The 55,472-nt window shown below is 42.1% G+C and overlaps 4 protein-coding genes across 7 annotated transcripts; all 4 read right to left on the bottom strand.

Moving 5' to 3' along the window:
• Nucleotides 1-622: 622 nt before the first annotated feature.
• Nucleotides 623-4,043, bottom strand: bmp10 (bone morphogenetic protein 10). The gene is made up of 2 exons (XM_055050566.1): nucleotides 3,233-4,043; nucleotides 623-2,885 (listed from the first exon to the last, which is right to left on the bottom strand). The coding sequence occupies exons 1-2, from the start codon at nucleotides 3,639-3,641 to the stop codon at nucleotides 1,828-1,830; spliced, it is 1,467 nt and encodes a 488-aa protein (XP_054906541.1). The 5' UTR covers nucleotides 3,642-4,043; the 3' UTR covers nucleotides 623-1,827.
• A 3,333-nt stretch (nucleotides 4,044-7,376) lies between these two features.
• On the bottom strand, nucleotides 7,377-24,446 carry arhgap25 (Rho GTPase activating protein 25). 3 transcript variants are annotated; one of them, XM_055050556.1, is made up of 12 exons: nucleotides 24,321-24,446; nucleotides 23,812-24,208; nucleotides 17,850-18,052; nucleotides 17,256-17,343; nucleotides 16,978-17,091; nucleotides 13,247-13,451; nucleotides 11,144-11,276; nucleotides 10,962-11,035; nucleotides 10,338-10,459; nucleotides 9,393-9,547; nucleotides 8,221-8,768; nucleotides 7,377-8,124 (listed from the first exon to the last, which is right to left on the bottom strand). In XM_055050556.1, exons 2-12 carry the CDS (start codon nucleotides 23,873-23,875, stop codon nucleotides 7,923-7,925), a joined length of 1,908 nt encoding a protein of 635 aa, XP_054906531.1. In that variant the 5' UTR covers nucleotides 23,876-24,208; nucleotides 24,321-24,446; the 3' UTR covers nucleotides 7,377-7,922. The 3 variants fall into 3 exon arrangements, with proteins under 3 accessions (XP_054906531.1, XP_054906529.1, XP_054906528.1); XM_055050554.1 differs by having other exon boundaries at nucleotides 23,812-24,446; XM_055050553.1 differs by lacking the exons at nucleotides 23,812-24,208; nucleotides 24,321-24,446 and adding an exon at nucleotides 18,142-18,653.
• Nucleotides 24,447-24,553: 107 nt separating this feature from the next.
• cds2 (CDP-diacylglycerol synthase (phosphatidate cytidylyltransferase) 2) lies at nucleotides 24,554-41,621 on the bottom strand. 2 transcript variants are annotated; one of them, XM_055050568.1, is made up of 14 exons: nucleotides 41,417-41,621; nucleotides 37,715-37,861; nucleotides 35,975-36,099; nucleotides 35,791-35,887; nucleotides 35,031-35,128; nucleotides 34,097-34,236; nucleotides 32,533-32,591; nucleotides 32,038-32,120; nucleotides 31,836-31,923; nucleotides 30,848-30,916; nucleotides 30,597-30,749; nucleotides 29,512-29,631; nucleotides 29,280-29,383; nucleotides 24,554-28,314 (listed from the first exon to the last, which is right to left on the bottom strand). In XM_055050568.1, exons 1-14 carry the CDS (start codon nucleotides 41,486-41,488, stop codon nucleotides 28,182-28,184), a joined length of 1,488 nt encoding a protein of 495 aa, XP_054906543.1. In that variant the 5' UTR covers nucleotides 41,489-41,621; the 3' UTR covers nucleotides 24,554-28,181. The 2 variants fall into 2 exon arrangements, with proteins under 2 accessions (XP_054906543.1, XP_054906542.1); XM_055050567.1 differs by lacking the exon at nucleotides 37,715-37,861.
• Nucleotides 41,622-46,661: 5,040 nt separating this feature from the next.
• On the bottom strand, nucleotides 46,662-54,949 carry zgc:65851 (uncharacterized protein LOC321113 homolog). Its single transcript, XM_055050564.1, has 4 exons — nucleotides 53,969-54,949; nucleotides 52,276-52,593; nucleotides 51,591-51,715; nucleotides 46,662-50,145 (listed from the first exon to the last, which is right to left on the bottom strand). The coding sequence occupies exons 1-4, from the start codon at nucleotides 54,713-54,715 to the stop codon at nucleotides 49,767-49,769; spliced, it is 1,569 nt and encodes a 522-aa protein (XP_054906539.1). The 5' UTR covers nucleotides 54,716-54,949; the 3' UTR covers nucleotides 46,662-49,766.
• Between the last annotated feature and the right edge of the window lie 523 nt (nucleotides 54,950-55,472).

The following is a 55,472-nucleotide window of genomic DNA, read 5'->3' as shown; positions in this document are numbered from 1 at the left end:
GTAGCAAGTTAAATTTTTCTAATTAAAAAAAACTAGCAATAATAATAATTTACTGAAATAGAATTGATTCTCGGTTTCAACATCATGCTGGACGAAACCTAGTTAATGACTATACAGGTCAATGGCAGCAGCAGTTATCTTAGTTTGTGAAGATAAAAAACCCAAACAATCAAAAAACACTCTTGCAAGGTTCTGTCAGTACTCTTTCGATAGTCATAAATATTACCACCTGCTGTTTAGTTACATACTCCAAACAGCATAGGGAGGCATAACTATTTGCAGCAGTTAGTGCACATAAGAGACCACCCATTTTTGTTCATTAGAATGGCTTCCCCTTATTTTCCCATGGTTCTCTGTTTGTGAGTTGCACATGAACTATGACCTTTGAGCTGATATGAGTGGTATGAATGATCTGAATGTCAGCAATGCCTTCTGTGTCTGCTCCAACAGCCTCAACCTGATATAACGGCAAAGACAGTTGACAGTTCGAGACTGCTCTGAGTGATGTTTGTGAGTGCAAGAAAAGTATTTCAGTCATGGCCGACATCAAAACTTAATTTCTCTGAGAAATCCAAGCTCCAAATATTAACATGCATGACAAGCAGAAATTTGAGTACTTTTTTAATTGTTTTACAAACTGTTACCATATCACTTCCCAACAAATTTTACTTGTGCTGCAATTGCATTGTCATAAACATAAAATATTCTCTACTCTCACTTACAAATGTACATTTATAATCATTTACTCTCTTGTAGAAATTAATAAATTAGAACAATAAATAGTATTTTATTTGACAAAAGCAGCAGACATATCAAATGGCTTATAACAAAAGGAAGTATTTGTTTAGGATATTGTATATTGTGACAGTCTGGCCACTATGCCACATTTTCTTCAGACGTAGTCAGTTTTCAACCAAAGAAATCTCCAAGGAAGTGATGGATTTTTTAGATGTAGATCTGCCAGAGCCACATGAACTTGGGTCAGTTAGTTGAAAAGGTTACCAAGGAGCATGGACAACCCTTGGCTCCTTCTCCATTCTCCCATGGCCCCGCCACATCAAAAGTTGCCCCGAACGGAACCGGTGAACATGTTTCTCAACCTCCAACACCTTGCTATCACTGTAGCTCTGGGGGGTGGAAAATAGTCATGTGAAGTGGAAAGCAAGGTTGAGATAAACAACCCTACCAACCAGACCCCCGCACAGAGCTCACGTATCAGGCAGTGGCAGAAGGCTGGAGATGGGCCTAGAGAGTTCATGGCTTGTCAGGTTGCCGGAGGCAGGCCATTTCTTTGCACCAAGGCACATGAAGTGCTGATTAGTGTTTGCATTGCACGGGGAGGCCAGAGATAAGTGGAGAGGAAGACAGATGTCAGGGGAACAAAGAGGAAGGAGGACGACTGGCCCACTAGTTCCCACCAGTTTGCATAAACTGTAAGAGGCTCAGTTCTTGGAGAAATTCTTTCACCACTATGGGTATGAGAGTATACCTTTCCATCACTGGATGCCAAACCGACTGTAGATCTGTTGCACAGTTCTACTTTCACTCCACTGTGTGACAGATGTTGACTAATGTTTATGCCTTTCCTCTACAAGATGAGCTTTACTTTTCAGTACAATATACATGTTTGTCCACTTGCAGTGCACAAATGTTCATCAGTTTTAAATGATCACCCCTAGTCTCAGAGAAAAAAAATTCTGAAAGAGATTCCAATCATTGTCCCTTTCAATTCTCAAAGACCTCAGCTCAATTTCTTGCCACTGGTGTTTAGTATCCTTCCTGCTATGGTAAGACTTTACAGAAAGTTTGAATGTCTGGAAGAGAGGTCTATCTGCAGCCGCACTCAGCTACTACCATTCCCTCGTACTTGTACTTGTAAGTGACCACACCTGTGTCATCCAGGTAGAGTAAGGAGATGGGGTCCAGCTTGGTTGGCACACAGCAGGCCCGTGCTGCCTTCTGGGGACTGTGGATGTTTACCAGTGTCTGGACTATGGCATGTTTGGTAGGTGTGACGTGCTTTGTCAATGGGTATGAACAAACGCCAGCACATTCAAAGGCATCGTAGCCAGTGGGTGCAAGGATCCAGCTATCCCACCCAATGTCTTTAAACTCTACGTACAGAGATTGCTTCTTGCAGTGGTTTCCTTTGGCATTGCGACGAATGCGGGACGCTGTGTCATAGATCAGGTTGGAACGCATCTGAATGAGGTCTTCCTCATCTGGTTCAGTCTCACTCTCGTCCTCGCCCCACAGCCCACCCAGGTCTGTCCCAACGTCATTCTGCAGAACAGCACTCGACGTCTCATGGTCTATCATCTCATTCAGCTCACGCCTGTCGTCACGGTGATCACTGCTCTGATCATCAGAGAAGACAATCAGAAGGGGTTTATGTTTTTCCTCTGGGCTGTTTTCAATCCTCATGTCACCTTCAAGTGGAGCCTCATCTTTGCTGGTCTCTTTCGTGCTCTCAACATTTTCATTTTCAGCGATGCTGGAAATCTGTACTTCTAAACGGTGTGTTGTTGCTCCATCAGATTTGCACCAACGCTGCACAGCAGCAGTGAGGTCAAAAGCTTCCCAACCGTTATCTGTCCCAAACACCTGGCGTGAAGCCAGTTCCAAAAACTCCGTTCGCTCCTCCACCCCTGCAAACTCATCTCCCCGCGTCGTCTTTTCATCGGTCATGTTGAGCCAGTCGTGCGCTGTCAGTTCATAGATGGTGACCTTGCGGTCAACACCGGCGTAAAGGTGGCGGTCAGTCTGGACTAAAGTGTAGAGGCGTAGTTCAGCTGCTGTGATGCGTTCATGATGCGGGATTGACACGTTGAACAGCAGTGGGTGGCGTCTCACCCCTCCTTCTCCCACAACACTGGGATTTGAATCTAGACAAAAACACAAATTCGAACTTAAAGCTCTGTGTTGTTTCTTCTGTATCGTTACATTTGAGCTGAAGTTATAGACAGATTTCATCCCAAAGCTGACTTACTCTTGCAAAAAGCTAAACAAAACTCAGAACTTTCAGCTAGTATTGAAGTTAGAGTAATGTCTGTAACTGGTATAATTAACACTTGTACAAGTTTAGAGGAAAAGCATTATTAACACTTGCTATAAATGCAAGCAGCACCTTCTCCGTAATTTGCACTATGGAATACTCTCTAGGTTGTAGATTTTGAAAAGGAACATTTGCCTATTTTTAAGAGTTACAACAACATATGGAGCTAAAACGTACCTTCATTTTTGAAGCTGCGAATGATATTAGCTGTGGGCATGGCAGTACGGTCATTAGCAAAGCGGTTATAGAGCTCCATCATGTACTCGGGTGGATCCTCTCGTGCATTTCCAGAAGACAGGTTTGAAGGACCCAGTCCGGACAGGTTGAATGTCCGCAGAAACTGCTCCTTCAGGCTCTCCAGCAGGTTTTTCATCTTTGCGCTGTTGTCCTGATCCGACGGTGATGGATCCACCACACCTCCATGTCCGTCCCCCAGTCCTGGATCAGGACGATACCTCTGATGAGCGTTGGAGATGGGGCTGCCCTTTCCAAAGCGAGGCTCCCGAAGCAGCAGGAAGGAAATCAGCAAGAACAAAGTCTTGGATGTGCAAATGGTTCCCAGTGGAGAGACCCAAATGCTCGCCATGGGAGAAAAAAATCTGCAGCAATCTATTTTATGCCAATGGCCTGTGGAGGAGCTCAAGCAAGAAGGCCAAAAAAAAAAACAAAGCTGTAATTGTCCAAAAGTTTAATTTAGTTCTGGCCTATGAGCTGAGACAGTACTTGTTTCCTGGCAACAGCTGAAGAAATGTTGACCCTGGCATTGACAAACATGAACTTCTCTACAGGCTTGTGTTCTCCTGGTTCTCCTCTCCAGACGTCACAATGTTTATTCTCATGCGCACCTTTTGAAGTTTCTTGCAACAGGACGGTGGTTGCGGTGACAGGGTAGCCAAGGCTCGCGTTTGTCTGTCCGACTCATCTCTGTTGCGTCCTCTCCTCAGTCAGACGGTGTCTGTGCTCACCTCTCTTCCCAGCTCTGGGTTTCTGTCCCTTATCTATGATATGGTGGGCTACGCATTGCACAGTGCTTATGGTGTGTTTGTGGTGCGTGTGTGTGTGTGTGTGTGTGTGCCTGTCTTCCCTTTAACTTTGTGTGATGCAGTAGCTTGTGTGTTATCTCACAGCGTCCTTAATGAGGATTTTGTAAACACTGTCCTGTAGCCTCTTCCTTGTGGAAGAGCTATTTTGTTTTGGTGGGCGTTCCGAGGATGATACTCTTTATTTGTTTATTTGCTTTGTAAATGGTGGAGTTCTCTGAGCTACTTTCCAGGCTTCATTGGGCATTTCTTTTTGACAAAATACACTATGGGTCTGTTGATATGGTTGAATATATCAGGATGCCTCCATCAGACAACGGCAGGCTAAATGAAATAGAAAGGCAATGAGGTGTAGGTACTTCAAAGTGGCAAACAGCTTCTGAGTTTACTTTGAGTGAAGTTGGTTTTCAGAGTCAGCAGTACACATTTAACAAAACATATTAAGCTGTCTTTGAGATACGTTTCATTCTCTTTTGACGCTGCGTTTGTAACGAATAGTTCTTTGGCACAAGTCGCCTCTTTGAAGGTAGGAAAAAAAAGACAGTTTACACTGTGGACCAATCTGTTAAAACCCCTGGTAATGAAACGTGCCTTTTATTTTATCTTTATAGCACATTTCATCAATAAGTCAGTCCAAAGTGCTTTACATCAAAAAAGCTAAATACAGTCAAGTAATTTCAAAACCAGCAATAAACATTATTGTCAAATGCCATCATCATCATCATCATGAAATTAAGTAAAAACACATGAAATTATTGGTCAATGTTCCAGTTATTAACCATCAAAAGCATCTTTGTACAGGTGGGTTTTTAGTTTTTATTTAAAGTAACTCAGTGTTTCAGCTGTTGTCTGTAAGTTTCCTCCAGATTAATGGAGCAAATAAAAAAACAGCAATGGACATACCCAAATTTTGTTTTTTGTGTTTGACACTATGCTGCTTCTATAGTCAATGCTTATTTAAGGCTTTTTAAACAACTAAATGTGGGTCTCGTTGTTTTATTTCTAACACCGGACAAGAACCACCAAATTGCTTCATTGTAACGCTTAGAGACATTCCTCCCGATTAGGACGCCAACAACAAGTCAAAGGTGAAATCTGCTTAAGCCATGTAAACGAACCAAAGCGGCCCCTCTCTGCACGGTCACTCAAACTTTCACATCGTCCCACCCCAATTGCATCAACAGCCGCCGTTTCCTCAACACATGTGAATAGCTTCCCCGTTAGTCACCTGAACCCTCTTCCACCATGTGGGTGTCTCATTCCTAAGCTTCTTCGTGTGACCCCCAAGATACACTTCTGATTTCAGTGCGTCACACAGATGGGAAAGAATGAGCTTTTCCTGCCTCTGCCACTCGTCTGCCAGGCTGACAGTTGACAGACGTGTTGTTATCTGCTGCTTTGTTGAACTGCTGCAGCAACAGACTATCACATCTTCCTGATGGGTTTAGGAAGGCTTGATAACGCCAGTGTCCTTCTGCACACACTGCTCCGCCTGGCCTGGCTCCATGTGGCCTCCATTACTGGTCTCGGGGTGCAACAAATGTGGATTTGTGGAGGCAACTGAAACTATGTCAGGGCCGATCCCTTAAACTGTCCTTTTACTTAGTTTCCTGATGTTTATGAGTTCCAGCTGTTTGCCCTGTTGGATAAAGAATAGTTCCGCCAATTAAACAATTGAATCAGATCAATCGCACTAGCACTGCGATAAATCATGATTGCACGTTTTCAAAAAAAATGTTTTATTGTCTCAAACCGAGCATCTCGGTTTTTCAGGTTTTCATGTTTAAAAGAAGTCATTTTGTTCCAATCGTAGTTTAAAAATGAGGACGCTGGTTGTGCTTTGGCAATCTGTAGGAAGAGGGGAAATACGTGCGCTCTCTGACCGCAGTGTTTTTTAAAGCCAAATTTGCCGCCGGTCACCAGTCTGATTCTCCTTCCTCACCTTTTCACTCGCGTTCGTGACTCTGTATTGTCGGTCGCATGCTTTGAACTGTGCAACTCTCTGTTTAGGTAATGCGATTAATCTGCATGGTGTAATATTGACATGTTAATTCTTTTAAGTGAATAGCAGGGTCAACATGTCAAAAGCCCCCTGAATTCACAATGACATCATCATTGTTCATGCATACAGTCAGTAATAAAGCTGAAAAAGCAAACACAGTCTAGGCATATTTTATCTTTTGAAGATTTTAAAACATCGATTCATGTTTTAGGGCAGTAAAACAGCAAAATAATGTAAAAACCCCAGCAATTTTCAGCCCCACACGCCTTCTGATTACATATCTGATTACATATCCACTAACCTTCAAGTGCTGTCTTGTCTGTGGTTAATGTGTCCAGTCTCTTGTTTATGACTTTTCCAACTGTGCCTGGGGGAAGACATAGTTGTGCAGCTGCTGACATCTCCCTGATGATTACAGTTAGAGCCATTTTTTCATTCTTCCTTTTGATAATGAATTGGCAGCATGAAGTACTTTGTTACTTATTGCTGACAACAGCTGTGTAATTATGCCCACATAATAAACACGGCAAGAAATCAAAAACAATTTGATGAAATGAACGTTAAACGGGTAAAATTACAGTGGATCTCCAAAGTCCTTTTTTAAATGACAAGGTTTTGTGATATGAAAAACCAGAGCTCTGTGAATGTGACATACAGTATGTTGAAAACAAAACGGTCTGCTCTGACATGGAATGAAATTCTTGATCTAATACCTCAATGAAGTACATTTTGATTCGTTTATAGCATTCCGTCTTGTTTGGTGGGAATATTTTTCAAACCTACCTCGCAAAGCGTCTCCAAATCTGTCTCTGGTCCACAGCCATCTTTATCAGAGCATTAAAAATCTGTCAGATTTAGTCCTGGACTTTGTCGAACCCATTCCATTTTAGTCTTGTGAAGCCATTCTTCAGTTAGTTTGGGCGTGGTTAGACTTTATTTCACGTTGATGCTGTTTTCTGTAAAGTTAAACTCCAACCTTAAAGTTCTGACTGGTATTTGTAAAAGTTTACAAAATCATTTCATTTACACACACACACACACACACACCCAAATCCACAGTATATTTTATTCAACATGTAGGTGTGGTATTGTTTTCATACAAAACGCTGTTAGAAATTATGGCCCATTCTTCAAGGTTTGCTTTCATTAAACCATAAAACATCTGGCACAAGCTTTCTGGAAGTGTTTGTGTCATTCCCCTGACTGATACCTTTAAATGACTCTTTCTTAATTATTGCTTAGGATAAGAGATGTAACACAACAAATGAAATAGAAACACTACAGGGTGAGCTGAGCTTTATTTCACATTAAACAGATTCATCAGGCAGATGCGAACTCTTAAAGTTGACATGTAAACTTTGCATAATTTATGTAAAAAATATATATCCACACCTGCCCTTATGTCTAACAATATCCATACTCATTAAAAGACTTTAATCTGTGCTTTTCACTAACTTACGATAGAAGAGAGGGATATCAACACTGACAGCAGCTTCTATGCAGTCCTGTTGAACCTGATTGAATGGCTTTCAGAGTGGTGTTGCCCGGTTGTTCATTAAATTCATTCCTTCCAGGTGTGGCTCTTCCTTCCCCCTGCGCTCTGTGCCAATGTTTGCCTCAGATCACAGTGACTGAACGGTAAGGACGCATTTTCTCAAGTATTAAATCTCTTAAGACAGTAAGACTTTTCTTAGAAGCACAAGCACATGAACCAATAACTTATCTCTAATAAAATATTCCAGCAGTGTCAAACTGCTGCTATTAAATTAGCTCTGGTAATGTTATCAGACTTAGAAAATACAGACTATCAGACAGGCTTCTTTTCTTAAGTTGAAGCTTGATTCTCTTGGACAAGGAATTGCTGAATGTCTCTTTGCAGCTGGTCGTTGCGTTTCTGGGCCTCGTCTCTGCTGCGCTCTGCATTCTTCAAGCAGATCTCCAGAGCCGCCACACGGCGGCGCTCTGCCTCCAGAGCAGCCTGGAGCTCCGCCACAGCGGCCTTCAGCTCCTTGTTCTCCTGCTCCATCCTGCAGGAATCAGAGAGAGAGAGTGTGTTCACATGGGAAGTAGGCATGTGGGAATGCTTTTGTTTTACATTAAGAAAGTTCCAACTGTAGGCTGACGTTTTAGCAAGCTGTTCAGGGTCAACCTTCTCTTCTGACTTGCTGTTGACCTGCTGCGCCGCCCTGTTCATCATCAGGCTGTCCACGCTCTTTTGGTGAGTCAGCACCCGCGCAGGCTGAAGGCTGCTCTCAGGTTTCTGGGGTGCTGCGGTGGAAGAAGAACTCGTGTTGTTGCTTCCCCTCCGCTCTGTTAAACTGCTCCCATCCTCCTGGACGGCCTTCTGAGTTCCTCCGAAAAACGACCCCGAAGTCCGCAGGTCCAGGATTTTGAAAATGTCCTCAGAAAAAGTCCCGCTCTTCTCCTCGCCGCTCTCGTGGATGCGGCTCCACCTGTTGAGGGCGTCCGCCTTGGCTGCCATCCCGGTGAGGGGGCAGTTGAAGGTGGGCAGGGTTTGGGTGCGTTTGCGGGGACTGCCGGACCAGTCGTCCGCACCGGGCGACGTCGGGTCCTGGAGGACCGGCTTGTGGAGGACGTCGCTTCTTAGTGGACCTGGACTGTCTGTGTCGTCCTCCTCCTCCGGAGACTCAAACATAGATGCATCTCCCAGCTGAGCACAACAGAGAAGGTTAGCGTTAGCCACATACGGTGAATAAATTAGACATTTGGGAACAGAGGAAGATAAATTTTAATGTGGTCCATCGTTATGAACAACTGGCTGGACAGCGAGCTTTATTTTAATCCAAACATAAAGAACATTATTAGTTTTCTTTGTTTTGACCTGCAACAGTGATGAAAAGTAAATATCTCGAGAAAAGCCGTTTATTTTTATCTTTGTCCTGAACATTTGCCTCTACGACAGCTTATTACGAACATTGTAGTTAGAGAAAAAGGGAGACATTTTGAGATTAAACTCAGAAACTGTGTAGAAAAACAAGAGCTTATAAAGTGGTGCATAACTAATTTAGAATTTATTTGGCTAAAATCAGTATTTCTTTCCACACTCAACCTTATTGATTTAACAAGGCATCACAATTTCAACAAGACTTCATCCACCCACTAATTAAAATCCACCGATACTCTACCCTCGGGGTCCAGGGACCTTAAGAGGTACGGCAAGAAGCCCGATTCCCTCAGTAATAAAATCCATCAATAAGAGATCCAGATGGCATGTTTTAAATGTGATGGTTGGAAGGTGATGATGCAACCCGGATTATGCGAGGCTAGTCCATACCTCAGCAGACTCCCAGCCCACAAAGCTCCGAGGGGCGTTCTTCTGACTGTCAGCCTTGTTTGAAGGGGAAGGTGGAAGAACGTCTTTGGAGACAGGAAACAGAGTTTCGTGCTGCTTGATCATCACTCTCATCAAGTTCTGGATCTGAGGAGTCGCTGTGAAGAAAATCAGATAAATGCAACTAATTGTCTTCTGAGTGTTGCCTCATCCAACTTTTGAGAACATCGCTGTTCCCCAGGCGGCAGGCGGACGCAAGGTTGAATGGGGCCTCAGGCAGAGTTAGATTAATAACCCTAACGCGCCATGCTAGATGCTTGAAACGCGCCACAGAGGCCCTCAACGCGCCTCCACAAAGACTTTGAATGTAAATCCGACGCGCCTGACGCTCAAAACACGTTTAGTGTGAACGCACCATTAACTTGGACTAAAAATTTTAACCGGTGGCACCAGATTGTTTCTATGGTAGCACAACAATTAAAATATATATTATATATTGTACTTTGCACTTTACTAAGTAAATTTCCCATTCATTTGAATTTGACATTTTAAGCAATTTAAATACTTGAACATTACTGAATTTGTCAAATCAAATGTAGTGATATTGCATTGTAAACAAACAGAAATAAAAAATTTGATCTACTGCCTGTGTTAAAACTCAAACATTCATGGGAGGCCCCTGATGGTTTGAGGGAACTTTAGCACCGGCTTAGCTCACTTGTGGCTGCTGGAAATGTTTTTATGTTGCGAGTTGACAGAAAGCAAAGTTATTGTTTTTTGTCTTTGTTTTCCCAAAGAGACAGAATCATTTTAAGGGCTTTTGCATAACATTTGCAGAGGTTACAACAGTTTAAAGCCAAAACACCAATAAATAACTTCAGTGCTGAATTACAGTGACAAGATCTATGCGAACGTAAGAGAGGCCAGAGAGTTTTAAGATGCTCTCACCCTTCATAACGGTCATCGGATCCTCTAGCTGAGGTTTGAGCAGGTTGATTCCCATCACAGTTGCCAGGTTCTCCACGTTCATCTTATTTACATCGGAGTGTTGCTGCACCTGAAATAAAAACCTGACAAGGAAGGCGTGTGCCGGATTACACAGGAAAACTATTCACATCCCCCGAACCTTCTCTCATGTTACCATACCACAAATGTGAGTCGCAAAGTGCATAATTCTGAGGAAATTAAAGCACAGTTAAGTTATGAAGCCAGACCTTAAGTCAACTGAGAATCAGATGCTCCCCATCAACTCTGACTAAGGTTCAATGTGCAAATATGCAGGTCACTAGAAAGTCCAACCTGGAAGCTGAAACCACAATCATGTTCTGTTTTGGGTTGAGTCCATCTCTTAAGATGCCAATAAAATCAATGAAGCTTGGACATAACTGGACAAAAATGTGAAAAGTTCAATCGGTATGAATATTTGTGCCTGGCAGCTGTTTTCACCCATCTGCTGTTGTGGGTCACGACTGCAGATGTGAATTATGGCTGAAATCTGGTACAACGTCTCAAATTGTGGCATTTGTCTCTTCTCAAATCAAATTTCTAATTATTATTACTACTACTACTCACCGACAGACATAACTGAGAATGTTGTAGTTGGCTCTGGGCAGAAGAGCTACTTGTTGCTCCAGCTTCTCCCAGCCCTGCAGGGACATATGAGCCGCAGGTCAAAGCTTGTTTCAGATATTTACGGCTGAATTAGTTGACACATTCACCGTCAGTGATTGTGTCAACCTTCATTGATAACAAACCTCTTTGGTCCTTGTGTCCAGCAAGTTAGTACAGTCTAGGAAGTCCTGGTACTGAGACCACGGCACCACCGGTTCAGGCAGCTCGCGCAGGTACAGTTTGAGCAGCGACGCCACCGTGTGGACATCTGTGTCACTGCGGAAACAACAGTTAGTGAGAGTGATCTCAAAGTGTTATTGTCCATTTAAACAAACCAGCATAATAAAAGAGCAAGTATTGTTGGATGGTTTTATGTTAATGTGGATTTCAAATGCCTTCTAAAGACCTTCAGTCATACAAAAGTTAAATATGTTTGGAAACTTTTCAGCAAGCATTGTTATGATGATGATGATGATGATGATGATGATGATGATGATGATGATGATGATGATGATGATGATGATGATGATTTAACGGAAGCGTTGTGTCATGGTAACAGAAAACCCCCATAAAATACATGGTCTCTACCAGGTTGAAAAAATTATACCAATGGGTGGAAGACAGCAGTAATAACCTTAGAAAATTATTTGATACTTTCTAGAGTTCACATTTATTAACCGAATCCAAAACAGGTTGCTTGATAAGACTGCAATAACACAGCACAGAGAAAACCAAACGAGGATGCGCAATGTAACGTGTTAACCTACTTACAGAGGCGTAGGCGCACTGTTGAAGATAGAAAGTTTGTAATAGTAATGACACATCAAATTTTTACAGTGCTTATTTGGACACTCAAAGATGCTTCCGTAGAGTGACGTTCAATAGACTGTAACAAGCACAGACCACTGTACAATAACTGCGCCCACAGGGCCCCACTGCTCCAGACGATGTGAACTTGGTTCCTCCTACACTACACTGGAAGACGTTAAGCAAAAGCTAAAACCGGCAGAAGTGACACCGCTTACTCAAGTTATGATCTGAAAACAAAAGCAGTAAAATCTTAATTAAAATAGTAGGTTGGATTCACCTCGGGCTCTGAGCTTTGATTAAAGTTGTTTTTTCAGGTTCGAACACACTGGGGACCAGCTGTCAACTTTATTACTACCGATCAATCAGAGAAAGGTTTTATGGTCATAGTCAATTCATTCAAAAGCCATCATTCCACAGTGAAATAATTCACAATTGGGACTCATTTCAGATTGTTGCCTAATCTGATTGGTTCGCTAAAGAGCTTAAACTCTCCTAGACTCTGCAGTCATCAATTAAGTTCCCCGATAAAGTTCCTGACAGCAACTGGAAAACGGCTGGACGTGTTCGGAAACATTCTGGAGGAGAGACTAAATATATATATATATATTATATATATATATTATATATATATATATATATATATATATATATATATATATATATATATATATATGTGGCATCAGAACTGCTTCAAAGCTCCATCTAAATTTATAAGAGAAAAAAATTGAGTGACAAGATTGGAGAAGTTCAAGCACATGATATCACACCCACTGAAAAACACAGTGGGATTGTGTTGCAGTAAAATGACCTTCTGCTATTGATGATGAATAATGGTGTACTTTGGGTTTTGTTTCTACACAATGTGAATCTATTTTGGCTTCCTCTTTGCTTCCTAAGTAATGCCTGTGTGTTAAATAATAGAAGCTGGTAAAGACCACATCATTTTCTCGCCTCCTGTTGCGTAAAAACGTGTCACAGTGATTCCCTTTGACTCCACCTGCTGTATCGGTGGTTTTAGGGACGACTGACCCTGGCTGCAGCTTTTTACCCTGACACACACAAGACTGCAGGCAGAACGTTGGGGACAAGCGGACATTCTGACAGACTCAACATCACAAGCTCCTCTGACAGCACTAGCCTAGAACAGGATGTGGTCTCGCCCTCAGCTCAGAGAAGTCTGAAATCTTTCACTCTCTTTCTACTTCTCTCTCTCCCCTCTTTGTTTTTTTTTCTCTCTCTTCATGAAACGCTGATGCTGATGTCTCCTTTTAAGGCAGTGGCTGTCTTTGCGTAGATTTTCTACCCAGGATAGACCCAGGCATGTTACAGGAGTTTCCAGTGTACCTGCGGTCTCAACCACGTTCTTTTTTTCCCCTAGAAGTTCTGACAACATTCTGAATATGCCAATTAAAATAAGTGAGTCGTCAACTCATTACCTTGGAAAGGAAGGCCTCTCTCCTGCGTCGAAGGCGTCTCTAAACTGTCTGACGGCGTTGTCCTGACCCGGAAGGCGGAAGATTCCCTCCTCTTCCAGCCCGTGCTCTATGATGAACTCCGCACACTTCTGTACCAGGATTGGTACTGTGTGAGGTCCGAAGCGCTGCTCGTACGTTAAAGTGTCAATGAGACTCTTTCCGAACACTGTTGGAGAGGGAGCACAGGTCAGAGTTCATCCATCAACTAGGAAGAGTGGGCAAAACTAGCATGAAAGATGAAAACCACTGCTTAGAACTCAAAAGTCCATTCCGCTTCCTATTGATCCCTATAGAAAACATAAAAGTATTGTCCCATATGGTCCATCTGGCACAGAGCTAATATCAAACCAGCAGTCCAACACGCTGTTGTGATTATAAATAACAGTTGTTATTTTAAGCTCAAGCTTACTTGAATTTACAATCAGTTATGTTTATATATATATATATCTGCAAAAAATCTTTACTCCTCTGTCTTCTTTCTATTACTTCCATTGCCATCTGAAGAAACTCATCGCTCTCGATCCAAAACAACCAATCAGAGCCAGGAGGAGGGTCTAATCTCTGTCAATCACTCTTGTGTACCATTAGCTCGTTGAGCTAATGGCGGAGAAACAACCCATCATTACTCTAAAACTCTTCATCCGCTGTCGTTGGTGGCCATGCTAGCTAGCATTAGCATTCATTGCTGTCGATGTTGTGGCGAACTAGCTATAGTGTAGTAGAGAGCAAGAGGGAGAGTGTAAACAGGTTCTGATTGGCTGTCTCTGACTGAGAAGCGTATTTCTGCAGATGGCAATAGGAATTCTGGGAGGAGGAAGAGAAGTTTGATTTATTTATTTATTTATTTTTTACAGATGATCTGTCTCATGCTGTCACAATGTAGTGATAGTTTTAACAAATTTGTAAAGTCTCAGCATTATAATCTAGAAAGGGGCAAATACCTTATGGCATTTGTAACTGTATTGAGTTATAGCATGTGACTCTCATGGGTGTTTTTGTCCATTCTATTTTCTCACTACTTCCCCTTATTATTGTGAATGCAGACAAAAAAAACAGTTATTTTTGAATACGCAGTGCAGCTGCCTTTTGTAAAGACATTGAGAGTCCAGTTGTTGTTGGTAGAGGCTAACAGGTAGGAAAGCCTGTGTCACAAAGGTGTAGACGGGATTTAGAGTCTGTTTTAATGCTGTGCTCACTGGCTACACCCACACTACTCTTTATTTTAAGCATTTAACCAGAATCAAGATTTTGATTGCTTTCATAAAAGCGGTTCCTCATCTTAGTTATATTTTCTGTATTTTGCATCAAGCTGCTCCTAATTCAGTCAGTCTTTTTGCTGCCTAGCGGACTTAGCTGAAGAGAGTTTAGATGTGCAAAATTTTGAAAAAAAATATACAATAAAAATGTTATGCTAATTTTAAAACAACTTATGGAAGCTCAGTCAGATTGGATCTGCCTCAGTCTTTTACAGCATCCAACAGGTTTCTCATTCACCACTGCTCTGTGTTGAACTTCATTCCTCCTCCCAACTGATGTCACCAATGAAGAAAACTGTTTCCAGGGTAATGTGTGGAAGTAGAGTTCAGCAGCAACATGTTACATTTGATATCATCAGAGAGCCTCTTCTTCTACACATTTGCACCGCCTTTCAGAAACCCTGTGGTAAACCTCAAATAGGACTGAAACTTTATAAAGTAATTTGAATAATAAACTGAGCTTAATGCACTGTTTGATAACTAAAACTAATTGGAATGTATGTGTGACCGAATTGAAAATGTCTTTTGCAAAATGTCTTGATTTGACATTTGTTGTTAATTAGCACTACATAAATAAACCAAACAGAATTTCTTGACGTTCTTGACTTGTAATTGTTGTATTCACCTCTTTGGTTTGTTATTTGATGCTACCAGATGCTACCAGATGCTACCAGAGCAACCACTTGCTAATTATTATTTAGCAGCTGGAATCCACCTGTATTTGGGTGAACCTCTATAAATCCAGGTGTACTCTAAATGGAAAACTTGCAGAATGGAAAAGAGAACAATGACAACTCTGACCTTCAACACTGACTCAAATTAGCAAGTGAATATCATGAGCTTACTCAACAAACAGCTCTGTTTTCTACAACAGCATATCACTCCATTTCTAAATGTGGTTGAGTGTTTAAATGGAAGAGAATAGTGTCATTAGCCTCTCTTCACAAAATGCCACATTTATAATTTTGTAAGAAGCTGTCAGCGTTGCTCATCACAATGAAGAATGTACACAAACATTATCTATTGTTCAAAAACTCTCATGGTTATTTGGTTCTTTTTTTGAGCTAACTTCTGTGAAGTAATTATCTGTGCCTGTTGTAAACAGTTTTATAGAAGTGAGAAGGAAGGAGAAATTAACACGAGCATAGGCTAATACCAGTTTAAGCTAATACTTCGTTGGCAACCTTAGCAAAGTTGGTTCACCATTGTTGGGTTTGTTTGAGTTTGTCTGTGCCTGTTTTAGCCAAACAACATTGTCAGTATGTGAAATTACGTGTGGCTGGAGGCGTTCTGGGGTTTCTGTCACTGTTTTTCTGAATCAGCTCATCAGAGAAGCTAACTGCAGGCTAATCCCTTTAGCTGCTGTTGACCTGCTGAACAGCTCGCCACGTCATCTTCACGGGGAAAATATTTCACCTGTAGTTTAGCGATGAGGGAAACAGTTATTTTGGTGAGCATGTTTACAGTTTGGAACAATTTAAAATAAAATAAAAAAGATCATAGCTTTTGAGTTTGTATATATAAGGTAGGAATTTGATCTTTTGCTCTGTTTGTGTCATGGCAACAATCATGATCAGGATGTGATGACAGCATAGGGCAGTTATCATTTCCGCACCATCAGATAGATTGTGCTTTATCTTATTTTACACTTCGCTCTCTATGTTTTTGGAAATTAACTCTACGCTTTTTTATTGCAGTCTCACTTTGAGAAAACGTCCACAAGTAAGATACTGAGTTCTGATAGCTACTTTGCAGAACCCCTCTTTGAAAATAAATCGAAATAATTTCTCCCAGATACATGCTGGCAGGCAAAACAGGCCAGTCATCCCCAAAAATAAATGCATAAAAAATATGGATGTAAAAACATGCGGAAAGAAAACATAAGGTAATCTCCAGGCAGCATATATACTTGTGTTAGAAACTTGGAAAGTAAAAAATTTGTAAATTTATGGAGTGTTTGATGTATATCCATTAATTAAAACCAAAATAACAAATAAATATTATAGAAAGCCAGAGTAAATATATCATAATCAATGCATCATATTTATATGTATTTATTTTTAGCAGCTGCAGCAATAATTGTTACGTTTTTTTGCTTTAAATGAAAGAACCAAGATCATATTGTGCATTGAATTTGATTTAAACTTTTGCCAACATTGAGAAATCTGTGTGTTTTAATTGTAACACAATGAGAGTCAAAATAACACAATATCCCTTTTGAGCTGCCTGTAAACACTATCCTCTCAGCCATGATGCCCTCTGTGACCTCTGGTGCCCTTTCGGGATTCGTCAGCTCCGTCCAAAACCCGACTCAGCAAAAAAGTGATGTCTCAATATGACTACTCCTTCCAGTTTCTTAACTCGATAACCGTTTTCTGTCACTGAGCGCGTGCTTGAGCGTTGAATCGCTTCGGAAAGCCAAAGACTTCCACCGACCTGCACTAGTCGGCATCCCGATGACCCGGCGCAGCGTTCGGACCCAGTCATCCAGATCGCTTTGGGAGCTGGCCATGAGCACGTATGGACACCGCTCCCTGTCGCCGGTGGAATCTGAAACATTTCAATCAGTTTTTCGCCAGTGAACAATTCTGCAGATGTTGCAGTCGGGCGGGGAGGGGGTTTATGATGCAAAAGGTCATGCGACAAAATTTGCCTCCCAATTTTCTTAGCATGGCAACGAAAACATTCTCTGTCAGGGTTTATTAAACGCTTACGTGGTGTGATCTCAAAGAGGTACTTTCCAGCATCATCTGAACTTGCCGTGAGTTCGCTGACTTTACTGAAGCGCAGCTGGATGACTCCCTGTAGGCCAGAAAGAAGAATCCAAACAGTATAAGTTATATTAAAAAAACTGGTATTTTAGCCTCATATTTACATTACATGTACACATTTTGAGCACACTTTCTCAGCTTCCTACAGCATAAACGTCTGCGTTCACATACAGCTATTAGCAGCAGGGGTTGAGAAGTTTTCAAAGCAAGTGTGAGTTTTTGATGCAACTATTCGAGGCTGTGGTTCCACACAACTCGTCCATTTCTACCCTGCACACAATCAGCTGCATGATGCATTTTACACGGCCAGGAATGCACAAAGTCAAGCATCAGTAATTTGTGTGCAGGACGCATGTGAAGAAGGCAGCTGATAATGTTTGTGGTGTTGATTGGAAATGATTAAAAGCACATCTCACACACAGCTGAGCTCAACGGAATAAACAGCTAAATACTCAAAAAGTTCATTTTTATTCTACTTGACAAAATATTCCATTGACATTCTGACATTGCTGGTAAAGCTTCGGGACGGCCACCCACCTGCACAGTGGTCTCTTTATCATCTTTGTGGTAGGTCAGAGTGCTTCCTCTCAGCACAAAGTAGCGCTGCTGCCAGTTCTTCACCAGCGACCTCTGTTGCTTCTTGAGCCAGCCGGCCTTCAGGGGCATCTCCATGGACCTGGGGGAGTGCGGCGAGCCCGACCCGGGGGCCCCCTCTCCGGGAATCACGCTCTTGGATCGGGCTGCCGCGACACCACAAGAAAGCGCTCAGTGAAGGTGTTACCGGGTTAACACCCCCCGCCCTCCACACTGCAAAATACTATCAAATCACCGGGGGGACATTCAGCTGCGCTGCCGGCACTTCCTCTTCTCTTGTATGAATATGCATCAGCGCTGACTGACTGTAACCTATTTCTGCTCAGTCGAAGCTGAAAGGAAGCTGCTGATGCCGTTAGCTGAGCTGTTTCCTGTTGAGGGCTGCGCGAGCACAGCTCTGATTGCTCTGTAGGAACAAGTGGCGATCGGAAAAATAGCCGGTGAGAGGTCACACCGTCGGCCCTGACCGCGCTGTCGTCGTTGCACATCAATCATACTGAAGTGTATCGACACTTCAGTATGATTTGAAGCATGAACCTCCAAGGAAAACTCTGAGAAGTTAAAGAGTTCTATGGCTTCAGAAGCCGTTGTCTGGAGGTTCATAGCAAACGTGTCCAAAGTGCGGCTCGCGGGCCGTCAGCAATGAACTTGGGGCGGCCCTTCATCACAGTTCAAGAATGGTGAAAATTTGCCTGGCAGTTGGATGCATTTAAAAACTATTTCCACTGATGTCGGGCTTTTTAAAAAAGTTACAATTTAAAATCTTAAAATGGTAAAAAAAAAAAAAAAAGAAAACCTTTCCAAGTATTTTTCGGTGTAGTTTCTTGTGGAAATAAGTGCCTTGAATATAAGGGAAATGATCTGCCAATAGAACTAGAACTTTTTCCATGAATATTAAGAAATTATTGACATAAAACAAACTCCTATATCTTGCTGAATAGTCACAAGTTAGTTTTGACTTCATTCAAGTGCAAAAAGACATTCGCACTAGAAATTAGAAGAAAAAAAAACGAACAAAGATTCGGTTACTATTTGTGATTTTGCAGAGTGTAAAGTGCAACACAAATGATTTATCCAGGATTTTGCTTTGAATTGAATCTGTCTAAACAGCAAAAGGGGCAACAAGCAGCCGAAATTGCAGACGGGGGCTCGTTCATTTAATGCACTTGGCAAAATAAAGCAAGAGTGAAACATTTCCTGCTCTTATCACTGGAAACCAGTTCAGAATATGGTTTGTTGTTGTTTGTTTTTTAATCTGGCAAACCTGCAAGACGCTTTTTTACATTTCAAATCTACAATTATTTACAGATCCCTTTTTGACTTAAATCTTACTCATTTCACTGAAATATTTTATGCTTACTTTATTGTTGAACAGATGGGGGGAAAAAATGATATTAAATTGTTTTGGTCCCCATTATACTTTCAACTTGACATCAACAAAAGTTTGGACCCGGCTGGTTTAAAGGGACAGTGAAGAAGAAGAAGTGGGGGGATTGTACGTGCCATAAGAAGAAACGGTTGGTTGGAGACAGCCTGAATAACCCGGGGTGGTGGGAACGTGGAGATAACGGATTCAGACTGAGCCAGCTTCCCTCAGTTCTTCTCAAAGCCACCGTGTCTTCTTAAGCAAGATGACAAGAGAAGAGAAGAAGAAGAAGAAGTAGGGCGGCTCAGGGGTAAACAGGAAGTTGTAACATCCCTGCCCGAGGCTCGCTCTACGCTTTGAAGGTCTCCACCTACGAGCCTGAGAGTCCTTTGGTCTGACTTGAACAGCGCTGGGATCAAACCACGAGCCCACACACATCCTCGCTTCAAACTGGACCTGCCGTGTCACGGCGGCCTTGACATCATCACTTTGATCTCTCTAAGACAAACATGGAGGCCCAGCAAAGGGGCAGCATTAATAATGCCATTTTATAGCACAATCAAGTGACTATGTTAAGTTTAGTTGTTAAAAAAATTTAAAAGATATCAAATATGACTTAAAATATTTAATTTAATACTTTGAAATTGGGCCTCTGTCACTTTAATAACTCCAGCCATCAGGGAACCGTCATAACATGGCTCCTCTATTTAGCCTGTAGCAATGTCTTTACCATCATCAGCATACAAAGCCCAGCAGTTTGATGATCTGGAGCAATGAGGTGGACAGCGAATATGGATTCATGTAAACATGATTGTAAACACCTCATCATTGGGGCTAAATATGTTTTTGGAGTGAGAACATACAGATCAATCTGTTCATTTAGATTTCTATCTCTCTTTATCTAAACTTGGGCAGCACCAATATGAACATTTGGGCTGATATCAATATACAGCATAACTGGTATAGACATAAATTTTCCTGCCATTCGACACCTGGAAATAAACACACCACCGACTTCCACGTGGCTTCAGTTAAACTACCCACAATCCTGTGCTGCATCAACATCTTTATCACATGACCAACCCCCTTCTGCCTCCCCTTCAAAAGCAAAAGGCAACGGGAAATAAATATTGGTTATTAACATCAGCTCACCTTTATTTATCAGACCGATACCAACGTGTTCATTAATGACTAATATTATTATCATTGATACCGAAGTGAGTACTAATACATCATCCATCCTAATTTAAACTATCTGTGCTTTATGGACTGCCTTCATGGAGGCTCAACCATTTCAGTAAAATGACTTTAATTTGCTGTTGCAGACAAAAAAACAAAACTAAAAACAAACAAACAAACACATCTGTTCTCAATGTCTCAGCTATTTTCTGTTTCCTAACCTTGTGAAGGTGTTCCAGCCCCTGCCTCTACTCAGACCACGTTCTCTGTCTGTGGTGAGAACATATGCCAGGAAAAAGAAACACGGGACACTGAATGTTGCGTTTCAAAAGCCGACATGATCAGACTGCTTCCTGTTCAACAGACATCAACTGTATGAGCATCACCAAGCAAACGTGATACCGCCCCTTCGACGTTTTCAGATTTCGACACTTTCACACATCGATGCATTTTTTATAGGGGTCAAATTACACAAAGCGACACATACATAATGTGATGTTGAGTGAACAACATATGGTTTTCTGTTTTATTCCAAATAAAAATGTAAAATGTTGGCATAAATAGCCACTATGAACAAAATGCCTTAACACAGATCATGATATGTTTTAATATAGATTATGAACTAGTTCTCGCTCTGTACTTTAACCACATTAGCACATGAAAATAATTTTTTTCTACGCTGCATGTGTAGTCTAGAACCATCAGCCCAGTCTCATGTAGAAGCTGTTTATCGAGCTCTCTGCCTCTTCCTCAACCCTTAGTAAATACGTAAATATGTAATGCCAACAGCATGATGCTGCCACCTGCCTGTTTCTCAGTGTGGTCAGTGTGCAGCGTTAGTTGTCCACCACATGCAGCATTTTGTGTGTAAGCCGCAAAGTTGTGTTTTGGCCAGACCAGCCTGTTATTGTGTTTTCACTGGGCTCGTGGCAATCTGCAGACAGGACTTCCTACCACTTTCTGTTAGCAGCAGGGTTTTCGGTTTGTTTTTGGATCATAAACAAGGCACGTCGTTTTCCTTTCCACAAAGTATCCTAATATTCTCTCCTTTATTCATTAATTCTTTTTATTTAGATACGTACATCGGCATGAATAGAGAAAAACACGCAGTTTTTAATAAAAACGCCTTTATTTATTCGATAAAGGCGTTTTTAATACTTTTGAAAGACACCGTAGTAAAAACAAACAAACAAACAAAACAATAATTTAAATCTGGGGTATGTAAATAACAAAAATATCTATTTATCCATCTATATATATATATATATAAAATATATTTGTTAAAGATGGCACTATCTCACAGTATAGCACGAGACAAATAATCTGGAAAAAAATGGTCTCCAGCTTGGTCAGAAACAACCAATCAGACAGGAGGAGGGTCTTAGTGCTGTCAATCACCTCATGTACAGGCTGCTCATACTCCCTCTTTCTCTGCTATGCTACAGCTAGTTCCCAAAACAGAGCCTGTCATGACTTCTAAGGCCAGTCAGCATGACCGCTGAGGATGATGAATAAATGGTTTCCTGTAACATTAAGTTGTTTCTTTGCTAATAGCATATTTAGCAGTGCGTACATGAATGAGGAATACATTTCATTTAATCAAAAACAACCAATCAGAGCAAAGAGGAGGGCCTTAGCTCTGTCAATCACTGCTTTGCTCATCCTATCTGGCTTGATATGTGCTAAGCTACAACTGGTACAACACAACATATCCTGCCACCAGTGCTAAGGATAGTTAGCATGGGCAGTGATGACAGTGTAAGTTGTAACATTAGCACATTCAGCAGCAGGTACTTTACTTGATTGATTGATTGATTGATTGATTGATTGATTGATTGGCTCTGATCTGTGCATTTCTTCAGATGACAGCAGTAGCATTAGGAAGAGGAGCTCGATTTTGTCTCAGATTATCTTGAACTACTATGCTGTCATGATATAATGACAGTTCATACGTAAAAAAACCCAACTTTTTTTTATTATTATATAAACATATCAACAGGCTTGTCTGGCCAAAACACAACTTTGCGGCTTACACACAAAATGCTGCATGTGGATGTTGCAAAGTGTCAAAACATTCTCTGAATAGTTCCTGCAGTGCTGAATGAAATCATCAGGAAATCCTGTGTCAGGTTTGCAACATTCACTCCCAAAGGTCTGAACTTGACCTCTCAAATCCGCATGAAGGGATGTTACATAGCATGATTGTACAAATACGCTCAGACACACACACAGGTTTTCATTTCTGTATAAGGAAACGGTATCAACTTTCATTCATTTGTGCAACACCTAGCCTTGCCACATACCCTAAACTCGACCTGTCATCCCAAAAACAATATTCCACTGCATCAGCACCGGCCTGGATGAAAGCATCCTTAGAACCTGGGTATGCAAGTGATTGCCAAGAGGTCCTAAAGAGGCAACAGAGACAAGAGTAAGTAAGTACACACACACCACTCTAAGCTCATATGTACAGGTAGGCAGAGCTACTTCTGCAGAAACTAAGCTCTTGCATCAGTTTCCTGCTGATAGCCTCCATTGGTGAACTTCTGAGTCAACAGATCAGACACCCGTCATGGTCTGATGAAGACAAGTTGACGGTCATGAGCATTTCAGAACCGGATCCCTCAATACAGTGAAAGAGTTAAGACCACGACACGGTTGGCAGTGGAAGTTACTTTAGAAGTAGATCAAGTGATCACGAATGAGAGCAGCTACTTCCTTCCAGTGCGCCGAACATACAGTGTGGGCTGATTGTAAAACCCGATTAGAGAGAAGACAGAAACGCCTCCCCTTCAGGACCTCCGCTTGCGTGGATGCGGCAACCGCCGTGTCGTGAGAGGAACTAAGGCAAGCCGCCTCACCGAGTTCTCCCTGTGCAAACACAGCTCAGTGTGGTATTAGTGACTGAAATACTCCCGCACAAACACTTCTGCAAAAACACACAAACGTGGAAATGGTGAACCACTTGCAAAACACTTTTAATAGTCCTACGCGTCCGAAACAGAGAACGGTAGAAAACGGATAACAGTGATTTGCGTTGCAGGTAAGGTTCTAAAAGCAAATCTGGTTATCATCTGCATAGATGGTTCAACCACGGAAAAAACCCACATTGAGAACACTGGAGGCACACTCCGGCTGTCGTCTTTTTTTTATCTCTACCTCTGTCACACGAACAAGTCACATTTGTGTGACAAATCCCCAAAGCTGAAAGTCAACAGAGAAGCAAGTAAAGAAGAAAATTGCGTTGTTTTTGTTTTTTGTCTCTGGATGACGACATCTGCTCAAAGTGCCTCCAGTGTGTGTGAAACATGCATAGAGGAAGCATCGCATCCCGGCTGACAGCCAGCCAGCCAGCCTTACCTATCCGAGCCGTCTCCGTCTTGAAGGTGCTGAAGTCCCAGTTCCGAGGTAGTTTCAGAGACATTCTCCAACGGCGCAGGTAAGGCGCTTAAGTTTCCACATGCACCTTTTTGCTAAAACACACACACACGCACACACGCCACACACACTCTCTCTCGCACGCACACATTAAAACACGCAAACTGATGATAATGCAGATCACACTTCCGGTTTCCTGTGTGTTAATTGCTCTGGGGGTTTTGTTTAGTTTTTTTCCCCTTTTCCTCCAGGTAGCAGTTTGTAACTCATCCCTTCATGTTGCCTCCGTTTCCATGTTGGTTGCCCGTCTTCATGAAGCTGACCAAATGGTGGGGAGAGGGGCCAGGAAGTGGATTTGCAGTGCAGAGTCTTCAAGTGACTGATGTTCACCGGTGTCGAGAGAAGAAGAAGAAACCACCGCCAGCGTCTTCTTAAAAGGAAATGGTTTTATGCCTCTTGTTATGACTGGTTCAGTAAGCATGTTGCCTCACCGCTCAGGCTGCATGGGCACAAATCCATCCAGCTGCTGCATCTACATACCCACTTCTCCAAGAGGTACAGGCCTAGTCCAATCCTAGTGGGAGACAGAACTGTCTCTGTCGTCCAACAAAATGAGAGCATTTTATAGAGGCTGGTGAGAGGAAATTGACCGAATAAGTTTCAAAATGGGGAAGATGAAAACAAAACAAAAAAAGAGAAGGAAGAAGTCAGAGTACGCCTCCTGTTGTCTTTAAATACATTTACTTTTTTTCCTCTCTGAACATAGCCAAAAACACATTTCAGCGTTAAAGAATACTTCTAGATATTGTACAATTTACCAAACCATTGCACAGATAAATAGATATACAGATTTCTTTTTTTTTTACAGACTTATAAGGTGATCTATGCGTATAATAAAGTAAAATGTTCCACATAGGAGAGCCTGCACAGCACGATGGACAGACATGACTCCCTTTACATTCCTCCTGGCAAAACACAGTGCACAACAGGTCAGTGGAGCCCTGAAGACGAACGAAAACAAAACGTTTATCTACTCAACTAACTTGTTCATAAAAGGGCAGCGGATTGTTCTGAGCAGAAGTAAGAAATGGCCAAATGTCTCCATTTATGTACAGCCTTAAGGTCACAGTCAACAGGCTGCGCACAGGAGCTCTGGCTCCCTCTGGTGGCAGGTGGGAGGAAGGGCAGTGCTGAGCTGCTGAACCGAATATTAGGTTTGTCGCCGGGGGGGTTGGGGGGAAGTTACGTAAGCAGGACAGGAGCAACAGCAACCACGGCAACAGCGAAGAAACTCTTCGGCTACTTTTACACTTGTTTTTTTTTTTTTTTCCCCGCACATGGCGACAATTTTTTTTTTTTCCAAAAACTACTATAAGAACACCAACATATATTTTACAATTACAGCAGAGTTCATAAATAAATATCTTGAGAAAGATGACGTCTCGAATGACGTCAATAATCAATTCAAACAGGTAAAAGTGATGTCTGGGTTATACAGCCGAAGAAACCACAAGATGGTATATAAAATAAACACAAATACCAAGAACACGTTTAAAAGAAGCCACTATTTACCGTCTCTTTCCTTTCCCGCTACTACACCAAATGTAGTTTATCATGCATCGTTACAAATATTGGTTTTATTCCATCATACTAACAGAAATCATCTGTTTTAGTTAAAAAGACTAAAGGGTCCTTTGAACCAAATCTTTACAACACCCATTAGTGCAAAAAAATGATAATATTAAGATTGCTAATCAAATTTTATTTTAACTCTGGTAACACATAATCTTACAAAATGTCAAGCTTGAATAATTAATGTCTTTAGAGGAGGATGGAAAAACAAACTTCGAAAACTAAATTTCTTATTTTAGTTCACGCTCTTCAAGATGCATTGGCAAAAAAAAAACTGAAATAGACCAACAGAAACAGGAACATTTTGGTATATTCTGGTGGAGCTGCACAATATATCGGATCACGTTAGTCGTGTAATTTCATAATCACAGAAAGACTGCGTGGATGTAATTTGGTACGGTATTGCATTTCTGTTACCAGGCATCGAAGAAGGGAAACACTTTGCTGCCCTCGATGCCCACGCCTGATACAGATTTTAGTGAAAGAAATTCAAATGGATCGGAGACATTTCAGTGTTTGAAAGGAAACCGACAGTAAATGTGAGTTTTGATACTACAGTCCTGTACAATAATACTTGGATTGCATGTTTTCGTAATGTAATGTTGCATTAAATTCCCAGTAGAGAAAAAGGAGAAATAAAACGGGGTGGCTACAAAGTAACATTCAGCAAATAATGTAGGGAAATATTTTTAAAAAACGTCAAATATCATCTTAGCATGTCTAATGTCTTATACTCAGAGAAGTTTGGCAAACGTTTGCTGCCAAATTGATAGAAAAAAGTGACATAGAAGTAATCCACATAGGAATGTTGCTACCAGAATAATGTCAAAAGTGAGAGGGGGAAAAAAAAAAAAAAAACACGAGGTCATTAAGCCGATATTTCAAAAATGGCCGCTGGGTTTGCCAATGGCCGCTGGGTTTGCCAGAAGGCGCTTGCATAAGGTGTGGAAGAGTGAAATGCTTAAATCACCTACAGGTAAACCCAAAGGCTGGTCAGCGTTGCATGTACTGTTGAATTAATTACGACAGGGAGTCTACAAAGGTTTCTGCCCTCCAGAAGTCAGATCCTAGTTAAATGAATAAAAATAACCAAGGTGGAGCATCAATAAAAGAGCTAAATTAATACAGATGTTTTAATAAATTCCAGACGGCACAAGAATGCCAATAAATCTGACGGCTGTGGCAACAGATGTGTTGTAGACGTTTCCAAATTGCTGAGCTCAGGTTAGAACAAATTATATCTAGAAAATCATAAATAAATCATCTGGAATATTGGCATTAGCTAAATGAAAAAAAACAAATCTGAACACGTGTTGCCGTTTCTCTATGCTAACCTAAACACCTACTGGTGTGCCTATTAAAGTGACCAAACATGCTACCTGTAAAGAAACCAAACACCACATAGGCTTAAGCTTATGCTTTACTATTAAATCACACTTGGCATAAATAACACATAAAATGACTAATAAACCTAGAGGAATGAACACATACAGTATTGGCAAGGTGCAACGTTAGCGGATGTGCCTTAGCCCAACATGCTAATATCCTTACTGATGTTCAGTGTATGAACTTTGTGAGCGGAGCGTCTCTGTTGTGATGCTGCCGAACGACACACAGCATCAGAAATGGCAGTGCAGGAATCATTGTGCCCCCAAAAATGTTACTATCCCAACCGTCGTGGCACCCAACAGGTGAAATAAGAAACAACCTTCAAACAGCAAGTCGGATGCAGCAAAAAAAACAAACAAAAAAAGACTTTAACCCTCCCATGGTGTGAAGAGAAGGTGTTATTTGGACCCCATGTGGGCTTTCACGAGATTTGCTTACTTGCGTGTGTTGTTTCAGGAAATTACCGTCTTCCCCCCTGACTGATCGTGACATCTGCTGCGCTTCCCCTGAGCGTCGAGCTATGACCGCGGGAGAGTTGAAAAAAAAAAACTTATGAAAGCTAGCAAAGAGCTGAGAGTGAGGTCGCTGGCCTACAGAGAGATATTTTAGAAAACACGGTTGCTTTAGGAATTTTCGCGACTGAAAGGTTTGGTTGGAATTCAGACATCGACATGATGATGTGATGTTAATGATTTGGCCAAGCGCGAAAGGCTTGGAAATGGCTCAACTGAAACAAAACGACGTAACAAAAAGATACAAAAATGCACACAACTGCCTGAATAAAACAGACATTAAGACACAATAGAACATCTGAAATATAAAAACCGTCTCTGTATAAATAGTAACAACAATCACAACCAAAATAAAACGTAGCTATTCATAGGTGGGAGGGTGAAGCTGCAGTAACATTACAGTGTGTTAACGTGGTTTAGAGCACTCCTTTAGATTAAAAAAAAAAAAAAAGACGTACGATAAAACATCAACACACGTGAGCCGATAATATCAAAGAATATTGTGTAAACAAGCAGAAATGTACAATCACATTTCTAAATGACCAACATTTAGTTTAACAGTGTTGATTTCAAAGAAAAACAAAAACTCAATATATCGGCTACACTGGTAATGAGGGGCTGGACTTTAACCGAAGCTGAAAACACAGAATGAAGACCCACAGAGCAGTCAAGCACAGAGGCACAACGCTCCAACCCTAAATAAAATGGAATGGCCCAAAGATGAATGTTATGTTTTTTTTTCCTTTCTCTTTTTCTTGGTTTTCATTGATGTGTCCTCGCTCACAAATAATCCACGGGTTCCCTGAGGGCGCCGGCGGGCTAGGCGGCCGCCTCGGCGGCTCGCAGCAGACCCTTCTCCGTCAGGTGAGCCTTCAGGGAGTTGAAGATGTAGAGCTGCTGGTCGGACCGCAGGGCCAGGAGCTGTTGGACCACCTTACTTGGGTTGGGGCCCCTGAAAGGAAAGGAGACAGGAGTCAAACGTAAATACTCTGAAAAGGAAAAACAAATAGAGGTGAGGGGCTTTATCCTTACTGCAAGATGTCAAATATGAAGCAAAATGAACGACTGATTGGATATATAAAAATCCAATCAGTTGTATTTATCGGACTTATACCGACATGTTAAAAAATTATTAATATCGGATGATGCCAATGTTAGTTCATTTTGACAAATTATTGTTTTATTTTTGCGGCCATTACATTTTCAAATGAGCCTTTTTTTTTCTTTCTCTTTTTCTTGGTTTTCATTGATGTGTCCTCGCTCACAAATAATCCATGGGTTCCCTGAGAAAACTTATTTTCTCATTGGTCGTCGTTATTGGAAACAACAGAATTCAGTGCCGGCAGATCAGAGCCACAGAATCTCAGTGTTTCTCCAATATAAATATTGGCGGTGAGCAAAATAGATCCAACTCTGACCTTTCCATGTCATGTGTATAATTTAAGCTGCAGTACCGCCATCTTTGTTTCTGGCTCCGCTTCAGGGAGACCAGTGGCGCCCTCTGCTGGACGGGAGCCAAACTACAACACTAAACAAAAGGTCTTGCAGCTAATTTGATTCTGATAAACCAACAAAAGACAATTAAGTGCATATCCATTAATTGAAGTAGATGCATCTGGCTAAACTTGAGGGTGACGCTGCTGCTTTCCAGTCAGTTTTGTTTCATATCGAGAATCAAGGTGAGTTTAAGACAGAAACAAGGCACATAAACAGCGTCCATTAAAACAAACAATAAAATAAATGCATCACTCTTGTGGGGATATCCAAGGTAAAATTCAGCATTAAACATAAAAAGATGCTTGTGTCTGATTGTGACAGATTAAACTTTCCCTGCGTTTTTGGAGTTCACAGCTCTCCAGTGGTTTATTCAGCCCTTTTTAAGGTCAGAGGGATCGACACAGGCATGTGAGAGTTTACCTGATGAAGCTGGCAATGTAGACATTGACGAATGTGGCCATTATGTACTGGCAGTCAAATCTGTCCATAATGCCTCCGTGACCCGGTATGGTGTTGGCAAAATCCTGAAAGGAGAGAAGACGAGCTTTCAATGTGCGTCAGATTTCAAAAGTGATGCAAATACACGGCTGCAAAAAAGCAACGAGCAAAAGCAGTTTATTCAGCTGGTGAGCGCCTCCAGAGGACCTCCTACCTTGATCTTAAAAGCTCTCTTGAAGCCGCTGGCAAAGAAGCCACCGAAGGGCCCAACGATGGAGGCGAAGGAGGAGAGAGCGATGCTGTGGATCTGGAACGGATACAGACGCACGGTGGTCTGTGGACACAAGAGGACAGGGTTGGAGGCTAACAGCCACGGCCAGCAGGGAGCTAGTTTACCGAACCCAACATCTATTTACCAGGGAGGGTCAAAGATTGCCCTCCATTTTCTAGGATCTGTTTGTTCGTAATCTTGGCTTTAGCGATCTCTGTGGGCCGGTGTGGAAAGGTTCTGACTGTATCACAGTCCTGAAATGTATTATGGATCTGAAACTTGTCAGTTTCGGACTTAGGTTGCTTTAAATATCACTGCTGCGGCGTTTCCTCTGAAAGCCCCTATGCCGTTTGCTGATGTCAGCAAAAAATTATGCCATTCAAATTAGCAGTCTCAAAGCCTAGAGCCACAAGAACAGTTGACTTTTTCACTTCAACACTGACAGAAATGGCTATTTTATCTCCCATCATAAGGAAGAGACAAGGAATGGAGAACAGGTGTCACACTGTCGCGGCTCACGCAGGTATCGCTGCACCGCCTCATGCGTCCTGAAAACAGACTGAATGTTCTCTTCCATGCCCTGTAGCTGTCTGTATACATTTGAGTGGTGTTGTAATTTATTACAGCGGTTATTCTCTTCCTTGTTATCTTTACAGTCGGAGGCCATCATTCTTCCACGTTTTCCTCTGTGCTCTGTCCCCGTGGTTCACACGGTTAAACTTTTACGCTTATTTTTGTCCTGATTTCCCAGATTATCAACACTTCTTCCCAGCTGGCCATGCTAGTTTACTCTGAGCTCATGTTTGGTCTTGAGAGGTTTTGCGAGATTTCCCACCCGACATCTGGATGTTGGCGAGTGACATCGGTGGTACAACCAAACCTGCTGCACCTGCGTTTTTGTTTTCTAATCGCCAAGTACGGTGGAATCTCTTGGGTTTTGTAAATCTTGCCTTGTGAAGCATGACTTACAGACATGTCCTTGCTATTTTTATAAAACCGGCGTTCCATTAGGGATAAGGTCGTCATACCCATCCGGTGACGGACTCCAGGACTCCTGGCAGGGTGTAGTCCTGCAGCTGGAACAGCTCTGATGGCTCACAGTCCACCTGGAAACTGTTGGAGTCGTTGTTGAACTCCACAGGACAAACAAAGTAGCGGTATCCAGCCATGACGTAGGAGAGCTGACAGGGGAGGAGGAAGACACTCTTCAGTTACACTATATGACTTTTGCAAGACTTCAGAAGTCCTAAAGCAATTAGAGATTAAATGTACGTCTCACCAGAATACCAAACACAATAGTGGCGAATAATCCACCGATAAATCCCTCCCAGGTCTTCTTAGGCGACAGCTGCAACAGGCAAAATCAAACATTCACACACTGTCACGTCTAGCTCAGCATAGTTTAGGCAGCTTGATTTGTTATTGACTGACACTGGGCGATAAATTGTCCCAGACGTTATCACAGCAAACGACAATATTTTCTTGAGACAATTTTCAAGTCATGTAATGAGAATGGTACCACAATCTATTTAGGTCATCTGAAAGGTCAGCAAACATTAATTTTTAACGAACATTTCAGACTGGGACTTACGACGGCATATCAGGGCCATTGCAGACATGAAAAAAAAACGGAGTACATTTCTGCCAACAATCTCAAATTTTGTAGATTGATCAAGAAAAAGGTTTTCTTGCAGAAGTTGAACATTTTGGGACAATCTCAAAACTTTTCTAGAAATGTATGAGCTTCAAAAGTAAAACTTGTTCGACTGTTCAAAGTCAAACTTTTAGAAAACTTTTCAGATTTTATTCTTTGTTCCCCGGTAGCCAACCAAAAACATTTTGCTGCCAAATTCACTGTTATATATTTGTGCAGTGACAATAAAGTAAGTGTAAGTCAAAGATTAGTCTCAAAAATTTCAACATTTTTTTGGTGCAATATACTATTTTAAAAAAAAGTATTTATCTACAATGACCCCAAAATACCATCATAGGAACTGGAAGACATTTCAAATATCTAAACCAAATAACCAAAACAACCTAAGAAACCCAAACAACGAAAGAAAATGACACGAAGGTATCTTCCAACAAAATTGTCCTTCAGAAAAGGGGGACATTTGAGACCAAATCAGTTGAGACCCCTCACCCAAAAAAGGAAGCATGCCAATGTAAAACATCAAGCTCATTTTAATTTATCATGCGATTAATTGATTTATTGCGACAGGCCTACTAAACGCTCCCAGAAACACATTAAAATGTTTTTATGCTACCTTGATGAGCGGCGTTCGGCCGAAGAAGAAACCAAACATGTAGGCCATGATGTCGTTGCATATCACACAGGAAATGGGAACAATGAACCTATTCAGGAGGGGGGGGAAAAAAAATTAAAATCCCGAGATCTATCATCCGAACCACCACAGAGAAAAACAAGACGAGGTAATTAGTGGCATTGGTGCGGACTTGACGACTCACCAGATCATCCCCTCGAACAGGTTGTGGATGATGAGGTGGGACTGGGTCACTACGATCAGCAGAGTCACATGGGTCCAGCCGAACTGAGGACAGAACAAGAAGAGCTCTGAAAAAAAAAAACCCAAACCCAACTGCAACGCATAGGCAGAAATTTATTAATTTTTCTCTCCAAAGCAGCAGGTCAGAATTATACAAGCTTGAATTTACACATAAATCTCTCCTGATATTAGCTGAAACGTCCATTAGCTAGCCGCAGAGCCGGTTTACTGTCAGTAATTGGTTTTCTGTGCAGGGCAGAGCGACCTGGATGTTCGCTTTTTACACCAACAAAGAGGAAATTTAAGGCAGAGAAACTTTCTGATTGAAATCATGTCGGCATAGCAACACTAACACATGTTCGGTCGTTACTTTTCATCTCAGTCCACAACTGATGTTTTCTGGTTTTACATTTTAAATGTTGGGAAGACGGCAGGAAGAGGCGGGGCCAACACTCACCATGTAGAACTGAAGGCGGTAATGTTTCTTCACCAAGCTCAGCACGAACATGCAGAAACCTGCAGGAGCACCAGAAAAGATGAACACATGTAAAGGGGGAGGAGACTAAATTGTTCACAAATGAGGTCATTTGAGATCAAACTAAATTTAGCTTGGCCCATTTCAGGCGCCAACATTAGGGGCCCTTTGCCTTTTTGTTTCCGTGGCTGATGTGAGGAGAGGAAGCTGAGAGGCAAAGATGGACAGGAAGCGCTCTCGCTGAAAATAGACTTAAGGAAGGAAGTACGACTGGAGTGTGAGGTTTAAAAGTTTAAAGGAAAACGGCACTGTGAAATAGTTTTCACAGTTGAAGGAAACTTCAGCTCAGGTCGGAAAAAAAAAGAAAAAAAAAGCTTGGGTGCTTCCTCCCGCCTCCCCACATCCTGTTTGGTGGCAGTCAGAGGCTGCAGCAGCGCTGAGTTACTAACTGACGCTGTGCAGCTCAGGAAGTGAGACGTGAAGGTTTGCTCAGTGACGGAAACAACCGATCCAACCTGACGATGCAGATCAGGATTTGAAGAGCTAGGAATTCAGCTGCAATTAAAACTTGTCGGGGTGTTTCTGCCAGCTTCTCACATACAGACCGAATGGAAGGAGAATGTCCGTTAATATTTTTCAAAGTTCTCCAACAGGATCTGGACTTTGACTGGGACATTCAAGCATATTACCACAACCTGGTCACATGCCAGGTTTCCTACCTGTGGCTTTGTGGCCTGTGTTTCTTACAACAACAAATGTTTTTTGCTACTGGTGTAAAGGCAAAAGAAAAGCATGGCTTTTGTTTCCTCTGTATGTTTGTTCATGCAGTAGAAGACGACCGAAGGTCTTTATTTGTGGAAAGGGCTCACTCTGCTGGCCTCGCTCCAGATAGTAAAGGACCCCCCCTGATGTAAAAGTTGTTCTAAAATTTGAAATTGAAACTGTAACATTTTATGTTGCACATTAGGACTGCACAAAATTGGAAACAAAACACAAAAAAATTAATTGCAATTTTTTTAATCCTGTCATAAAATTTTCTGATGACGATATTTGTTGCTCTGTACGCCGGTTTTCATTCTAGTCTCTTTAACGTTTGCAGTTAGTCCAATGTGAGCATCTGCATGTTCATAGCACTTAGAGCTTTGTAGCAAAGAAACAATGTGCTTCAAACACTGCTTTGTGATGATCATGTTCCACATATTTACATTGGAATCACAATATATCCACCATATGTTGTGCAGCCTTGCTGCTGTGATCAAAGTGTGGCCCGAGGGCCTTTTGCAGCCCGGGGAATGATTTTGTGAGGCCCCTCACCCCATAGCACAAACATTAAATTGATTAGGTCAAAACTAACAGTATTAGTTCAAGACATGTTATATCAAATAGTTGTTTGGTGAATTTGAATGATGTTGTCATCATTACTTGATTTCATTTCCAGCAGCCTTACTGTGCAGGTGAGTTATTTTCCCCCATAAAACGGTTTTGAAAAACGTAACCGCTGTCCAGGGAAAAAAAAAAAAAAAAAAACTTTCCGTTCCGGCCGTACCTGTGAGGTAAAGTGCGAAGGAGATGAAGCGGTGGTATTTGCTGAGGATGCGAAGAGGCTCCTCTCTCTGCACCAGCGTGAAGAAGTAATCGGTCACCGTCTCGCCGTAGAAGAAGTAGTTCACGCACAGCAGAAAGTACCTGCAGGGCACGGGGTGGCGGTTAAACACGGACCAATCAGAGGGTGCCACGCCTGAAGAAAACCTGGACAGCTTACATACGTGTGTTCTGCAACAGACTTTTGTTTTCCCTCAGGTCTTTTTCAGGCTTGTGGCATAAAAGTAGCTACAGCGCTTCCTACTAGTGCTAAAACTCAAATCTGCTATTAGTTACGGATTTACAAAAATATGTCTTTTCAATATTTATTAGAACTATCACTATGTCGAGACAGATAATTGGTAAAAAAAAACAAAAAAACAACCAATTAGAGCCAAGAGGCGGGTCTTAGCGATGTCAATCAATCTCGGTTAGCTGCTGCTGCAACTGACCGTTTATACACCTTCATCGCTGGCTATGCTAACTAGCCTTAGCATTAATGGAAGGCTACTATGTGGTGAAATAGCTGTTGTGCAAGCTGGAGGGGGTGAGAACAAGAGTGATTGACAGCACTAAGAACCTCCTCCTGGCTCTGATTGGTTATTTCTGAATGGCGTAATTCTGCAGTTTGTAGTGGGAGAATGCAGATTTTTTCCCAAATTGTCTGTCTTATACCTTCATGACATACTGACAATTGTAACAAATATGAAAAAAAAACATATATAGATATTTTAAATAAAAGACACATAAGGAACAATCTACAATGTGAACAAACTACAAGAGGCCAGAAAACAAACCTCAGGACATCTGCAACGTAAAACATTAAGACAATATAATGAGAAACGAACCAAGACGGCTTATTTTATTAGATGTTCGTATTTTAGCGATGCAGGCCTCACCAGCTCAGCGTCCGGAACCAGGGCAGGTCGTAGGAGTGGTACACGTTGTACCCGATCGTGATGATTTCATGGAAACATTTGATCTGAACGCAGAGGACCTGAACAGTGAGAGACAGACACCGTCGCATGAAAAACTGACTTGTAAAGGTTTATATGAGGAAGAGTCAGACAGGCTTTAAAATGTTTACATTACATCATAAGAATGGAAAAAAAAAAAAAAAAAAGAAAAACCTTTCCACTTTCCTCAACATTCAAACAAGAACAGAACATCATAAGGTTTGATTCAAGTTTTTTTAAAAAAATGCAATAAAATCATAAAAATGCAACAAAACGTAATCGGAGGAAAGCAGAACATGGAGTAGGAGAAGCAAGGGTTAAACATGCAGAGGGATTTTAGTTGCTATGCGGAAAGCTTAGCAGGAGCTTCTTAAAGAGACAGAGGCCCATTTTTGAACCGTCAAATTGCGAAGTCAAATGACTGTTCAGAATGTCACAAAACAGACAGAGGTAATGTGAGCTTTCAATATTGTGAGGAGTCATAGAGTAAGCTAATTTATTCTGTGTGGTGCAGCTGGTTAGTGCTATAAAAAAATTCCCAGAGGCATTTCTTACTGGTTTTATATTTCGTAACTCCAGCAGGTCGAACAACCAGGCCTCTGTTTCGCTGCTCTAAGCGAAGGCTGAGCACGTCTAACACGGTTTTCTCTGCGGTTTCTAATTTTTGATGGTTGAAAACTGCAGAGGTTTTGCTGGTACTCACAATCATCATGAGCACCATGGGGCCCAGGTAGATGATGAAGAAGAAGAAGGAGATCATGGCTAGTGTCAGGATGCCTCGTACCCACCAGTTCTTCCATCTACGGGGGAAAACAAACAACAAAAAGTTTACAAAAGCGCACCCAGAACAACATGGAGAACTAAATGTGTCCGACTCTGAGGGTGACCTTGAGGAGAGTCCAGACAGGGCCTTGTTGAGAACCTCGGGGGTGTCATCAGGAGGGACCGGCACCTCGGGAACTCCCGAATCCACCTTGGGCTCGTTGTCTCCTTTTAGCTCGCTGTCTGAGCCCTTTGGACACACACACGCACACACACACACACACACACACACACACACACACACACACACACACACACACACACACACACACACACACACACACACACACACACACACACACACACACACACAGAAGAAATAAAACAGGCTCGACTTTTTTTGGATTCAGAAAACCTGGACACTAAAGTCGACAATATCAGTGTGAAAAGCATCTATAGAAAATACATTTAAACATAGGCAACTCATAATAACTATTGCTCGACGATTGTCACAGAAATTATTGCAATAATCAATAATATTGTCATTTTGAAACTATTTTCAATTAAAATAATAATAGCATGTAGATGTAGGTACAGCCTCTCAAAAATAAAAACATTTTTTACTGTGTGCAGTTTAGTGATAAAAATCACACTTGTTCGTGTGACTGATGTCCTAAAGAATCATATTACAAACGACAATGTTTTCAAAAGCAATATTTATGTTTATGGGGCTGTGATTGCTGTTCCATGCGGTCGATACAGTTGTCTAGTAACAAAGTAATAAGTACTTCTTATTGTCACTTTAGACTTATCAGAATAGTACAACAAAGTATTGTGATTAAACTTTAAGTTCATATCTCCCAATCCTAGAAACTCTTAGCTTAAAGATGTTTCGTTGGTTTATTTAGAACAGTCCACCGAGCGACCGCAGCAGGTTATTACAATACACAGTATGAAAATAGAATGTTCTAATAAAAACAGGCAACTAACGAGGATGCTACACATTTCCATAACAGTAGATGATTTTACTATTTAAAATAAAAGCACACACTTCTAATTTTTTAGACTGACAACTGTTCCTTTTGTAGACTACAATAGCTCCAGTTAGCATGCTAAGCTCTAGAACCTTGAAAAGTCAGCCATATGACGCAGGACAGGAAATAAAATGTTTTTATTTCTGACCAACCAAAAAGTCTCGTACATGGAAGGAAGCCGACTCTCTGGAGCTAAAAACAGGTCTGGTATTATCAGTGACTGATGTGTCTGATGTTTGCGCTCCAGTTACTGGCTTGCTGGGGATTATGCTACTGGCAACAATGTTCCATTAATCACCTTTTCTCCTTCTTTGGCGTAGCATTGGACGAGAGGCAGGTGATGTCACGGACAGGTTACAATCACAGAGCAACGCAGAGACGCACAAGACCGATGCAAAACCAACCAACCTTATTCTGCCTGTCGTTTTCATATCTGCTACTCTAAAGAACGGGCCTTATAGTGGAAGTTTTAATTCAACAAACCAGTCAAATAATTTACACAAAGGATAAAAAACAATGAAGAAAAGACTGCAACTGGGCTGTTGTGTTCAGAGAATAACAACTTCCCATGATGAATCTCATAACTTTTTACACCCGATATCAAATATTAAATATTGATCAAGTCAAAAGCTAGCTAAAGAGAAGCTAATAAGCACAACTATGATAGGCCACAAGTTCGGGTAAAAACACTTACAGATATATGGCGCATGTGTTGTTACTGTATACCATATATACGGTGTTTATTTTGAGACGAAAGTGAGAATAACGTGTTTTGTTCAGACTGAAATCTACTTTAACAAATGTTGACATGGGATTGAGCTGCTGGGCGGCGTTGTCCCTCAGCTTCATCAAGCCAGAGGAAACACTAAAATTAGCCGCGCAGACCATCAGGACAGCGCTGTGCGTGGGACGTGAAGCACCGACAGAGAATCTCCCTCCATATTGTTGAGCTGTCAAAGCCTGCTGATTGGATGGGGCCTTAATGAAACACACAGGCGGTGTCACTCCAAGGTTAATAAATATGAATTATGCACCCAGAGGGAACCCCTGCATCTTAATGTTACGGGATTGTTTCCCTAATAATGGAAATTCATGTCAGTGTAAGGAAAATACATATCAGAACAACATTATGCAATATCCCGCACAGCACAGCACAGCACAGCACAGCACACACATACACAGGACTAAACCCTTTTCCATGTGCTGGTTTCTATGGAGACAATATCTGCCATTCAGGATGCTGGAGTTAAAAATAGGAACCCCTTTCAATTTATACTCTCCTCCCCTTTCATGTTGTCTTCCAAACCAGCGGCAAGTCTTTCTTCTTTTTTTCTGACGTGACCAATCGATCAGCAAACGCCGCATCCTCAAACCATCTCAAATCAATCTGGAGACCGACTAACTGGCTCGTATTTGACATGCTTTAATTGAAATACTAAATATTCGATTTCTTTTTTAACTTTAAACCCTCTCATTAAATAGAGAGAAATATACAACGAACCACCACCGAGAGTTTCTGCATTTGTTTGGTCAACGTCCTTCAGTCCTAATTACAAAGTCCACCGCTGCTGCCGGAGCACAATGCATGCTGGGTGATGAGGATTAGGCATTTCAGTCAAGTTAAATTAGTGAGCTATCAGCGGTAAATATACTGATTCACTCCCCTATGAAAAGCCACAGCTGTGTGCTCAGTGATTTCAGCCTCAACGCAACATAGAATTTAATTTGATGTAACCATCATCTCCAGACTTTACATTAAACGAGTCTCTGAAATAATGCATTTATAATACAGAGAGCTGTCGAAAGATTTCACGTCTTCAACTTTTACACATTTTGTCACTTTACATGTCATGCAGAGTTTCCCCCAGGAAACTTGCTAAGTCTAGTGGTAGAGGCGCCACGGCAGTCCATCAGCAGTCTGCCATGTTTTTGAATTTCAGAACAAATATTTACAGTTGACAGAAAATTTTAAAATATCACCAGGTAAATTATCTGGTATTGGAAGACATTATTAACAACACCTAAACACCAAATGTAAAGTCTTAAAAACCAAGGCGAGCATTAAAAAACAAACCTAAAGTAAATAAACAAGCAATGTTTTGCCTGGCAGGGGGAAGCAAAGACTGGTGGCCCGCCAGGCTTATAGCACACTTCAGGAAACCCTGTCCAACGCAAAGTAACATAATAATTGAAATTAAATTAAAATAAAACACTGCTTTCATGTGTTTTCAAAATAAAATGACTATGTGTCCGGCGAGATACGGATGCGTGGCAAGATGGAGGACCTGTTGAAAGACATCATGTTTGCGCTCACCACAACATGTGATCTGGTTAAACTAACACTGCAGCACCTACAGTGCAATGGCTTAAGATCAAATGGAAAAACAAAATGAAAAAACTAGAAAAAAAATTGCCTAGTCAAAGTCCAAAGCGGAATTTCAATTGCAAACATGTGGCAAGATAAAAAACAAACAAACGTATTTCTAAAAGCAGCACCAGTTAGAAACTAGGGCTGCAAATGATTGTTTTAGTAAATTGATTATTCTATCGATTACTCTGACGATTAATCGTAATAAATTGGTGAATTCTTCAGATTTTTAATTTAACCATTTCAGGCTTTTTTATATCATCTTGAAAATACTTTAAAACATATAACATTTTAGCACCTAAAACACATTTGACAGCATTTAATGAACATTTCATCAACGTAACAAAGGACACATCTGCTAAAGAAAAAGAACAAAAAAAAAACACTAAAAGTTCAGCTCTTTCTGCTTGACTAAACATCAATACTGTGTCGTGCTGATTTGGTGATTGTTTTTTGAATTAACCAATCAGAAATCGGATAGCAAAAGGTACTTAACAGGAGATTTTATTTCCAGAATTTGAAACAGGTGAAGCTAAAACTAGGAGTTTTTTAGCAGAACATATTTACAGAAAAAAATGTAATTTTTTACGCTAAATGCAAAATGTAAAATTTTTCGTACAATTTTGGTTTAATTACTGCTTTTAGTGTGTTGTCTTTTCAGCAAATGGCCTTCTTTTGAGTCTGTACGTTCCAATTAATAATCGGTTAATAATTATGGTTATTTTAATTATCGATTCATCGCAATTAATCGCTTCAACCCTCGTTGGAACACAGATACGGTTGCATAATATGTACAGGACAATTTGCAAGCTGATTTTCCAACTTGCAACATGTACCCAAATTAACTTCCTTCCCCCGAGGGTCTGACAGCTGATTCCACAGGAATCCTGCTAGTGGCGTTTTCAACCTTCATCAACAATATGAGAGACGATGCTAAACAACAGGGATCTTCAACGCTATGGATAAATGTAGAAGAACAAGTAATGTGAGTAATGTCTTGAGCAAGACAGGCTAAATATGTGGGGGAAAATGCATTGTTATTATTTGTATATCTTAAATTCAGTTCCCTTTATTTATGTTGCATCAATTCGCCTGAAGGCTCTTTACAGTATAAATAAATAAAGTCATTTAGAAAAGCTTGAGTTGGCTAAAATCAGAGCTTTGCAAGACATTGGTGATTGGATGTCAGGTACAAAATCTATGGTCAATCTATGATCTGTAATCAAAATCATAAAATATTCAGGATTTTTATTACAATAGTCAGAATAATAATAGCAATATTAGTAACGGTTGACGTTTTAGACAATATAAAAGCAAATATGTGGAAACATTTATTTTTTGTTATTGTTGTTCGTTTTGTTTCTAGAACTACTTTTAACTAAAACCAAGACGCACCGTTTCCAGGTATTCTACTTTGTAGCACTGAGTTCAGACAGAATTAGAAGCAGAGAAGAAGACAGGAGGCCCAGTTGATTAAAGTGGGCGGGGCCGCTTTGGCTGCTCTCTGTGATCACGCGCCTCTAAACGGATCCATACCGCCGTCACTCGGGGGCCACGCCCCTTTATTGACCCGGGCGAGGCATGAAGTCACAGTCATCAGGGTGCACGGAGTGAACGCAAGACGTAATTTCTCTGTAATACGTGAATTGCGTCATGCTTTGCAGCGCTACGATGAAGGGTGTTCTGGAGAAGCAGGCTAATGTTTCTCCAGGCACTAACCGTCTCACCAATCAGGTTATTTTGAGCTCAGTATCAAACAAAAAACAAAAAAAATCTGGCTCCATGATTAATACAGCCGTCATGACATTCACAGACGTGTTCCTGTGCTTTAGTGTGAACCATGGGTTAAACAACGCCCCATTTTGTTTAACAATTTAATGTTTTGATTTTCAGCTGTGCGTGATGGGTTTTTTTCTCCAAGAAACGTTCACTCAGACAAACAGGGGCATCGGCTAACGGAGAGACCAATTTGTTCATGTGTATTTCTGTGCCTTTCGGTGCTGTCGAGCCGTCGCGGGAACATTTGCGCTCATTTCCAAAGAGCTCTGCTCTGCAAATGAGAAGAAAACCAGACGAGCTCGCGAGGCTCGTTTCCAGCCACAGGATAGCATCACCCCGCGGAGCGGCTACATGGCGTTAGCATCCGAGCCCAGGCTGTGCGTTACCTTGTCCTCTGACGGCTGCTGCTCCAGCGGAGGCTCGCCGTCTTTGGCGCCTCGGTGGCGCAGCTCGGTCATCTTAGCGACTGGAAGCCTGACGTTGACGGCCACGGTCCAGAGGTTCCGGCGGCGGACTATCTGTTGGGTAAACTTCTGCTAAGGTCTGAGCTAAGTGTTGTTCGGCAGCCCTTCTATTTCTCCCCCCAACTCTCTGAGCGTGAATCAATGACGAGGGGATGTTCCGGTTTTCAAAATAAATGTAACGTAACTTTAAAGTGCTTTACAGTAAAAAAAAATAAATAAATAAAAGAACGACGATAAAAAAAACATAAGAACAAGAGTACATGACACATAAGAGGAAAGGATTCTGAATTTTTTAAAATGAATACTATTGAAATTGTCAAACCTACTGAAAATAAAAGCAAATTTTATGTCCTTTTTTTTAGACAGAAAAAGCTTTTATTCTGGCAACAGTTGTAAGGTGGAAGCTGGCTTATTGCACTACGAGGAGTTGTTAAAATGGATCAAACTTTAGCTTTGGGAAGATAAAGCTACGTCATTTTTATAGTTTAATCAGTGATACTTTTATAACAGATTTATGTCAGATCATGATTTCTTGGTTAATGACAAGTTGTCATAACAAGGACATTTTGAATAATGTCCGCTTTGTATTAAAAGTGTCATGATTTACTGAATGACACTTTATAACAAACAGTCATAAATATTCATCGAGACTTACTCATGTTTATGACAGTCTTAATCAAAACCTGTCAAAGTGTTACCCAATAGATTACTTTCATTTCAGTAGTTTAGCATTGCTTTAGCAACAGCTAATGTGAACATCTTAATTAGGAGGTTCACATTCAAAATCCAAAAATCATTACATACATTTAGATAAACGTTTTTTTATCCTGTCCCGTTTCTTTTATACGTCTTGCTCTACTTACGTTATCCTTTTTATAAAGAAAAGAAAAAGGTCTGTTTATAAGACAGGTGACACTGACACTATGTGGTTGAATTACCCTTTTTATGAGTATTATCATTTTCAGTAATCTGATGTATGAGGTCAGTTTATTTTGTGTTACAGTTTTTAAAGGTTTACGGTCATCATTTGAAGTCCTTGAAATATGCTGTAATTTCCACCGTTAACACTAGATGGCGGCAGACGCTGCATAAAAGGCACTGCGTGTAGAGGTGGTCGCTCTGCGGCCTGTCAGCAGCCTTCAGACATAAATATTTAATAAACCGACCGGTGTTGCAGCAGAACTGGAAGAGGAGAGAGAGCTCTCTGCAGCCCAAACACAACAGCTCGATGGGCTCCGACTGCAAACCGTCTGCAGGATCTGATGCATGACAGTAACCAGACAGGACCCACCACTCTATATCCTCCATGACCCACTCATGGAGCAGAACCATTTACAACTAACTAGTTGAGTGCATGAGTTCGACTTTGACAGCTTTTTGCGCTATCAAAAATACGGAAGTAAAACTTGAAACATTCAAGTATCAGAGAAAAGTAGTGTTTAGACATATATATATATATATATATATATATATATATATATATATATATATATATATATATATATATATAATAACATGTTATATATATATAAATTTTAATTTATTGGATTTTATGTGAATTTCATTAAAAAACAAATATTTGTGGTATTTATTTCCATTTTTTTAAAACAACGATGTCCAGATGCGCAATTAGTCGTATTTCTGCAAATTGTATCGATCTCACCATAAAATCGCTTGCGTTCGATTTTGTGGTGAGAGCCCGACGAGCAAGATAAACGTGTTCTGTTTTGTTGTTGTGTTTATGTTCTTTCTTTATGACCACCAGCAGATTCGTGTGAAATCTACCTTGCAAACAAAACGCGCAGCTTCATCGGATGAAGAGAAAACTGTGCACCCATATCGCAGCTCTCATACCCGCACCCACCCCACAGATCAGGACTGCGGCGCTTTTAGGTTGAAACTGCCTCGTCCCTAGCTGCAGTGCAATCCCCGTCGTGGCGTGACCGTCCCGGTGTCCTGCGCTTGGACGACCGCCTCGGTCCTTCTTGCGTCTGGAGACTCTGAGTCACAGACACGGCAATGTGTTTTTTGGGCCGGGGCTCCTCAAGAAGAACTGCGGGGCTCTGGGACATCTGCAATGCAGGAGTCTAAATTTAGCATCAGAGGTTCGGGGAGAGGAGGAGAAGGAGAGACAGACACGGACACAGGAGAAAGACGTGAGGACGGGAAACAACGACGGCGATCTGCAACAGAGGTCCACTTGTGTCACTGCGCCGACTTTTCGCTTCATTCCTCAAAACCTCCAGTCCTGTTTGATGGTGTGAGGTGTGAATGAAAAAAACAACAACAAAAAACCAAAACTCTTCCTGATAGAGAAGGAGAGGAGAAGAGTAGAAATCATTCAGAAAGTTAGGCATGAAGAATATTAATAAGTTTATTCCACTAACTGTGAAATGACACAAAATAAATTCAAGAAACAAGAAACAGTAAATTTTTTGGGGAAAAAGTTTATTAAGAAAAAAAGTTTTGGAACTAGGGTGAGGTGTTTTTTTTTTAGGCCGTATGGTTACACGAGTCACGTGATTGACCTAAACAACAGCCGGATGTTACTACTGGCGAAAACGACGAAAACGACAACAGGAAGTAGGAGGACGAGGTTTGTTTGTGGAAGGTTTTGTTTGTTTGTTTGTTTGTTTCTACAAACTGTCATGGCTCTCAGAGCACTCAGCATCACACAGTTTATAAAAGGTTGTGTGCCATTCCAAGGTGTTGAATCCATAACTTTTTTTTTGTAAAATCACTGACTACTAAATGCCACATCCACAGCCACTCCCAAAATATAAGGGGCTTGTTGCTCCAACCCCTGAATCACAGGCTGAGTTTCCTCTGGAGGCTGATTGACGATAAGCAAATTATGAATATACATCCCATGTCAGTTGTTTCCGTTGGTCACTACCATGACTTTTAATGACTTATCCTGTGAACAAGCTTATTCACACGAGGCTGTAAGTGAATTTCTTATTTAATGGCAACACTGCAATTGTGTAATAGTGTATTGTTGTTGTTTTCTTTTACATTTAGTAGAATATAGACAAAGATTTGTAATGGAAGCACAATATAGTGCAGGTGTTTAAGTCTCCACAAAAGGAGGAACTCAACATCATCTCCAGACTGCAGCAGGAATGCTGCGCTGCAGCGTTTATGGCTTCATCACAAATTGTCCCCGGAGAACAGAGCGCAAGGGCGAGGTTCCATAATGTATGCACCTGCATAACAACAAAATCTGCTGACGGCTGCAGCTGAGGATGCACAGCAGATGGAGGACGAGCCTACAGGACGTCCAGCCGGGACCACCGGACCCCCCCACCGGAGCTGATCGGACTCTGATTTTCAGTAAAAATGCTCTCTGAACCGGTCTGTGCTGAGTCTGGACTTTCTGAGTCACCGCAGGGAGGCGACTGTCAATAAATGTGGGCTCAGACAACAGAGCAGACTGCTGACAGAAGCACTGCTTCCCCTTCTCCTTAAGGTGCTCAGGGTGTGGTCCGAGGCTCTCTGCTGGTTTCATCCTGCAGATTCAGGTCCAGTTCTCTGTCCATGTCGCCTGCGGGAAATCCATTTTACAGCAGGTCACAGTGAGAACAGAAGAAACAACAACAATTAATATTTACCTATTCAAGATGTGGCACTAAATTGCCCTGCTTTGACCGGTGGAGGACAAAAACTAGAAAACGAGTCTATCAAAAACATAAGCGTGCCGGTGTGACTAAAAAGGTGAACACTAAATACGCCAATTAATACACAATATTTAATTTGAAATCCCTCAACAAGAAGCAAAAACTCACAATTCGAATTATTTCCAATTACAAACTGTTCCCATTAACTACAAGACTAACAACTTCTCCCCGTGACTAGATGAAGGAGGGAAAAAAGGGAATAAAGGGACGTTTATACTTATTGTTCCAAACAGAAGGGAATCTAAACCCAGAGGGTTAAAGGTGAAACTCAGTGATGACTGATCACTGGCATTCACTGCTACCAACGTAAAAGTCAACGTCGGTCCAAGATCAAATTTATGATATGCACATATGTGAAAACTAAGAACACAAAAGGTAGCATAGTCACAAAGAAGAAGAAAAAAATCAGCTTGTGATTAAGTTGCTGCAACTGACAGCTAAGCCGGTGCTGGAACCTGCCATCCATCTTGCTCCAGTCGGTGTGGGCGCCGGCAGACAGGAGCAGGGATGAGCCTGAAGACTTTATCCAGCTGGCTCAGGAGCTATCGACTGCAGCCTGCGAGGTATTGATGCAGGCGGCGGAAGGAGCTCGACTGGAAAAAGCATTTCTCAGCGATTTCCTGCCATTTTCTTTCTCTGCCATGTGCAGAAGGTGAAATGAGTTTCAAAAGCTGGGCGGAGCGTTGTGTTAGAAAGGCGCACCGTTAAGAAAACAAACAGCAAGTAACATAACTCAGTCAGGTGTTAATTTATTAAGATGGTCTGAAATGTAAAAAGTAGCTGCTCCCTTATTGATTTATCCAAAATTTGCATTTTACCAGTTGTGTGTCAGCGTGTCGACTGAAAATGACATCAGCTGTCCAAAGAATGTGGCTCATCACAGTGAAATTCTGCATCAACGAGGGAGATAACGTGTTCACACAACTGCAGCTTGGTTTGGATACATTTATTCCTGCAAAGGGACAGTGTTATGCAAAATTGACTTTTTATTTTGCTCACATCTGTCAGTGAACAACCCAGGAGTCGCTCCATAAAAAAACAACATTTTTCATCAAATTTCTGGGATTTCTTGTCGTTGACGGCTGTAGAGGAAGCCTTCATAACTACAGGCTGATCTGGTTGGAGGAATGCCTTCATAAATGGTGGATAGTTAAATGTTGTGGTTGTTAAGAAAAATGCAATCAGTCTCATTAATAAAATATTATGCAATATTTCTGTGCAACCAGAAGTTGTAATTCTTTGTGCGCCGTTCTCCTCTGAATCAAAATTTTATTATATATATTTGGCAATAATTATGCAATAGCAACTGTATGGAGTTATTGTTGTTTCTTTAGTATTTAGTCATTATTTGCCACCTTCTTTCAGACTAAACTATAAGATCAGTAGTATCACTACATCACGTTTAAATAAATTAGATGTAAAAAGCTTATTTTTAAAACTGTAAAACCTTTTAATATTTTTGATCGTTTTTATTCAATTATAAACACAAGGAGAGTGGAGAAAATTTTTGTTTATTAAATGTCTTTATTTGGCTTTGAGAGGAAACAGCAGCATGTACAATCACAGTTGTTTAGCAGAATCTGAAAAGTGTCAGCAACTCCTCCGTCGTACCGGGAACAAGTGAGTGTTTCAGGTGGAAACGAGTTTTATTTTACTCTCTTTTATGGTTAAGGCAAGGTTTTTTTTTCTTCTTCTTCTTTTAAATTTTATTTTATTACTTTAACAGAACACACAACAAGCAAAAAGTCTTCCTCAACCAGCTAATATTCAAGCTCCAAGTGTCAGGCCATGCATTCAAACCAGTTGCTTGATTCATTTGCCAAAACAAAACCTGGGAAGACAAACAAAGAACAGCAGCGATGAAAACGTTTCAGGGCATCATGGGAGAAAGTGATGGTGAATATACAGTTAGGGCCAGAAATATTTGGACAGTGACACAGGTTTTGTTATTTTAGCTGTTGACAAAAATATGTTCAGAAATACAATTTATATATAGTATGGGCTGAAAGTGCACACTCTCAGCTGCAATATGAGAGTTTCCACATCCAAATCGGAGAAAGGGTTTAGGAATCATAGCTCTGTAATGCAGAGCCTCCTCTTTTTCAAGGGACCAAAAGTAATTGGACAATGGACTCTAAAGGCTGCAAGTAACTCAAAAGGCCTTTCCCTCGTTAACCTGTAATCAAGTAAGTACTTAAAAGGTCTGGGGTTGTTTCCAGGTGTGTGGTTTTGCATTTGGAAGCTGTTGCTGTGACCAGACAACATGCGGTCAAAGGAGCTCTCAATTGAGGTGAAGCAGAACATCCTGAGGCTGAAAAAAAAGAAAATCCATCAGAGAGATAGCAGACATGCTTGGAGTAGCAAAATCAACAGTCGGGTACATTCTGAGGAAAAAGGAATTGACTGGTGAGCTTGGGAACTCAAAAAGGCCTGGGCGTCCACGGAAGACAACAGTGGTGGATGATTGCCGCATCCTTTCTTTGGTGAAGAAGGACCCGTTCACAACATCAACTGAGGTCCAGAACACTCTCAGGGAAGTAGGTGTATCTGTCTCTAAGTCAACAGTAAAGAGAAGACTCCATGAAAGCAAATACAAAGGGTTCACTTGTAGATGCAAATCATTCATCAATTCCAAAAGTAGACAGACCAGAGTTAAATTTGCCCAAAAACACCTCAAGAAGCCAGTCCAGTTCTAGAAAAGTATTCTATGGACAGATGAGACAAAGATCAACCTGTACCAGAATGATGGGAAGAAAAAAGTTTGGAGAAGAAAGGGAACGGCACATGATCCAAGGCACACCACATCCTCTGTAAAACATGGTGGAGGCAACGTGATGGCATGGGCATGCATGGCTTTCAATGGCACTGGGTCACTTGTGTTTATTGATGACATAACAGCAGACAAGAGTAGCCGGATGAATTCTGAAGTGTACCGGGATATACTGTCAGCCCAGATTCAGCCAAATGCTGCAAAGTTGATCGGACGGCGCTTCACAGTACAGATGGATAATGACCCCAAGCATACAGCCAAAGCTACCCAGGAGTTCATGAGAGCAAAAAGGTGGAATATTCTGCAATGGCCAAGTCAATCACCAGATCTTAACCCAATTGAGCATGCATTTCACTTGCTCAAATCCAGACTTCAGACGGAAAGACCCACTAACAAGCAAGACCTGAAGGCTGCGGCTGTAAAGGCCTGGGAAAGCATTAAGAAGGAGGAAACCCAGCGTTTGGTGATGTCCATGGGTTCCAGACTTAAGGCAGTGATTGCCTCCAAAGGATTCGCAACAAAATATTGAGAAAAAACTTTTTGTTTGGGTTATGTTTATATGTCCAATTACTTTTGAGCTCCTAAAATGTGGAGTGTTTGTAAACAAATGTGTACAATTCCTACATTTTCTATCAGATATTTTTGTTCAACCCTTTAAATTAAACGTTACAGTCTGCACTTGAATTCTGTTGTAGAGGTTTTATTTCAAATCCAATGCGGTGGCATGCAGAGCCCAACTCACAAATATTGTGTTACTGTCCAAATATTTCTGGCCCTAACTGTAGCCCTTATTAATGACTCGACACCACAAAACCCATCATCCAACCCACTCTTTATATATCCAGCTTAATAAACAAAGGGCCTACTGTGTTAACATGAGACTAAAAAGAAAATGCTTCTCTTTTTCAGTGACATGTAGCAGATTCTTCTCGACAAATGAATCAATCAAAGGTAGAGATCGGTTACAGTCTCCGCCTCCCAAAAGAAATACACATAGCAGCAGTTGAAGCTTCACATTTTCATCCACATGGATGCGCACAGCGGCAGCGCACCTCCTCTCTTACACACTGCACAACCTCACACACATACACGCACACTTTTCCAGGCTCAGGGTTGCAAGGCTACAATAAATAAAAGCGGGACGAACTGAGTGGACTGAAATGAGTCGGAGCGCTTGAAGGGTGGGTTTGGGGGGGGAATAAATCCTAACCCACATGGAAGCATTCTTTGTGTTTCTGCTAGTATTCCTGCCCTAAAGCTGACATTCACATTCAGGACCGAGCTGGTGAGGGAGAGGGGGCGGGGGAGGGGTGCTCCATGATAAAATCCTTCCCCAACTTGTAAATGTAAAAATCAAATAGCACCATAATAGTTGGACTGGCTGCTTCACATGCTCCAGGATCTGTGCGTTTGTCTTCCAAAGTCTGTGTGCTGACTGCAGCGTTACCTCTGAGGTGGGCTCGCTGTTTGCTAATGTGAATATGGATCATCTGTGGCACATGATGCAGGAGAGAAACATTCACGCCTGCTTCTCATCTTTTACCGTTTTGTGGTAAACATGCTAGTAGCCCTCTGCACTTCAGAGACGTGGAAACGGTGGACAGTGGACTGAATAAATACTTGAACTGGAACCGTTTTGCAGCTCACTAATGCTATACTTCTCCATCTAAAGTGATCCTGTCTGACCCGGTGTGGAGGTGGAAGGCATCTGGATGTGTGTGAATGGGTGGGGAAAACACAGAGGGCGACGTGAACAGGAAGCAGAGCCAGAGGTGATCGGTGGGATGAGAGATGAGTTATTGAAGCTGATGACATCACAAGCTGTTTAGCTCTTGCTGCTCTTCCCGGTGGAGCTCTCCTTCTCCTTCTCTTTTCCCTTCTCCTTTTCCTTTGGCTTCTCCTCTTCCTCCTCCTCTTCTTCTTCTCCTTCTCCCTCCTCCTCTTCCTCTGCTTCTCCCTCACCTTCCTCCTGCTCCTCTCCCTCTTCTCCCTCCTCGGCCTCCTCCTCCTCCTCTACCTCTTCCTCTTCTTCCTCCTTGTCGTCGTCTTCTCCTGCCTCCTCTTCCTCCTCTTCCGGCTTGGGCTTCCTGTAAGCTCCCAGGGCGTAGGCGCGGGCCGATGTGTAGGACAGACCGGGATAGCCAGACTGGACCATAGCGCTGCCCACCGAGCTGAGGCGGCACTCCTCGCCTTCCAGAAGCTTCCTGTACAGACAGAGAGGCAAACGGGTGAGGAGGATGATGTCTCCTTCCAGCCTGGATTTGGAGTGTTTCTCATCTTAGTTACAGTTATAAAAAAAATCCTATATGACATGAAAGACATTTCACTTTGTAATCGGACGCCTGGAAATTCGGCCTCTGCGCACCTTTCTAAAACTCCGCCTTCAGGAAGTCATCACAACATGGCTCCTCTATAAATTCTTTAACAACGTTTTTAACAATGATGCACTGAGAATTTGCTCCCATAATGAGCTCAGCTGATGCTCAGTTCCACCAGGAGTTTGCTAACTGCTACTGGCTAGTCTGAAGGAGCTGGGTGGGAGAGTCAAGGGACAGAGCTGCTCTGTGAGGAGGAAACTTGGAAACTGCAGTTCTGAGGAGGAGCTTCTCCCTCGAAGGTGGAGCTAGGTCCACCCATGTGTTCTCCATAACTGAATGGTTGTCAGGGGAGATTAAAGGGTTTCCTAAACATTTATGAAAGAATCAAAGCAACACTAGGTGTGTTTTTGAGGCAATTATAACATGGTGTAAAGCTAAAACAAAGTCAATTTTACATAATACTGACTCTCTAAAAATGTTGCAGCAAAAGGTAAAAGTAAAATTATGTCCATAATCAGGATGTCTCAATTGTAATTAATTACAAATTCATATCTAACTTTGTAAGCTTGGAAAATACAACTGATAGGCAGCTTATTAACAAACCATTTCAAAAATAATGAAAGAATAAGAAAGAATATTCCACAGCATCTAGCCAAATATTAATTGTTGATGTACTGTTGTTTTTGTTTGTTTGTTTGTTTGTTTTTTAAATGGTGACTTGCTTGTAAAAAAAATTCCCCATTGGGACATGAATAAAGATCTGAATCTAAATTGTATGTGGGGATCCACAAGGCTATATTCTTGGGTCACTTTTTTCTCTTCTAATCGTTTTTAATTGGAAAGAGAGATTTCCATCACAACCATTAAATAATAGTTTAAACATAAAAGGTAAGGATGGAAGCAGGAAGCACAAGTGATTTTTTTCCCACACTGCCTTTCAGGGTTTTTCTTTTATGGGCCACGACTTGTTTCAGTTGAGAATGATGACGAAATTGAACAAAACCAGACCACCTCAAATAATAAAAAAAATCACATGAAAACAAAAAAATGAGAGGATCACATAATTCACAAGTACAAACAATTGAAATCAGTTCTACTTGGCTTACATACTCAGCTTAATTGGTAAGAACCTTAAAAACTGTATTGTTGTAGAATAATCCATCCTCACAAATACAACGGTAACCTGCAACCATAACTTCCTGCTGTTTTAAGTTCTTATCTAAACAATAAACCACGTAAAGGAGCTGTTAATGACTTTGCATGGTTTATCAATGCTTTGTAAGGGTTATGGTTCACTCGGTTCACTCTCCCTGAAAGGAAACTAATCTGACCTGTAAGCAGCGATCTCAATGTCCAGCGCCATCTTGACATTCAGCAGGTCCTGGTATTCACGCAGGTGACGAGACATCTCTCCCTTGGTGCTCCGCAGGGCAGCCTCCAGCTGCTGGATAGTGTCCTGCACGCAACCACAGTTACAGAATGAAGTCTGGGTCACAATTTAGAAAGGGCTGACAAGGGCGGCAGCCCAGGGCTTCATTTTTCTGTGGGGTCCCAAAGACTTTTCTTTTCTTTCTCTTTTTATTCACTTTTACAAAGGCGTGGTTTGCAAACATTGTACTTTATGTAAAACGCACAAGCAGATATCAGATGAGATGTATTCATTTTGGGGTATTTTTATGAATACAAACAATATTCAAGTATTTCAAAATTCTGAAATTATGGTTGATTTCTTTGGAAACAACATGGAGTTATTGGTCAGTGGACGTATTAGACCTTTTATGCATCAAGTCGTACCTGCTGATCTGTAAGACAATGGACTGTAATTTACATTAATACAAAATGTTTTTCTGTAGTGTATAGGGCACCAAAACGACCTCCAGCCCAGGGGCCCACGTCCTCGTAAATTCGGCCCTGACTATAGTGATCATTAATAAAACATTTCTTAATCTATGTTGCTAAGGGACTACCCCTTTACAAACTCAACTCATTCGATAAGCGAAAAAAAAAATCACCTACTTGCATCTCTCCAATTTCATTGTTGTGACGATCTTCCATCTCGCCAATCTGCCTCTCCAGGGCCTCGTTGTGGCCCCGGAGGGCCTCGATCTCCAGGGTGCGGGCTTGCACCTGCCTACGGTACTCGCTAAGCTCCTCCTTGGAGTGCTTCATGGCGTCCTGGTTGCGCGCGGCGGCCTCCGTCACAGTGGCAAACTTGGAGCGGTACCACTCCTCGGCCTGGACCTGGTTCCGGGCCGACAGGTTCTCATACTGAGCCCGGATGTCCTTCAGGGCTGCGGCCAGGTCCGGTTTACTCATGTCCATCTCCACTGACACCTTGAAGAAGGAAAGAGAATAATGACGATAAGAAAGAAGTTCTGGCTGCAGCATGAACTCACTGAACCCCAGAATCACCAGACTGCTTCAAAGCTGTTATTTCACTGGTTTCAGGTTCAAACATTTAGTAAATGTTTCAAAGTCACTGAAATTAAATCCATAACTTTACCTAAGCCTTTTTCTTAAAACAAACAAAATCATGTTAACTATTTTTGTTTCACTTGGAAAAATAAATTTCCAAGTGAAATTGGATGCAATCCTGAGGTCACACCAAACCTCAAGACTCAGACGTATATTTGAAGTTCCACCAGAAGCATCGCAGGCGACTGTTTTTAAGGATGCATGAGGGGAGCTGTGCACTGATCCACTCAGCTGATGCAGGACAGACGGACGGACTGCTGACTCAGACTCCCTATGCTGCAGTCCACATCTTGCATGGCTGTCATCCCTTCCCTGCAGGGCAATGTAAAAACAGGACTAATCTACCCAGCATGCATTACTGGTTAATTACTGACTAATTTAGCCAACAGTAGTGCGTCTTACTTTTTTTGTTTGGTCACATTCTGCCTGTGACAAAACTACTTTTTTTTTTTTTTTTTTTTACACATATGTAAGCTAGAATTAACTTGTAATATTTTTTTCACCTCTACATTTCTGAGCTGTGCTGCTGTCGCTAGAAATGGAGTCGCGTGCTCCACCCGGTCTGCGCCTCTCCGTCTCTGAGGACGACCACACCCCTGGATGCACCGGCTGTTATTCCGTCCGCGCGCTTTTCACCCTCTGACACTAAGCAACGAGTACGACACGCTGGTTAAATCCCGCTCTCTGCTACTTCACTGATTCAGCAACTTTTAAAGTTATTCGTCTCGTTGTCCGACTGTACATGTACAAGACAGCGAAGGCGCGCGCGGCAGCCGCAGCGCAGGTCGCTAGCTCGGCGGAGTCGCGCGTGGTGCTGAAACGGGACTGCGGAGTCATCAATTCCCCAGTGCAGCGGAGCTCCGAGTGAGAGGGCTCGGGACAGGAGAATCTGTTCAAAACTCCCACAAGTTCGACCTCGGCTGGTCGCCTTCTTCCTGGTCGCTCGAGCTGGATAATGACGCCTGATTTCGGCGGCTAGCCGAGCTGGAGTCGTTGTAAAGACCGTGTGAAACATTCCAAACGTGACGTGAACTCGCCGCGTGCTCGGGAATGTTACAAAAGTGCGTCACAGCGCGTTTGTGTTCTGAGAGAGAGAATAATGTGTGGAAAACCGAACCCACAGAGTTAACTTAGCCTATTAGCTTCACCCTAATCTCCTTCCATCCTCATTCAGAAACATTTTATCACTGTAGACGTTTTCTCTTTTTTTTTCTTGCAAACTTTTCTCGCGTACCTGCGTCGCCTGCAGGGACGCCTGCAGCTCCTGCAGCTCCTCCTCGTGAATTTTCCTGAGGAAGGCGATCTCGTCCAGTAGAGACTCCACTTTCTTCTCCAGCTCCAAGCGGGCCAGGGTGGCGTCGTCCACGTCCTTCCGGTAGCCCTTCAGGGCGCTCTCTGCCTCCTCGCGCAGCCTGCTCTCCTCCTCCAGCTTCTCCCGCACGCGCTCCAGCGCCTCGTTCATCTGGACGCAGTCCAGGTGCATCTGGCTCTTCTCGTGCGTCAGCTCCTCCACGCGCGCCCGCAGCTCGCGGATCTCCTGCTCGTAGAGCTCGTGCAGGCGCGACGGCTCGCTGTGGCGTTGGCGCAGCAGCGTCACCTCGGCCTCCAGGACTTTGTTGTGCTGCTCCAGGTTGTGCACCTTCTCGATGAAGGACACGAAGCGGTCGTTGAGGCCCTGCAGCTGCTCCTTCTCGTTGGTGCGGATGATCTTCAGCTCGTTGGTGACGGCGGTGGACTGGGTCAGGTCCATGGCGGAGTCCGGGATGGAGGAGAAGACGCGGCCGGGCGCCGCCGTCCTGCGGTAGGCGGCGGACGACCCCGCGGAAGGGGAGCCATAAGCGCGGTGGCTGCTGCGGTACCCCGCGGAGTGCAGGCGGGTCGAGCTGCCGCCGCTGCCCAGACCTACGCGACCTGACCGGGGCGCGTCTCCGAAGATCCTGCGATAGGAGCTGCTGCTGTAACTGTCGCCGGAGTAACTCATGTTTCCTTTACCTCAGGGGAAAACAGAGGAGAGAGAGAGAAAGCGCAACTGTGTGTGCGTGCGTGTGTGTGTGTGTGTGTGTGTGTGGAGCTCAGGAAGGTGTGATGGAGAGTGCGCGGGAAGGACAGAAAGTGAGATGCGAGTGATGTCTGGCCCGGACAGGTGCTTTTATAGTCGGGGCGCTGCGGCGCATCATTTGACGCAGCAGCAGCGGAAGACAGGGTGTGTGTGTGTGTGTGTGTGTGTGTGTGTGTGTGTGTGTGTGTGTGTGTGTGTGTGTGTGTGTGTGTGTGTGTGTGTGTGTGTGGGGAGGGGTTGTGTGGGGAGGGGTTATCAGGGGGAGTGGGGGGGGGGGGGGCGGCACCTGCAGAAAGCCTCCACCCTCCTGGGAGACTCCGAGTCACTCATGCAGCTCATCTTACACTGCAGTTCCCGAACACACACACACACACACACCCACACACACACACACACACACACACAGTTTGCATTCGGGACATTTTCTCCAATATTTTTCTTTTTTTTTAGTTTGCCAAACTTTTCATATTCCTAGTGGAGTGTTTATCTCACTGTGACGATCAAGCAGTCAAATCGCAGATGTTTTCTTTTTTAAATTATTATTATTGTTTTAAATTATTTTATTTTGGCCTTTTCATGTCGCCTCATGATCTCCGCTGTCCACTGGCGCTGCGGTTTTCCCTGCTGGCGCTGCAGAACGCTGAACGGGATCGATGTGGCGCAGCCAGAGCGCGCGCTG

Source organism: Poeciliopsis prolifica, unplaced genomic scaffold, assembly GCF_027474105.1.
Source record: "Poeciliopsis prolifica strain line A6 unplaced genomic scaffold, Auburn_PproV2 SCAFFOLD031, whole genome shotgun sequence".
Taxonomy (NCBI): Eukaryota; Metazoa; Chordata; class Actinopteri; order Cyprinodontiformes; family Poeciliidae; genus Poeciliopsis; species Poeciliopsis prolifica.
Note: the sequence above shows the minus strand (reverse complement) of the source record. Positions and strands in the feature narration are given on the sequence as shown.

Excerpts from the sequence above, each read along its gene's own strand:
- bmp10 (XM_055050566.1), bottom strand. The coding sequence starts at position 3,641 with ATGGCGAGCATTTGGGTCTCTCCACTGGGAACCATTTGCACATCCAAG. Across the intron at positions 2,886-3,232 it reads TCGCAGCTTCAAAAATGAAG|ATTCAAATCCCAGTGTTGTG; the intron begins GTACGTTTTAGC and ends GTTTTTGTCTAG.
- arhgap25 (XM_055050553.1), bottom strand. The coding sequence starts at position 18,394 with ATGTGCAACGACGACAGCGCGGTCAGGGCCGACGGTGTGACCTCTCAC. Across the intron at positions 13,452-16,977 it reads CGGGATGCCGACTAGTGCAG|TGTTCGGAAAGAGTCTCATT; the intron begins GTCGGTGGAAGT and ends CCTCTCCAACAG. Across the intron at positions 10,460-10,961 it reads ATTCTCAGTTATGTCTGTCG|GTTTTTATTTCAGGTGCAGC; the intron begins GTGAGTAGTAGT and ends CTTCCTTGTCAG.
- cds2 (XM_055050568.1), bottom strand. The coding sequence starts at position 41,488 with ATGACCGAGCTGCGCCACCGAGGCGCCAAAGACGGCGAGCCTCCGCTG. Across the intron at positions 37,862-41,416 it reads AGCAGCCGTCAGAGGACAAG|GCCCCATCCAATCAGCAGGC; the intron begins GTAACGCACAGC and ends TGTTTCATTAAG. Across the intron at positions 31,924-32,037 it reads CTGTTCGAGGGGATGATCTG|GTTCATTGTTCCCATTTCCT; the intron begins GTGAGTCGTCAA and ends CCTCCTGAATAG.
- zgc:65851 (XM_055050564.1), bottom strand. The coding sequence starts at position 54,715 with ATGAGTTACTCCGGCGACAGTTACAGCAGCAGCTCCTATCGCAGGATC. Across the intron at positions 52,594-53,968 it reads CGTCCCTGCAGGCGACGCAG|GTGTCAGTGGAGATGGACAT; the intron begins GTACGCGAGAAA and ends TCCTTCTTCAAG. Across the intron at positions 51,716-52,275 it reads ATGAAATTGGAGAGATGCAA|GACACTATCCAGCAGCTGGA; the intron begins GTAGGTGATTTT and ends GGTTGCGTGCAG.